Raw genomic sequence first — 70,611 nt, 5'->3', positions numbered from 1 at the left:
AGCTGAGAGCCCTCCACGCCATGGTAACTTTTTGCTGTGTTATATATATGTATTGAAAAAAAAACTCTTCTTTTTCTCTTCTCTTCTCTTCTCTTAACACTTTTGTTCTTGAGCTTTGTAGGTTTCTTTGGATTGGGTTTTAAATGCCCCCAACTTGTGTCTTTTTTGTGTGAGTAGAATTTGGGCTATGGTTATGAATTATGGGGTTTTGATTTTTTGTTTGTTTTTTGTTTGTTTGATTGATTGATTTTGAAGTCTCTCTCACAATCATAATCATAACACAAGGAATTAGGAAACTTACTTTGATTGAATATCATGTCCTTGTGTGGTAGTTTTGTCTTGTTCATCAGTTATGTTATGTTGTAATTACATCGAGAATAAATTTAGATAGATTATAAATGAAGCTATAATAATATTGACTTAGGGCACAGGGTTGTGAGGATTTTAATTACTTATTTTGGAAAATATTCAAGATTCTCCCACTGCCTTGAATTCAAACCCTTGGAATTGTTTGAGCCTTTGTATGTTCTTTTAGCAATACAATGTGGTGTTTAATTGGCAGAAAAATCCTTAAAAGCAATGTTTCTTGTTAGAATGCTTATACATATGTAGCCTAAATATTTGGATCCATTTTTTTTTTTTATATGTGCAGGTGTGAGTTCAAAGGATGGTAGCAGAGAAGATGGTTTGAGTGGTTTAAGCAGCAAAGTCTCGACCACTGCTCCTCCGACTCCTCGGTCCGAGGGAGAGATCTTGAAATCCTCGAATTTGAAGAGCTTCACCTTTGCTGAACTTAAAACCGCTACGAGGAACTTTCGTCCGGATAGTGTGGTGGGAGAAGGTGGTTTTGGTTCTGTATTCAAGGGGTGGATTGATGAGCAGACACTTGTACCGGTTAAACCCGGTACTGGAATGGTCATTGCTGTGAAGAGGCATAACCAAGAAGGTGGACAAGGACACAGTGAATGGTTGGTGAGTGTCATTTATTGATTGTTAATGTTTCGTGGCTTTGATCTATCGAAAACGTTAGATTTGCTTAATGGGATGTTTTTTGTGCTGTAGACCGAGATAAATTACCTGGGGCAGCTGCGTCATCCTAATCTTGTGAAACTGGTTGGTTATTGCTTGGAGGATGATCAAAGGCTTTTGGTGTATGAGTTCTTGACCAAGTGTAGTTTGGATAATCACTTATTTAGGAGTAAGTTATTGATTTTCCTTGTGGCATTGCTAGTTTCAAGTTTATTTATTAGGTAACATTGTTTAGTACCTTAGGCTTGTGTTTGATTCTGCTTTTGTAGAATTGGTTTTAGTTGAAATTGACTTTCAAGTAAAGTGATTTTTGACACCAGAGAACATTATCTAAAATGCATGTAACTGATTTGGGGAAATCACACTGATATCATTTTTGCTACAGGGGCTTCTTATGTTGAGCCGCTTCCTTGGAACATTCGGATAAGGGTTGCCCTTGATGCTGCTAAGGGTCTGGAATATCTCCACAGCGACGAAGCAAAAGTGATATTCAGAGACTTCAAAACTTCTAATATATTGCTTGATTCGGTAAGTGAATCTCATTCGTTGATCTTAATGCGGTTTATTGGCTTACCGGCGGTTCTGACACTTGTTTTTGTTCTTGACAGAATTATAATGCGAAACTTTCTGATTTCGGCTTGGCAAAGGATGGACCAGCAGGTGATAAGAGCCATGTCTCTACAAGGGTGATGGGCACATATGGTTATGCTGCACCTGAATACATGGCCACAGGTATCAAACAAATAACAAAGTTTGCATAATGCCTCTTACTCTCTTAGCTTATGTAGTTAGTTATGCTCACTTTAATTTCATTCACATATGATATAGTGTTATATATATGGCCTAGGCTCTTTGACTTTTGGTACCACCTATCATCTCTTCAATAAGGTGAAAACTCGCATGCAGTTGTCTTCATATAAAGTTGATATATGAAAACTGTTAGATGATTTGATAAGTTTGACTAAACTATCTTCTAACGGTTCTCAACTATAAACTTCATATAAAGACAACTGCATGTGAGTGTTCACCCTTCAATAATTAGATTAGGACAACTCTTCTTACAACAATAACTACCCTGAGTTTCGAACTTCAAATACTAATCTTGTTTTTGTAACTTCGTCTTTCTTTGTAGGTCACTTGACCAAGAAGAGTGATGTATACAGCTTCGGAGTCGTTCTCCTAGAAATCATGTCCGGTAAGCGCGCCCTCGACAACAACAGGCCATCCCGGGAGCAGAACTTGATTGAATGGGCCAAACCTTACCTCACCAGCAAGCGCAGGATCTTCCAAGTCATGGATGCTCGAATCGAAGGCCAATACACACTGCGCGAGGTGATGAAACTAGCTAACCTCGCCATCAAATGCCTATCGGTCGAGCCGAGGTTTCGGCCGAAGATGGATGAGGTGGTGAGGACATTGGAGCACCTGCAGGATTCCGACGGAGAGGGATGCTCTAGAGATCAAGATTTGAAAAGGAATGGTCATAGACATAGCTCAGGAAGCAGTGGCACTAAACAACATAGAAGAAAACATGAAACAGTTACAACCACCATGCAAAAAGAATGAGATTAGTTGCCACTACTTATGCTGTTGAGTTTGGTATATCATTAATTAATTAATTAATTAATTATTGTATATGATGATGAACTTAAGCGTATATGATAAATCTGATCGCTGTACAGGTTTTGATTCAGTAATATTATTAATTCCCACATTTCTTTCTCTTTTTACTGAGATCAATTATGTGAAATGAAGTCATATTTACTTACAGATCGGAGGATTGTAAACATTAAAAAATGTAACTACATTTTAAATAGTTTCACCAACTTGTGACTAGGATGTTAGTAGGGGGAGGCTGCGGATGAATATTGTGTCTCATTTTTATTTTTCGCCTTTTCACTTTTTATTGAAATTTCCAAATGTCTGGAATAAGAAATTAATTAAAATTCAACATCATAAAGTGAAAAACAAAAAAGCACTTAGCAGTTAGCACATCATATTTTTTGCTAATTTAAGTTTTAACACAAATTTAGTTTCAAATTAGGGTTAGAGGCTAGCGCTAGTAGTTTAGGGTTAGGTTTAGTTATATATATGAGATGTGAAAGTCAATAAACCTAAAGTAGTAATTATACCTGTTCGGTAGGTTGGGTACTGGACGATTCGTGGAGGTCCTTGGTATGAGTGGGTTCCGCCTGATTCCTGATCGCTAGGCGAGGAACGGGGTAGCTGATGTCACGAGCTCTTCGGATAGAGTGGGGGATGTCACCTGCAAAGACACTCCGACGTTTAAATCAGTGATCTGTGCAGGCGAAAAGGGATTTAGGTGATTTTGTGACGTACCTTGGGGGAGGGGTAGGACCCTCCCCATATATACCCTGTCAGGAGTGGGTCCCGCGAGGGCAGACCCACCTTTCTCGAAACTTCCCAATACAGCTGTAGCGGTAAGCTATAAAGGACGTGTGTCCGGGTCGGTTGTCGAGCGTCTCATGCCCGCCCGTTCGGGTCGGCCAGCATGACGTTTGGGCTGGGCCGTAACAGTGCCCCGAACGCGTCAGCAGTGGCCGTGAATACCGTTGGTGACACGTTATGTTCTCTCTTGTGCGTTGTCGCTTGGCCGGCCACTCGTGAAGAGGACGTGTCCCTTGCGCGCGTGAGTCTGTTCGTTGCTGGGGATAACCTTTCGTCGCCTCGTTCTTCGCATCAGGCATTTAATGCTCGTAATGAGTTATTTCAAAACCCTGCGTGCAAAGACTGTTTTCCCTTGCCTTTCGTGCTTCTTGAGTTATTTTCCTAACTCCCTCCCCAGTCTCACGTTCCATTTCCTCTTTAGTGCCTGGTTCCTTCTACTTCCATTTTCTTCCCTTTGAAATTTTTCCACTGCGATTCCTGCATCTTTGTGCATTTGCTGCATTCTTGTGCTTCCTTTCGGATAGCTGCGATTATCCTGGTAAGCGTTCGTTCCTTACTTTTTGCTCCATGCTTGTTTTAATTTCATTACTTATCGCCTTGTATCCATGATGTCCTTCTGATTTGACTTGCATGTTGGGTGACATTAGTGTTAGGTAGGTGTATTAGGGGGGGTTACCATTCTAGTGCGCTAGTTCTTAAGTTTTTGCTTAGGATTTGCTTCGGCCATACTTGGTTGCAGTTATTGAGTAGGCAAAATGTAGTTTCTGTGCTAGTTCTGACCACCCGACCTTGTAGACTAACTTGAGTGGTGCCCCACTGTAGGTATGGCCCCACGTCACGTTGCACGGGCTTCCGCCTCACGCGCGGCTTACGACCAGTATGCCTGGGTGACTTCCGATGTGAAGGATTCCCCTAACCAAATGAGTATGGAGAAGCTGACCGAGTTTCGTCAAGCGGAGTACTTGTGCGGCGGGACTGACGAGAAATCTAATTACGATGTTTTCGTCCCCGTCTCTCATGAATGGATATACGAACTCAACCTGCACTCCCCCCGAATTGCCGAATGAATTTGGTTCTACAAGGCAATGTTTACCCAATTGAGGGTTCGCCTTCCTTTATCTTCTTTCCAAATGTCGCTCATTAACCGGTGCTCCGTGGCGCCGTCGCAGTTGCATCTGAACAGCTGGGCTTCCATCCGCTACTTCGAGATGGTGTGTGAATATTTAGAGCTGCCAGTGTCCATAGACGTTTTTCTTTATCTCTTCACCCTTACAAATCCTTCTAAGGAAGGGAAGGCAAAAAAGGGGTTCATGTCCTTCAGGTCTGCCCAGGGTCGGAGGATTTTTGGCTTGTTTGAGGACTCCTATTACTGGTTCAAGGACAAGTACTTTAAGGTACACCCAGCCAGAGGTCGCCATCCATTCTGGTTGTCGTTAGAAGGACAGCGTCTCATCCCGACATATTGCGTTTCTTGCGTTATTGTTGCTTTGATTTGCTATGCCGATTTCACGACTGACTGGTTTCACTATTTTGTTGCAGTGGGAATGTCTGCCAAAGTGACCGGTCTTGAAAATTTATTCAATACCTTTCTTGCTGGCGACAGCGACGAGGAACCGACCAATGAAAACCAGGAGGCTCCACCCAAAAATAACGAGCACCAGGCGGTGCCTCCCCCCGATGCTGACGAGGTGTTGGCCCAAAATGCTGACGAAACGCATGTCTCTCCCGTCCAAGATGAGACGGTCGGTACTGGTGAGGACTCGACCTCCAATCCACGATTTGAGGAGGATGAGGTGAGGGTTATAAGAAACCGAAAAAGGAAGAGGTCGTCCTCCAGCCCTGAAGGAGCTCTCACCGTGATGGAGAGAAACTTCGATGCCAGAAACTTTATAGATTCCCAGTTGCTTCCTAGCACGGAGGAATATTTCCATGGCTCCGACCTCCCTGGGCAGGCGAGGTGGATGTACCGTTCCCTCCTTCGTGGCGCCGCCATAGCAAGGAAGGCCAAGTTTGCCCTGTCAAGAATGCAGTCAGTGCAGAGGAAGCTTGATTCCTCTGTTAAGGCCAACAACAACTTTAAGGTGGAAGTTGAAACGCTTTGGGAGTAGCTGTCCAAAGCAGATGAGCCAAGAAAAAATTGAAGACTTCTGATGCGGCCGTTTCCCAGTTAACCGAGCGGGAGTTGACTTTGGAGAGTCAGCTCAACTCTGCACAAGGTCGGGTGGCTGCGTTAGAGAAGGAAAGCGACGAGGCTGTCTCGTCGGCTAAGGCTGCTCAGACTGAGGCTGGCGAATTTAAAAGGAAGTTTAAAGAGGTCGTGAAGCAGGGGAAAAGCACATCCTGATGACCGAAGAGGCTCTTAAAGCCCAAGTGAAGGTGGTGGCTCCTGACTTCGATACGTCGGCGATTGGGGTCTTCAAGACTATTAAGGATGGCAAGATCGTGGACATGCCAAAGAAGTGACCTTCGTAGCTTTGACGTCTTTAGCCTTGTAATTTTATATTTTATGGATCCTATTTTGTAACGTTTGAATTTCTGATGAAATATTAGCCGCTTGGTCGGCTTGTAAGTATTGCGTACTTTTTATGATATTTTGTCGCCGCTTTGTTGGCATTTGGCTATACGATTATGTGTGTTTTATCGCTGTGCTAGTAGTCGGCAGGGCCAGGTCGTGGCTTTTATTGCCATAGCCGTTTTATTGCATTATTTTTTCTGGTTCCCAGGGTGATCAGTCCTGGGGTACCGTGTCGCCGTTCTCGTTTGTAGTATGATGTAAAATAGGAGAAGAAACAGATTTAATCATGAAGTTAAAATTAACCAGAAATTGGATAAATATACATGGTGATGACGAACATTTGATCTTTTTGAGTTTGAAAGGGACCTCGGGGATCACCTTCTTCATGGCCACAACTTCATAGAAGTGGTCTTGATGCACCATTGAGATGAATCTCTCCATCTCCCATGACTCGGAGGTGGAAGCTTTTGCCTTCCCTTTCCTCTTTCTAGAGGTTTCTCCGGCCTTAGATGCCATAAATGGTTATGAAAAAAACAAAAAGCAATGCTTTTACCACACCAAACTTAGAAGGTTTGCTCGTCCTCGAGCAAAAGAAGAAAGAAGATAGTAGAAGAAGAAGAAATAGAGGAGATGGAGGAGGCTTTGTGGTTCGGCCAAGAGGGAGAAGTAGTGTTTAGGTTGTGTGAAAATGAAGGAGTGAAGATGGGTTTATATAGGAGTGGAGAGGGGGTGTATGGTTCGGCCATAATGGGTGGGTTTGGGAGGGAAAGTGGTTTGAATTTGAATGGTGAGGTAGGTGGGATTTTATGAAGGATGGATGTGAGTGGTGAAGAGAATAGTGGGATTTGATAGGTGAGGGGTTTTTGGGGAAGAGGTGTTGAGGTGATTGGTGAATGGGTGAAGAAGAGAGAGAGTGGTGCGGTAGGTGGGGATCCTGTGGGGTCAACAGATCCTGAGGTGTCAAGGAAAATTCATCCCTGCACCAAGTGGCGAGCAAAAAATGCTCTTTTTGCCAATTCTGGCGTTAAACGCCGGGATGGTGCCCATTTCTGGCGTTTAACGCCAGCTTCTTACCCCTTCCTGGCGTTTAACGCCAGTCTGGTGCCCCTTTCTGGCATTAAACGCCCAGAATGGTGCCAGACTAGGCGTTAAACGCCCATTTGCTGCCCTTACTGGCGTTTAAACGCCAGCAAATTTTCCTCCAAGGTGTGCTATTTTTCTTTCTGTTTTTCATTCTGTTTTTGCTTTTTTAATTGATTTTGTGACTTCCCATGATCATCAACCTGTAAAAAACATAAAATAACAAAGGAAAATAGTTAAATATAACATTAGGTTGCCTCCCAACAAGCGCTTCTTTAATGTCAGTAGCTTGACAGTGGGACCTCATGGAGCCTCACAGATATTCAGAGCAATGTTGGAACCTCCCAACACCAAACTTAGAGTTTGAATGTGGGGGTTCAACACCAAACTTAGAAGTTGGTTGTGGCCTCCCAACACCAAACTTAGAGTTTGACTGTGGGGGCTCTGTTTGACTCTGTTTTGAGGGAAGCTCTTCATGCTTCCTCTCCACGGTTACAGAGGGATATCCTTGAGCCTTAAACACAAGGGATTCGTCATTCACTTGAATGATCAATTCTCCTCTGTCAACATCAATCACAGCCTTTGCTGTGGCTAGGAAGGGTCTGCTAAGGATGATGGATTCATCCATGCACTTCCCAGTCTCTAGGACTATGAAATCAGCAGGGATGTAATGGTCTTCAATCTTTACCAGAACATCCTCTACAAGTCCATAAGCTTGTTTTCTTGAATTGTCTGCCATCTCTAGTGAGATTCTTGTAGCTTGCACCTCAAAGATCCCTAGCTTCTCCATTACAGAGAGAGGCATGAGGTTTATGCTTGACCCTAGGTCACACAGAGCCTTCTTAAAGGTCATGGTGCCTATGGTACAAGGTATTGAGAACTTCCCAGGGTCCTGTCTCTTTTGAGGTAATCTCTGCCTAGTCAAGTTATTCAGTTCTTTGGTGAGCAAATGGGGTTCATCCTCCCAAGTCTCATTACCCAATAACTTGTCATTTAGCTTCATGATTGCTCCAAGGTATTTAGCAACTTGCTCTTCAATGACATCTTCATCCTCTTCAGAGGAAGAATACTCATTAGAGCTCATGAATAGCAGAAGTAAATCCAATGGAATCTCTATGGTCTCAGTGTGGGCCTCAGATTCCCATGGTTCCTCATTAGGGAACTCATTGGAGGCCAGTGGACGTCCATTGAGGTCTTCCTCAGTGGCGCTCACTGCCTCTTTCTCCTCTCCAAGTTTGGCCATGTTGATGGCCTTGCACTCTCCTTTTGGATTCTCTTCTGTATTGCTTGGAAGAGTACTAGGAGGGAGTTCAGTAACTTTCTTACTCAGCTGACCCACTTGTGCCTCCAAATTTCTAATGGAGGACCTTATTTCAGTCATGAAACTTTGAGTGGTTTTGATTAGATCAGAGACCATGGTTGCTAAGTCAGAGTGGCTCTGCTTAGAATTCCCTGTTTGTTGCTGAGAAGATGATGGAAAAGGCTTGCCATTGCTAAACCTGTTTCTTCCACCATTATTGTTGTTGAAACCTTGTTGAGGTCTCTGTGGATCCTTCCATGAAAGATTTGGATGATTTCTCCATGAAGGATTATAGGTGTTTTCATAGGGTTCTCCCATGTAATTCACCTCTTCCATTGAAAGGTTCTCAGGATCATAAGCTTCTTCTTCAAATGAAGCGTCCTTAGTACTGCCTGGTGCAGCTTGCATTCCAGACAGACTTTGAGAAATCATATTGACTTGCTGAGTCAATATTTTGTTCTGAGCCAGTATGGCATTCAGAGTATCAATCTCAAGAACTCTTTTCTTCTGATTCGTCCCATTGTTCACAGGATTTCTTTCAGAAGTGTACATGAATTGGTTATTTGCAACCATTTCAATGAGTTCTTGAGCTTCTGCAGGCGTCTTCTTCAGATGAAGAGATCCTCCAGCAGAGCTATCCAATGACATCTTGGACAGTTCAGACAGACCATCATAGAAGATACCTATGATGCTCCATTCAGAAAGCATGTCAGAAGGACACTTTCTGATCAATTGTTTGTATCTTTCCCAAGCTTCATAGAGGGATTTGCCTTCCTTCTGTCTGAAGGTTTGGACTTCCACTCTAAGCTTACTCAATTTTTGAGGTGGAAAGAACTTTGCCAAGAAGGCATTGACTAGCTTTTCCCAAGAGTTCAGGCTTTCTTTAGGTTGTGAATCCAACCATATCCTAGCTCTGTCTCTTACAGCAAAAGGGAATAGCATAAGTCTGTAGACCTCAGGGTCAATTCCATCGGTCTTGACAGTGTCACAGATTTGCAAGAATTCAGCTAAAAAACTGATGAGGATCTTCCAATGGAAGTCCATGGAACTTGCAATTCTGTTGCATTAGAGAAACTAATTGGGGCTTAAGCTCAAAGTTGTTTGCTCCAATGGCAGGGATAGAGATGCTTCTCCCATAGAAGTCCGGAGTAGGTGCAGTAAACTCACCCAGCACCTTCCTTGCATTGTTGGCATTGTTGTTGTTTTCAGCTGCCATGTCTTCTTCTTTGAAGATTTCTGTTAGGTCCTCTACAGAGAGTTGTGCTTTAGCTTCTCTTAGCTTTCGCTTCAAGGTCCTTTCAAGTTCAGGGTCAGCCTCAACAAGAATACCTTTGTCTTTGCTCCTGCTCATATGAAAGAGAAGAGAACAAGAAAATATGGAATCCTCTATGTCACAGTATAGAGATTCCTTGATGTGTCAGAGGAAAAGAAAAATAGAAGGAAGAGGTAGAAGAATTCGAACTTATCAAGAAAGATAGAGTTCGAATTGTGCATTGAGGAGGAGTGTTAGTCCATAAATAGAAGGATGTGAGAAGAGGGAAGGAAATTTTCGAAATTTAAAGTGAATTAATTAAAAAAATTTTTGAAAAAATGGTAATTGATTTTCGAAAACTAAGATTGAGAAAGAAATAAAGTGATTTTTGAAAAAGATTTTGAAATTAGAAATAAAAAAGATATGATTTGAAAACTATTTTGAAAAAGATGTGATTAAAAAGATATGATTGAAAATTTATGGTTTTAAAAAGATTTGATTGAAAAGATATGATTGAAAAACAATTTAAAAAGATTTGATTTTGAAAATTAATGACTTGACTAACAAGAAAAGATATGATTCAAACATTAAACCTTTCTCAACAGAAAAGGCAACATACTTGAAATGTTGAATCAAATCATTAATTGTTAGCAAGTATTTTTGAAAATGAAAAGAAATTGATTTTGAAAATATATGATTGAAAAGATATGATTTGAAAAAGATTTGATTTTGAAAAATTTTGAAAACTTGAAAAAATTCTGCATTAAAAACAAAATCTTTCCTCTTGTGCCATCCTGGCGTTAAACGCCCAGAATGGTATCCATTCTGGCGTTTAACGCCCAAAATGCTACCCTTTTGGGCGTTAAACGCCCAGCCAGGCGCCCTGGCTGGCGTTTAAACGCCAGTTTTCCTTCTTCACTGGGCGTTTTGAATGCCCCAGCTTTTTCTGTGTAATTCCTCTGCTGTATGTTCTGAATCTTCAATTCTCTGTATTATTGACTTGAAAAGACACAAATTAAAATTTTTTTTTTGGATTTTTAATAATGAGGAATAATCAAAATGCAACTAAGATCAAATAAACAATGCATGCAAGACACCAAACTTAGATGTTTGTATACTACTGACACTAACAAATTGAGAATGCATATGAGAAATAACAAAACACTCAAGACAAGAGAATTTAAAGATCAGAGCAATGAAATCATCAAGAACTACTTGAAGATCAATGAAGACACATGAATGAATGCAAGAAGAACAAAAACATGCAATTGACACCAAACTTAAGATGAAACACTAGACTCAAACAAGAAATATTTTTTATTTTTATGACTTTGTAATTTTTTTTGGATTTTTCGAAAATTATATGGAAAAGAAAATAAAGAAATTCAAAAATTTTAATAAGAATTCCAGGAATCATGCAATGTTAGTTTAAAGCTTCAGTCTAAAGAAATTAGACATGGCTAGCCAAGCTTCAGCAGGACATTGCATTCAAGAGCTAAATTGATGAAGATCAATCAGCTTTGGTGATGATGAAAACATCACCCTGAAACACTAGAATTCATTCTTAAAAATTCTGAAGAAAAATACCTAATCTAAGCAACAAGATGAACCGTCAGTTGTCCAAACTCAAACAATCCCCGGCAACGGCGCCAAAAACTTGGTGCACGAAATTGTGATCATCAATGGCGCCATCAACATGGTACGCACAATTGTAATCTCAACTCTTTATCACAACTTCGCACAACTAACCAGCAAGTGCACTGGGTCGTCCAAGTAATAAACCTTACGCGAGTAAGGGTCGATCCCACGGAGATTGTTGGTATGAAGCAAGCTATGGTCATCTTGTAAATCTCAGTCAGGCGAACTCAAATGGTTATGGAGGATAACATAAAACATAAAATAAGGATAGAGATACTTATGTAATTCATTGGTGAGAATTTCAGATAAGCGTATGGAGATGCTTTGTCCCTTCCGTCTCTCTGCTTTCCTACTGTTTTCATCCAATCCTTCTTACTCCTTTCCATGGCAAGCTGTATGTTGGGCATCACCGTTGTCAATGGCTACAGTCCCATCCTCTCAGTGAAAATGTTCAATGCGCTCTGTCACAGCATGGCTATTCAGCTGTCGGTTCTCGATCATGTCGGAATAGAATCCAGTGATTCTTTTGCGTCTGTCACTAACGCCCCACAATCGCGAGTTTAAAGCTCATCACAGTCATTCAATCCTTGAATCCTACTCAGAATACCACAGACAAGGTTTAGACCTTCCGGATTCTCTTGAATGCCGCCATCAATTCTAGCTTATACCACGAAGATTCCGATTAAGAAATCCAAGAGATAAACATTCAAGCCTTGTTTGCTTGTAGAACGGAAGTGGTTGTCAGGCACGCGTTCATAAGTGAGAATGATGATGGGCGTCACATAATCATCACATTCATCATGTTCTTGGGTGCGAATGAATATCTTAGAACAAGAATGAGCTGAATTGAATAGAAGAACAATAGTAATTGCATTAATACTCGAGGTACAGCAGAGCTCCACACCTTAATCTATGGTGTGTAGAAACTCCACCGTTGAAAATACATAAGAACAAGGTCTAGGAATGGCCGAGAGGCCAGCCCCCCATAATCTAAGAACTAGACGTCCAAAGATGATCTAAAGATCTAAAGTGATCAAAAGATGAAAATACAATAGCAAAAGGTCCTATTTGTAGAGAACTAGTAGCTTAGGGTTTACAAAGATGAGTAAATGACATAAAAATCCACTTCCGGGCCCACTTGGTGTGTGCTTGGGCTGAGAATTGAAGCATTTTTGTGTAGAGACTTCTCTTGGAGTTAAACGCCAGCTTTCGTGCCAGTTTGGGCGTTTAACTCCCATTCTTGTGCCAGTTCCGGCGTTTTACGCCAGAATTCTTGAGCTGACTTGGAATGCCTGTTTGGACCATCAAATCTCAGGAAAAGTATGGACTATTATATATTTCTGGAAAGCCCAGAATGTCTATTTTCCAACGCAGTTGAGAGCGCGCCAATTGGGCTTCTGTAGCTCTAGAAAATCCACTTCGAGTGCAGGGAGGTCAGAATCCAACAGCATCTGCAGTCCTTTTCAGCCTCTGAATCAGATTTTTGCTCAGGTACCTCAATTTCAGCCAGAAAATACCCGAAATTACAGAAAAATACACAAACTCATAGTAAAGTCCAGAAAAGTGAATTTTAACTAAAAAATAATAAAAATATAATAAAAACATACTAAAAGCAATGCCAAAAAGCGTACAAATTATCCGCTCATCAAGCACGCTGGCGTTGTAGCGCAGGGCCATCCTTTGCTTCAACGCCGTTTCCGACAAGCGATCCATTTCTATGATTTCATCAACTAGATCCTTTTCCACGGCCTCCTCGACTCCTCCCAAGAGTAGTCTTGGGCTTGGCTCACCAATTTCGACAGGTATCATTGCGTCTACGCCGTAAGTGAGGCGGAAGGGGGCTTCTCCGGTGGATGATTGTTGCGTAGTTCAGTAGGACCAAAGGACTGAAGCTAACTCGTCTGCCCATCCCCCTTTCTTGTGGTCAAATCGCTTTTTGAGACCTTGTAAGATAACCTTGTTAGCAACCTCGACCTGACCGTTTGTTTGGGGGTGTTCAACTGACGAGAACCTCTGCTTTATCCCCAAGCTGGGTAAGAATTCTCCGAAATTTTTGTTGGCAAATTGGGTACCGTTATACGAGACAACGAATTCTGGGATTCCAAACCTAGTTATCACTTGTCTCCATATAAACTTTCGACAGTTGGCCGAGGATATGCTCGCCAGCGGCTCGGCCTCTACCCATTTGGTGTAGTAATCAATGGCAACGATCATGTATTTTACCTGGCCAGGTCCTACCGGGAACGGACCCAGCAGGTTGACTCCCCATTGTGAGAATGGTAGGGACATCAGGAGGAAGCTCAGTTCTGCTGGTGGTGCCTTGTGGAAGTTGGCGTTCTCTTGACACTTCTTGCGCTTTTTCACGAACGCTTTGGAGTCCGTCATCATCGAAGGCCAGTAATACCCAGCCCTGACAATCTTCCTAGCTAGAGCCTTCCCCCCGATATGGTGGCCACAACATCCCTCGTGGACTTCTCGTAACAGGTAGTCTGTTTGGTCGGGACGCATGCATTTTAGTAGGGGTTGGCTTAGCTCTTTTTTAAACAACTGGCCTTGTATTATTGCATACTTGGCCGCCTCCCTTTTCAGCTTTCTTGCCGACTTCTCGTCTTTGGGGAGCTTGCCGCCTTCCAAGAAGTCGGTGATCGGGTCCATCCAAGAGGGGTCTACCTTTGTTAAATGGAGGGTAACTACCGACTCTCTTACCAAGCCTTGGATGAGAGACCGGTTTCCCGCTTCTGGCTTTGTGCTCGCCAGCTTTGACAATAGGTCTGCTCGAGTATTCCTTTCCCTCGGGACGTGCTGCACCAAAACCTCATCCAATTGTCTGGTTAACACTTTTACCTTTTCCAGATACTTCTGCAACAGTGAGTCCCTTGTCTGGTATGTTTCGTTGATCTGTGACGTCACGATCTATGACGTCACGACCTGTGGATCACTACATATCTCCAGCCTTGTGGCTCCGACCTCCTTAGCCAAGGCTAAGCCGGCCAGGAGGGCCTCGTACTCTGCTTGGTTGTTAGACATGGGAAATTCAAACTTTATCGATTGTTCATACACGAGTCTCGTCGGGCTTTCCAAGATTATCCCAGCTCCCCCGAATGTCTGGTTGGAAGCTCCGTCCACGTGGAGCTTCCACCGTGTACTCGGCTTCTCAGTTGGATCTCTTGTAACTTCTACCAGGAAGTCAGCCATGGTTTGTGCTTTAATCGCATGCCTAGGCTCATATCGTAGGTTGTATTGGGACAGCTCAATAGCCCAAGTCATTATTCTTCCCGCTAAGTCGGGTTTTTATAGTACCTAGCGGATTCCTTGGTCTGTCCTCACGATTACTTGATGACCCTGGAAGTATTGCCGCAATCTGTGGGAAGAGGTTAGGAGCGCGAGTGCAAGCTTCTCCAACTTGTTGTATCTTAACTCTGCTCCTTATAGTGCTTTTCTCACAAGATAGATCGGTTGTTGGGTCTTCCCTCTTCTCATACTAATACTGCCGCCATCGCTTCATCAGTTATGGCCAAGTATAGGTATAGCGGTTCTTCGTTCTTGGGTTTCCCGAGAACTGGTGGTGTTGCGAGTATCTCCTTGAAGTGCTTGAATGCCTCTTCACACACCGGAGTCTATTCAAATGCTATTCCCTTTCTCATCAAGTTAAAAAATGGTAGAGCTTTAGCAGCCAACGCCCCGAGGAAGCGAGATAGTGCGGTGAGCCTTCCGACTAGTCTCTGAACGTCTTTAACGCATCCCGGGCTCTTCATTTGGAGTATCGCCTCACACTTTTCTGGGTTGGCTTCCACCCCTCTCTGGGTTATCATGAACCCAAGAATTTTCCTGCCTCCATGGCGAAGGCACACTTAAGCGGATTGAGCCTCATGCCGTGTCGTCGGAGGGAGGCGAATACATCTTCTAGATCGCTTATGAGGTCATCGGGTCGGGTGGTCTTTACAAGGATATCGTCTACGTAGACTTTCACCGTTTTGCCTATAAGGTTGCTGAATTTCTTGTTCATCAACCATTAGTATGTGGCCCCGGCATTCTTCAGCCCGAACGGCATTACCTTGTAGCAGTATGTTCCTCCTGGCGTTATGAACGCCGTTTTCGCCTCGTCTGGGCAGTGCATCGATATCTGATTGTAGCTCGAGTAAGCATCCATGAAGCTCAGGTATCCGATATCCTGCCGCCGCGTCGACGAGCGCGTCTATGTTGGGGAGGGGGTAGGAGTCTTTGGGACATGCTTTGTTAAGATCAGAGTAGTCCACACACATTCTCTATTTTCCATTGTGCTTTTTAACCAAGACTACGTTTGACAGCCAAGTCGAGTAGTCGAGTTCTCGTATAAATCCTTCTTCGAGAAGGTTGGCTATCTGCCTGGCCACCTCCTCTGCCCTTTCTTGTGAAATTTCCTTCTCCTCTGGGCCATTGGCTTGACTTCCGCCTTGACGGCCAAGCGATGAGACATGAGCTGGGGGTCTATCCCCGGCAAGTCAGCTGGTGACCTGGCGTCCAGGCGAAGAGGTCGCCGTTGGCCCTGATCATTTCCATTAGAGGTTCTTTCAATTGGTGTGGGAGGTTTCTATTCACGAAGGTGAACTTCTCCTCAGAGTCGCCAACCCTGAACTTTTCTAAGTCCCCTTCTGGCTCGGGTCTAGGCTTGTCATCAACCCTAGCATCCAGGTCGGCGAGGAATACTCCCGATGCCTCTCTGGATTTCTTTCTTAAGGAGAGACTGACATTGTCGCAGGCAACCGCCGTTTCTAAGTCTCCCTTTATGGATCCCACGGATCCATTATCTGCGACGAACTTCATTACCAACATCTTTGTATTGATCACTGCCTCAAGATCGTTGATGATCTTTCTCCCTAGGATGACGTTGTAGGCCATGGAGTCTCGGAGAACCACGAACTCCGCCATCACCGACCTTCTCCCTTGTCCTAGCCCTATGGATATCGGTAGGGAGACTATCCCATCGGACTTGATAAAGTGGTCGCCCAAGCCTACTACACCGTGCTGGTGGGTCTTTAAATCAGCGTCTCGAAGACCCAGAGCATCGAACATGTTGCGGAATATGATATTTGAGTCGGTGCCGGTGTCTACGAGGATTCACTTAATCAAGCCGGTTCCCACTCTAGCCGTGATGACCATTGGAGGGTTTTCCGCGATCTCATCAAATCATTGGTCGTCTGGACCGAATGATTTTTAACAAACTAGCTGGCTATCTTCACTTGGGGTTTTTTTTTTTGTGAAATCTTCACTTGAGTTTTTGAACATATTTTAGTAAAACTTTGTTTCATTCCTATTTCAACAGGTATTATTTTCAGTATCCAGAGTCTCATTCAAAATGTTCTCTAAAAATCTCTATTCAATGAAGAATATTGACATCCATACATATTAAAAGATTAACAGAGTGAATAAAAATCACTATGCGACTTAAAAAAGAGAAATAAGAGCATTTTTTGTTTTGGTTAAATTATATTTTTGGGCAAAATATGTTTTTTATTCATAACGTTTGCGATTTTCTTCAAAAATATCCTTAACATTTAGTTACATTCAATTTTGTTTTTAATGTTTTTGATTTGTGTCAAAATTATTCCTAGATGTTAATTTCATATAAAATATTAGGGATAAAATTGAAAACTTATAGAGTAATTTTGACAAAAATCGAAAACGTTAAGCACAAAATTGAATAGAATTAAATATTAGAAGTATTTTTTAAAAAATCTCAAACGTTAAGGACAAAAAATATAATCTACCTTAATTTTTTAAAAAAAGCTATTTCCCGAATTTTAAAAATATTATACAAATTAATTTCTAATAATTTTTTTAAAATATAATAAATTAATTTTTAATTTTATAAAAATTATTATGGAGAGATTAACTTAAATTTGAATATTATTCAAAATAATAAAAAAGAAATGAGAGGAGGGTTTAAGACTTTAAGCCATTACAAGGGGTTTGGGAGATTTGGATATTTTGTTATTTACTTGATCGTTTTCGTTATCTTCTTTCTGAGCTAAGAGCCACTATGCTGGCCGTTTCAATGGCGCTGCTTCACCACTGTTCCACACCTCTAGCACGTGCGGTCAGCACTCCAGCACGTGATCGTGCACGTGCTTGCTCCACGGTGGCCATGGCCATGGCCACTGCACCTCGCAAATCGCAGCCGCAGCAGCAGGTTCTTCTTGGCATGTCCGAGAACGACCTCCAACAACTTGCTCTCAACTTGGGTCAGGTAAATCTCATATCTTTTTCCAATTTGATTCGTTCCCACATCATTTAATCCCACAAAGAACATAACTTTTTGTTAACTACTGTAAAGAAAATGATGTTAACAAGTGTGTGAATTGGGGACTCATTAACTATGATATGAGATATATTATGAAAGGTTGTGACTCAACTAACTAACTAACAATCTATAACTTACATCTTCTATATACTGTTGATTTTTATTTATTTAATTATTTATTTGTTTTTGTGGAATTTGTTAGCAAAGCTTTAGGGGGAAGCAGCTTTATCATCTTATATACAAGAGGAAGGTCAGAGAAATTCAGGAGTTCATTCAGTGTGAGTATTTCTGCACCCCTTCCTTTTTGAAATAAAAAAATAAAAAAAATGTTTTAGTTGACATTGTATTGCATTTCAGTGCCTCAGGCATTTAGGAATGAACTTGAGGAAGCTGGATGGAAGGTAGGGCGGTCTCCAACTTTTCAAACAGTTACAGCAGCTGATGGGACTGTTAAGGTGAATTATGAAATCCTAAAATTTATAATTTTTCGTCCTCAATTTATTGATATACATGGTAGTTTACTAGTTTTTGAACTTTTTGAATGATTTCTTGCTGTTCTAGTCACCATCTAAATCTTATGTGTTGAGAGTTTAGATGTTACGCACAATATCTGTTGCATGAACCATATTCTTATTTGTTTCAGCATCAATGCTTCAAGGTTTTTAATTTGGCCCTACTGTTTGCTATACATGGAAGGTTAACTTGCATGATTCCATGATTTTGCAGAGAACGTGGCCGTTGATGATTCCATCATTTCTTATACTATTTTGGTTGGCATTTGATTTTGCAGTTGTTGCTGAAGTTGGAAGACAACAGATTGGTTGAAACCGTTGGTATTCCAGTTGACGAGGATAAAGGTTCAGTTCGCCTCACAGCATGTGTTTCATCACAGGTGTTGGATCTTGAATAATCTATTGATTAATTATTGTTCGCTTCTTTTCTGGAGTATTTGTATACTTTATTTGGACACCAATTCTCTGTTTATGTTAATGTTAATGCAAATTTGTTGCCAATGTTCACCATTATTTTTACTATGATTCGCTTTTTGCGTATTTAGGTTGGTTGTCCATTACGTTGCTCTTTCTGTGCCACTGGCAAAGGAGGTTTTTCAAGGAATCTTCACAGCCATGAAATCGTCGAGCAGGTTTTTGTCATCGCTTATTCATATTCATTCATAGAGTAGTTAATTCGATGTAAGATCGTTTGCAAAATAGATAGCTTGGGGCCATTTAGATTAATTTATCCATTTTAGAGAAACACAATGGACAAAAGAAAAGAAATGAGAAAGAAGGAATAAATATAAGATGACATTGTTCATTCTCGTTGGCTTTGTTCACCATAAGACAAGAAGTTTCTACAATGTGCATATTATGGACACAGGTAATGGCAATTGAGGAGGTCTTCAACCGCAGGGTGACAAATGTAGTGTTTATGGGAATGGGTGAACCAATGTTAAATCTGAAGGCAGTCCTTGAAGCTCACCATTGCTTGAATAAGGTAAATCAACGACAATGATATGTGAAGTTATTTTCTTGTCAAATTCTTAGCAACATTTTATTGTATGATAAAGAGTAGACAAACCCTTGTTTTATCCCTTTCCTCTTAACCTCGTTTACATTATCATTTGAACATGTGATACGTGGTTTCAAAATTCATCTTTTTATGTTTTGATGTATTGTAAGAGAGAGTACATAACTTTTGTTTCTAAGTGTGCCTTTGTTCAATGTATTTTCCTTTTAGGATATCCAAATTGGGCAAAGAATGATGACCATCTCCACTGTGGGTGTTCCAAATACATTAAAGAAGCTGGCTTCTCACAAACTTCAATCTACATTAGCTGTGAGGTAATTTCTCTTGTTACAAAATGAAGGCTTGATTCAAGAATTAATGTCCTTACTTTGTCCCTTGATTCTAAGATTGATATTTGATGCCATTTGCATGGATATTTATTGATATTTGATGGCATTTGCATGGATATTTAGAGTTTAGGCCTTGGGTTTGGCACAGTTGCTGGCATCCTTTATAATCTGTTTGAGAGTCTTTGTTCTATTCCAAAGTTCTTTCTTTTGCTTGGTAAGTATTCTGTAATGCATTAATTTCATGGTGGCAATGACAATTAAATTTTCTGATGTCCTCAGTGAAGAGATATCCATTACTGCATCATGAACTTATTTAATATCAGCGTCTAGCAGTAAATTCATAATATTGAGCCAGAAATTAGGAAAGTTTTATCATAAAATTTGTTAGGAAATATATTCGTTCCATCATCTTTTGATACCCCCAGAGAAACTTTAGAGTCACCGGCTTGACCGCAAATATTGGGAGTGCTGCAAGTTTACTTTCTGTTGAGCCAGTTGTCCACATATAACTCTATAAAATGACATTACTCCCTAATTTCTGATATATGTATATATAATTTTCTTTCTAGCATGTGTGCATGTGATTTTTATTTTGTATCTTGCAACAGCCTGCACGCTCCTAACCAGAAACTTAGGGAGAAAATTGTTCCTAGTGCAAAATCGTATCCATTGAGTGCACTTATGAAAGATTGTCGGGAATACTACCGGGAAACAAATAGGCGGGTTTCCTTTGAATATGCACTTTTAGGTAAGAAATTTAATTTCCAATTCAATGCTGACTTGTTCCTTGTCCATATGTTAAATGTTGATGAATTTACATAATTTAAGGAGTATTTTATTGGCGTTATGTTTAAACAGCTGGAGTCAATGACTCGGTAGATAATGCGATAGAACTTGCCAAACTACTCCATGAATGGGGGCCTGGTTATCATGTGAACTTGATACCTTTCAATCCGGTAGAAGGCTCTGAGTACCGCCGTCCTTACAAGAAAGCAGTATGCTGATTTCATTATTTGTTTGTCCATTCTACATGATTTGCCTTATCAACTGAGTTATTTGATAATCTTGGAATAGGTGCAAGCATTCGCGGCTGCTTTGGAGTCCAATAAAATAACTGTTAGCGTACGTCAAACCAGAGGACTTGACGCAAATGCAGCGTGTGGTCAGTTGCGAAACAATTTCCAGAAAAATCCTTTGGTTACCGACGCCGAAAATCTGGAAACAGAACTCCCAAACATGGAGCTTGCAGTAGCTAGTTGATTTCACAACGCTCTTAGCAGTTATGTTTTCAACACTTTTGCCTCGGTAAATCGCTATATGCCGTGACACAAACAAGTTCCTTTATGGTGAGAGACAGAGGTGTGATGAATAAGGTATGAAGTATGAACAGAAGATTAGCAGAGTCTCTATTGCTAATAATGAAGTCGTAGGGAGTTTGCTATGTTGCATCATTTGAAAATGTGTCAACCTTCTTTATATGATCATATGATGCTGATACACAATGAGAAATGTGGACACACATCTATGCAATCATGGTATCCATTTTTCATCTACAACAACTAAAGGTTTAGGCACAAAAGGTAGTGTGATTAGGAGATAATTGTGATGTTGTTAGTGAGAGAGATTTTTTTCCCCCCATCTATGTCTTTTCTTTTTCTTCCCTCAATTCTTTGGTTGATATATATAGATAGCAGCAATTGGTCCATTGTAAAAATTTTAGACTGATGTTAAAGTCCCATTTTGAACCTAACTATTGTTTTATCTTCTATTTATATTTCGGTTCCATTTGCTCCATTATATTTATATCAATGATAACCTTCACAAATCCATTCACTCATCTTGCTCAAAAAACATTTTCCGACCAAAATGGACTATTTCTGCCTCACAACTATTATCCCCGAGGCTGTTGGTTGAATGACTAACTATATTGCACTCGGGTTTGAATCTTAATAATGGCCAAATAATGTACGTGAGTGTGCTGTGTGATATAATATCTAGAATTGAAGGTTGATCAATCCATCTGATCGGAAAAAAAAAAAAGAATACGTGTATGTCGTGTTATTCTCGGTATATTATATATCTTTGTTTTGTTTTGTTTTTCTTTAATGAAATCAAATCTTCTAGCAAAAAGAAAATTATTGACCTCAAAATTAAGAATTCCTTATAATTCTTTTTTTATTATCTTTTTTTTTTAATTTTTAACTTCAATAAAATTGTTCAAAATAATATTTGTCAATAGAACCATCTTTATTTTAAAAAATAAATCACATAATTTGAATATATATACAAAATTATAAAATAAAATAAATAAAATTAATAACTAAAAGAAGAATAAAAACAAAAATGAAAAAAAAGTGTTTGAAAATGATATAATTATTAATTTTGTAGTAGTAATTATTTAATAAAAAAAAATCTTTGACTGGGTGGGTCACCTCGCCCTGTCCAAACCCGCAAATTTGGCGGATTATTTTAATTTGACAGGTTTCAAATCTTAGTCCGACCTGCATTTTTTAGCGGGTTTGACCCGTTTTGCCACCCTTACTCTCCCGTGAGCAAGCGACGTTCTCTCCACGGGATTTGGATCCTCTAAAGTTTGAATTTCATTTTAGAGAGTAAAATATGATCTCTCATCATTGATTTCATAGGTGGGACCAATAATAAATATGAAAGAGAAACTATTCAAGGGTAGAAGATCGTACTTTACTCTCTAAAGTGAAATTCAAACTTTAGAGGATCCAAATCCCTCTCCACGAGTCTCTCTTTTCTTATTGACTTCACTCTTACTTTTACTTAGATAGAAAAGTATTATGTTTTAACTTTACCATACTTAGGGTTTCAATTTGGGCCAATTAGGGTTTTAATATGGGATAAATTAAATTAAAGACAACTAATACACTCTTTTAGGCCACGTCAGCGTGTCACTGTCCACGTAAGGAACCTCCGATTGCCACATCATTCTTTTTCACTAACCTTGAATGGAGCAATTAACGTTTTTGTATTTTTGTCGATAACAAAATTCAGGTGTATTTTTATTAGCGACAAAATTATTCGAGTGCATTTTAGGTAGTTTACCATAAATTATTCGTTTATATTTGTAACAAATAGTTGATAAGACTCTAGAGTCAATGAGTACAACTGAACTAAAGCCTAAAATTGGGTTCCTCAAAAATAAAAAGCAAGGTTCGAGAACCAATTCGGTCAATGAACTGTTTAAGTGACCGATTCAATGAATTACTAATCCAACCAGAATCCAATTAGAATCCAACTGATCTAATTGAATATTGATGGTAATCAGTGACTAAGAGAAGGGAAGTGGTTGAATCCCTTTTTTGCTTAGTAAACACTTGCTGTCTATTAGAATGCCTTGAGAAGATATTTTGTTTTTTTTTTGTCTCGTACCCAACCAAGAGACTTTTTCTTTTTGTCTTGTAACCAGGCAAGAGATATTTTCCAGTTTTGTCTCCTAAGTAGCAAAAACAGAAATGGAGTAGAAGAGAAAAAAAATCACACTAAGATGTATCTTGGTTCAGCTGCTAAGTGCAATGCAGCCTACATCCAGTCTCCATCACGACAATGATGGAATTTCACTATAATCATCTTTGATTACATACACCAATTTTCCTTAGGAACTACCCTTCCTATCCGGGACAAGTCCAGAATCTAATCTCAATCCTGAACTTGACTTGGTCACCTACCAAGCTTTCAACTGCTAAGTGCTAACCCAACTTGTAAGGAATTCCCACAAAATCATGAAACACAACACAGATGTACAAAGGACCTCTAAGGACATCTATGGCTTTTTCTTTTAATTTTGTATACTCTGCTTTTTTTCGCTCTATGGATTTTTCTTACAAACCTCACTATTTGCCTTTTTTCATGAGACTTAAGACAGACAAAACTAAATAGAAAAATACAAAATAAAGAACATTGAAGGAGAAGAACTTCTGTTAGCTTGGGTAGTTATGAGAACTCTATGCTTTCACTCTTTTCTCATTGTTTCAATCCCTGGCTGTTCTCCCTTATTTATAGAAGGGAAAGCCTCCAAGGTTGAAACTGTTGAACCGAGCTAATCTTCTTCTTCTTCAAACCAAAACCGGTTCGGCCAGAGAGAGAGGAGAGAAAACTGAACGCTAAAACCAACATGCAATTACCTCTGTGTTATCCCTTCTCACCAAACTTCATCAATCCGGGCCTTTCATCTTGACTTGCTCCCCAAGAAGGATTCCTGACCCTTGATGAGTCCTTGATGCTTGACAGCTCCTCTTGCTCTTATCTTCTGCCTTTTCCTCCACGTAGCTACAGTAGCTACCTCCTATGGTTGGTTGATCAAAAGTAGAGACGAGCCATGCTTCCAAGGGATCTTCTTCCTCTGACCGAGTTGGATCTTCTCCATTTTCGGGTATGGAGAGTTTGAGACTTCCTCACCACTTCTTACCATAAGTGGCAAAGATCTCAGTCACACCCTACTGTGGATCTTCTTTTTCTTAATGCCATCATCACAATGGCTTCTTCCTTGCTTGTAGCTTCACTGCTACAGTGCCTTATCTCTGATAGCTTATTTGTTCTTCTTCTCTATGACATGACCGAGAGTGATGAGAGAAGAGAGAGAAGAGAGAAAACTTTCAATGTGATTGAATAATGAAATTAAAATTGAATTAATTTCCCACTTCCCGTTGCTTAGCAATGTGTGATAGTAATGATGGCAATCAAATCAATTCACACTTTCTATTTCATGTTTTCAATGCTATTAATGCAAGTTAAATGAATTTGAAATCCATCAAAGAGTGAAAGTGGATAACCGAACTAAACAAGCAAAGCTTCTTCCCTCTTTCTTTTCAATTCGGACCAAACCTTGTTGGTCTAGAAGCAAATATTAATTTGGGCTTGTTCAACAAAAATTGGCCCATTTCACATAATAAAAATTTCAGCCATAAATACTTTAAAATATTTTTGTACCAAGGCTGAATTTTAACTTCACATTGGGCTTGTTATTTCGGCCCAAGCTAAGATCCGCAAAACACAAAATTATTAATTAACAAATATGAATTGAAGATCAAATTAATAGTTTTGTAATTAAATATTTTAATAATATTTGATCATCATCAAATTAATTTGGAGTTTTCTAAACTCATCAATCTCCCCCTTGATGACAAACATTATTAAAAATTGAAATGAAAAAATAAGGATTAAGAGTACTCCCTTTTGAAGATTAGGAATTCTCCCGCTTTCCAATTGTTACATAGCTCCCCCTTAATATATGCCATTTTATCAAAGGATGCATTACCTGTAACATTTAAAATCAAGCTGATAGCCACCATGTATTCAACATATGGAATATAAGTTATGTTGAATTGCTTGATTTATGAGAAGAAATAACATGATAATCACAACTTGTTTTATTATCATTTAATGATTTTCTGTTCAAACATAAAATCTGCCTGAATACAGAGTACATTTCAAGCAATATTCATAAGATAATTCCAAAAATTTTGCTGTCAAATCATTTGATCAAATAGACAAAATTCATTCAACATATCAGAGTACAAAATTATCAAATTTCAGCAATCATTTAACATAGCAAAAAATTATCAAACAAACAGAATTATCCAGCATTTATTCAATATATCAGAGCACAAGAGAATTTTCAAAACATAACTACTAAGTTCCAATAATGCAGAAAACATTTCAACATATCAAATCATAAATCATAAAGCATGACCATTGGAACATAAAACTTATACACAGGGGTGATCATGAATCAAAATGATTTCAGCCCCTGTTTTTTCAATTTTTTCAACTTATCCTCCCACTTTTGTCATCAATGGGGAACCTGCAAAACAAATGGCAATGGTATACAAACAAAAAAAATATTATTTTTTGATTAAAACCCAATGGTCTAGAGTATCCAAGAGCATACAAAATACCAAAATAACAAAACAGAACCAGAGTTCAACATGTGACAAATAGATCAATCATCAGAAAGGTTAAACTCAGAACCGGATGCATCATCCTCATCTGCATCCCCCATTTCTTTTTCAAGACTTTGAAGCATCAGATTCACTCTTTCTTTACATTTGGTCCAGGCTTTTTCATTCTCATACGCCTGCTTTCGAGCAACTTTGTAGGATTGTACCATTAATTTTGACATATTGAAGAATTCAGTGAGAACATCTTTGATGGATTCAGCAACCTTTGCTGGCTCGGTAGAGCGACTTTCTAGATCACTTTCAGAAGATGCAGATGGTACATAGCGTTTTCCTTTGTTGCTTTTCATAGATCTCGAGACTCCTCCTCCCTTGATTGTGGAAACTTTATTTTCTATAGCCTCATTAGTTAAATCAACATTAAAATATTCAAAGATACATGTAAGAAAGATTTCATAAGGAAGATTAGCCTTTTTGTCACTTCTAACACACTCCCACATGTGTCTCACCATGAGATATGCAAAAGAGATGGGAGACGAAGTAATAATTGCAAAGAGTACTAAAGTATCAGAAACAGTTACTCTGTGGTATAAACCACTCAGAGGCATTAGAATGTGATTGATGATTCTGTGCAGTAGTGCTCTTTTAGGACCAAGAGCCTTGTGGGTCAGAACCGTGCCATCCAAAGTAAAGAAATTTACACAAGTCTGATTCAAAGCAATCTGGTATGAGATCCTAATCTGCGAATCCCATTTTCCCGTCATATAAGCAGCTGCTCTTTCATCAACATATCCCAAAGCAGCACTGATTGTTTTTCTATTCAGGGACATATGAACCCGCTTGACGTATGAATGGATTGCGCCATCAATAAACCTCATGTTCGCATATAACTCGCGAACCAGGGCTGGATACACAGGTTTTGAATACTGAACAAAGGGGTCCATTTCAGATTTTCAAAGAGAGGGGCAAAGTTAATGCCTTTTGCAGTAAAGGATTCCAAGTTCACTATGTGGGATGCACATAAGTAACGCTTCTTCAGAACTTCATTATGAAACTCATATGAAGCACATGAGTTAAATCTTCTTGGATCAAAGTGTGAGTGGCCTTTGTTGTACTTATTTTTGAAATCAAGTGATTCCAAATTCGGTGGTTCTCTGGTGTTACAAAGCACATAACCTTTTGCACGATGGGAGTTGCGGCCAGAAGCATGTAGAGTTGCTTTCTTTGGTGGTGAATGAGGTAGAGATGATTATGACTCATCTTCTTCTTCAATCACAGGTTCCTTTTCCTTTCCTTTCTTTCGACATGACTGCCTTGGATGAATGACCTTCTTTCTCCTAGCTTCGGTTGAGTAGGAGGAAGGGGATGGAGATGAGGTAGAATGTATGTGAATGTCTGTATGTGTTTGGGGAGTAAAAGAAAATGGAGGATTTTTGGAGATAGGAGTTCGGCTACTTCTCTTTGGAACCACTTTCTTTTTCATGATATGAAAATGGAGAAGGGAGGGGTGATAAACCCCAAATTGACGGTTTATCTTGTATTGAATTTAGAGTATTTTGTAGACCTTTTCTCACATTTACCCAATGAATTAGCATGGTTTTGTATATTCTCCTTTAATTGTGCTTAAGAGTGAAAACATGCTTTTTAGGACTTAAAATAGCTAAATCTAATTCTCCTTGATTCCATTAGATGCCTTGATATGTTTGTTAAGTGATTTAAGGTTTAGGAGGCAAAGATTGGATCAAGGGAATGAAGAAAGAAAGCATGAAAAGTTGGAGAACTCATGAAGAAATGAAAGAACCGGAAAGCTGTCAAGCCGACCTCTTTGCACTTAAACGACCATAACTTGAGCTACAGAGATCCAAATAATGCGGTTTCAGTTGGGTTGTAAAGCTAACATCCAGGGCTTCGAAACGATATAAGATTTACTATGGTTAAACCGCGCATGGTGATGCGTACGCGCATAGTATGCGCACGCGCCGTTGCTGCCACCTGGTTCACTTAAAGCAAAACGTGGCCAGCGATTTTAGAAGCCTTGTGGGCCCAATCAAACTCATTTATGATTCTATTTAAGCCAAGGATTGAAGGGGGAATGAACATACTCTCATACTTTTGACCATTAGTCATAGTTTAGTTTTAGAAATAGTTTCTAGAGAGAGAAGCTCTCACTTCTCTCTAGGATTAGGATTAGGATTAGGTTTAGTTCTTAGATCTAGATTTTAATTCATCTTCTTCTACTTCTATCTTCCTAATTCCTTGTTGTTACATTCATTCTTCTTCCATTCTTTTATTGTAATTTTCTTTATGTTGTTCTTGCATTTTGTTGTAGATCTACTATTGTTCCTTCCATTTTCTTTCAATTCAATAAGAGGTAATTCATAATAATTGTTCTTCTTTGATTTTCTATTGTTGATCTCTTGCCTTTGTAGTTATATCTCTCTTTAATTCTTGCAATTTATGTTGTTTACTTTTATTGCCTTTTATGTGTTTGTTGAAATGCCTCTTCTAGATATAGTATAGATTTTGTTCCTCTTGGCCTAGGTAGAGTAATTAGTGACACTTGAGTTATCTAATTCCTTTGTTGATTGGTAATTGGAGAGATTGCTAATTGGTTTGGAGTGCACTAAAGCTAGTCTTTCCTTGGGAGTTGGCTAGGACTTGTGGCTCAAGTCAATTCATCCACTTGACTTTCCTTTATTTAGTAAGGGTTAACTAAGTGGTAGCAATGAACAATTCTCATCACAATTGAGAAGGATAACTAGGATAGGACTTCTAATTTTCATACCTTGCCAAGAGCCTTTTATAGTTGTTAGTTTATTTTCATTGCCATTTACTTTTCATGCTTCTTATCCAAAACCCCAAAACACATTTCTAACCAATAACAAGGCACTTTATTGTAATTCCTAGGGAGAACGACCCGAGGTTTGAATACTTTAGTTTATAAAATTAGGGGTTTGTTTTAGTGACAAACAACTTTTTGTATGAAAGGATTAGTGATAGGTTTAGGAACTATACTTGCAACGAGAATTCATTTGTGAAATTCTAAACCGTCAAAAATCCAATCATCAAAATGGCGCCGTTGCCGGGGACTTGCAATGGTGTTGTGTTATTGGTTATTGTATATATGTGAATATTGTGAATATGTTTGCTTTTTTCTTCTTTGTTAGTTTTTAGTTTGTTCTCTTTATTTGTTACTATTTTTTGTTTTTGCCCTCTCTTGCTATCATGAATTCTCATTTTGGCTATGAGTGTAGTTACAATTATGTTGTAGGTGATGAGAACTTCAATGAAGAAGTGTATCAAGGATGGGACAATCAAAGGTGGGAAGAACCATATGCTTATGATCAATCCTCATGGCAACAACCCCCACCAATGCACTATGAAGAAGAGCCATTCTATGATGCATATCAATCCAATGGCTATGGTGAATCACCTTGTGACTTTCAAGAACCACCACCATATGCCTATGAACTATATCCTCAACATAACTCTCAACCATACTCACAAGCCCCTTCTTACCAACCACCTTCATATGACCCTAATCCATATCTATCTTACCAACAACCATATGAGCCATATGAACCACATATAGAGCCACCACCATTCCAACATCAATATTTTCAAGAGCCACCTCCTCCACATTATTACCAAGATGAACCACCTCCAATGAATGAAAATTTTCAACCACAAGATGAATACTACTTTTCACCACAAGTTTCCATGGAAGAATACTTATGTCCATCAATCCAAGAGCCACATGATCCTAATCATATAATCCAAGAGGAACAAGAGTCAAGGGATCATCTCAAGGAAGCATTGGATCAATTTTAAGCAACCATGGAGTGTGTTGTGCAACAAGTGGAAAGAGTGGAGAATATTGAATCACCACAACTCTACCAAGAAGAACCATCTTCCTACTATGAACCCTTCCCCCAATTTGATGAACCCTTCCACCCACCCCAATCTCTAATGGATGAAACCCTTGGTGTTCTTGTTCAAGGGCAAGAAGAGATGAAAAGGGATGTGCAAAATTTCATGGCCGCCTTGGATGCGGTAACAAATCAATTAGCCTCCCAATGCTTGAACACTCAAGGAACTCCCATGGCTACATGTGGAGAATCAAATAAAGAACATAGCATGAAGGAGAGATTGGAAACTCCAGTGGGAAATGAGGGAAGTTGCTTTGTATTGGAACAATTGGAGGAAGCTTTAATTGTTGAAGACAAAGAAGAAGTGGTAGAAGACTTGGGAGATGCGGAGCCTCCATGGGAACATAGAGTTGAAGAAAACCCCTCCAAGATGATTGAAATTGATGCTAGAGAGGAAAGTGCACACCTTCCAAGGCATATTCCATATGAAGACTTGGCTGGGATAGAGCAAGAATTGAGTTCCTATGGCAATGAAGAGCAAGCATCAAGTCCTAGTGGTGGAGAATCCTTTGAACTTGAAGAACCTTCTCCCGGTGCATTTGAAAATATTGTGGAGGTAAACTTCTTTCACCCTCCCAATTATAGTTTGATTAAGGGAAAAGGATTAGATAGTATTAATGAACAAATGATTGAATTAGAGAAATCTTGTGAAGAGGTGGAATTCCTTAGAAATAGAAGGATGGGAGTGGAATACGCTTTGTCAAGATCGTTGGAAGCATTTTTGCCTAGGTTGTCATCTACTCCTTCACTTGAGTGGGTAAAATTCATTTCTATTAGCTTTATTGTCCCACTTGAGTATGACTTGCTTGAAACAGATGGTCAACTTAGGATGCTTTGTGGGATGAAGCGTAAGCGAAAGATGTTTCGTGGTTGGCGTTACAAATCAAGGCTCATTATGGTTGATGCATCAAACATGATATATAAAGGTTGGAGTAGTGCTCAAATAGATGGGTCTAGGAGGATTGTTGGCCACTATATAGAGAATTCACCTTACTCACCACCCGGATGGACCAATAATGATGATCAACTTCAAGACAGGTGTGAAGATAAAGTGTGGGATCCCGGATCACAAAAAGAGGATCAACTTTGGGAGCCCCAAGCTTGTGAAGAACTCCATCAACACTTGGCTCAATCTATGAGAAATCTTGGGGCACAATGGAGAACCAAGCATTGGTGGGAGTTTCAAGATGAGTACAAGCACAAGCCACCTTGAGAGGAGCTCCCCATAAGTCCAACTTAAGGACAATAAACAAAAGTGCTAGGTGGGAGACACCCCACCATGGTAACATCTTTTCATTTTATTTCTTTGTACATATTGGTAGAATTAGTCTAATTTCATGTTTTTATTGGTTTGTTAGAAGTATAATATGATAAATAAGGTTTTAGGGTGCTTTGGTAGTTGTTTGGAGGATTGAAAGGCTTGGATTGGTGCAAGAACTTAGAAAAAATTTTGAAAAACAGAACACCATCCATGCGCGCGCGCACATGACGCGTACGCGCACCTGAGCATTTTTCGACCATCCACGCAGACGCGCATTGTACGCGTAGGCGTGGATGCAAAAATTCTACCTCAGCCAAAAACCCGAGAATTAGGCCTGCACTGTGCGAACATTGGGTCTAAGGCACAAGTCTATGCACGCGTGCGCGCACCTGGCGCGTACGCGCACATGATCTTAAATTCGCAATGCACGCGCACGCACGCTGTGCGCGCGCGTCAATTGCACAATCTGCACCCCCGGTACTTTTACCCGAGAGTTGTGCCAGACTTGGGCCGACACTATGCCTCCGGCCTAACTCGACGCACGCGTGCGCGCACCTGGCGCGTACGCGTCCTTTAACCAATTTGCCCATTTACGCGTAAACGTGCATGACGCATACGCGTCGGTAAAAAAAAAAGAGAGTTTTTTTCTCCCCTACCATTTTCTTTTGCTTATCACATTCGCATACTTCTACTCTTCCCATTTTTATTTAGTTTTTGCAGCATGTTTTCATTTTTTTTAAGTCATTTTAATAATGGTGTTGCATCTTTCTACTCAATTGTTGAGAATTTCTTGCATTATTTTGGTGCCTCTTAACTTGTTTGATATTGTTGGGTGATGAAACTTTTAAATCAATGCTTCATCTTGTATGACTCTCATGTCTTTGTGCATTGATATGACCTCATATTGTCTTTCATGACCCACTTCTTCTTATTTGAACTTGACGTGCCATATGGTCTTCATGCTTCGATCTTACTCTTGCATCAAGTATTAGTTAATATGCCATTGGCTTATATTGTTTTCTCTTTTACATGCTTAGCTACCATGTAGTAGAGAACCATACTCCTACTTGGCATTAACCCCCGCCTATGTTCTATTTGCTTTGATATCTTTGTCATAGGCTTAATATTCCTTTCCCTTTCTATCCTTTTAGGTTGGCCACCAAGGAGGGAGAAAGGAAAAGCTTTTAAATGGGGCAACAAACAAGTCATCCGCACAACCGTTTGAGGAACTCATCAATTATAGCAACCCGTCCACCCTGCTCTTCTTTGCATGCACCGAGGACGGTGCAATCTTCAAGTGTGGGGAGGTCGTCGACCGATCTCCATGGGTAACAATTTTCTTTTTCAACACCAATGTTAGTTAGTTATTGCATTTGCATGATAGGTTGCATGTTAGTTAGAATTTTTACATATTTTACTACCTTCTTCTTATTAGGACTACTTGGTTAGAGTGATAATTTCTTTCCCAAGAAACTGTTTTAGGGCAACCTACCAATTTGAAAATTTTTTGTTGAACTTGCTTGAAAGAATGTACTTTGGAACATGGATTTTGAGCTAAGAACACAAGCAAGTGAGTTTTGAGCCTAATGGTGTGGTTACATCTTATAACCACTTATTTTTCCTTCTTGTGTGCATTATTCTCTTTCTATGAATGTAATCTTTGATTTCTTTGATTCTTTATGTCCATTATTTTGTGTATTCATGCATTTATATGAGTGAGACCATCATTTCATTAGCTCACTTACCCAAATAGCCTACCTTTTACTCTCCATTGTAACCAATTTTGGGCCTACGCTTAACCCACTTATTCTCAATTTTAGTACATTACAAGCCTTAAAGCGAAAAACAATAGATGTCCTTTATTTGGATCTTTGATTAGCTTAGGCTAGTGTGTGTGAGCATCATTCAAGTGTGGAAAACTTGGGAGGGACATTGGTTGAGGTAAAAGGATGTGTTTTGTTTTGTACTCTTATATTTGGGAATCGGGTACATACTCATGTGTTAATTAAATGTAAGACCTTATGCATTGATATTCTAGAAAAAAAATGAGAAAAACAAAAGGAAAAAAATGATATATATGAAAATAGAAAAGGAAAAAAAAGAAGAAAAAAAGAAAGCAATAAAAGGAGACAAAATGCCCCAAAGTAAAGTTCAAATAAAATCAATGCATATGTGTGATAATCAAAAGAGAATGCATGAGTATGCGAAAAAGTGAGGAATGGGGAGTTAGATTAGTACTTAATTGTATAGGTTATTATATAGGTTAGGTGGGAAAGTTAAAGTTAATCAAAGATTCAAATCCTAAGTCCACTAGCCATATATGATCCTACCTTGACCCTAGCCCCATTACAACCTAAAGAAAAGACCTCATGATACATGTATGCATGCATTGAATAATTGTTGATTGTTAGAAGAAAAACAAATCTTGGAAAGCATGATTAGGGGAGAATTGAGAGAATCAACCCCAAACACCGAGCGACTAGAGTGCAAACACTCCTGGTGAGGGTTCGATGCTCAATTCCTTGATTCCCGGCTTTCACGAGCGTTCTTCTTGCAAGTCTATGTGAACTTCATGTTTATATTTCAATTGGTAGGACTCATGAATCGTTATATGATCTTATGCCCTACTTGTGCATGTATGTCTTGGAGATTGATTTATTTTTTAACCAAGTAGGTAGAATCACTTCGCATTTAGTTGCATGCATATAGTTTCTTTGCTTTGAATAAGTGTCATATCCCTTATTTCATTCTTGGTTTAGCATGAGGACATGCTAAGGTTTAAGTGTGGGGAGGTTGATAAACCCCAAATTGACGGTTTATCTTGTATTGAATTTAGAGTATTTTGTAGACCTTTTCTCACATTTACCCAATGAATTAGCATGGTTTTGTATATTCTCCTTTAATTGTGCTTAAGAGTGAAAACATGCTTTTTAGGACTTAAAATACCTAAATCTAATTCTCCTTGATTCCATTAGATGCCTTGATATGTTTGTTAAGTGATTTAAGGTTTAGGAGGCAAAGATTGGATCAAGGGAATGAAGAAAGAAAGCATGAAAAGTTGGAGAACTCATGAAGAAATGAAAGAACCGGAAAGCTATCAAGCCGACCTCTTTGCACTTAAATGACCATAACTTGAGCTACAGAGGTCCAAATGATGCAGTTTTAGTTGGGTTGGAAAGCTAACATCCGGGGCTTCGAAACGATATAAGATTTACTATGGTTAAACCGCGCATGGTGACGCGTACGCGCATAGTACGCACACGCGCCGTTGCTGCCACCTGGTTCACTTAAAGCAAAACGTGGCCAGCGATTTTAGAAGCCTTGTGGGCCCAATCAAACTTATTTCTGATTCTATTTAAGCCAAGGATTGAAGGGGGAATGAACATACTCTCATACTTTTGACCATTAGTCATAGTTTAGTTTTAGAAGTAGTTTCTAGAGAGAGAAGCTCTCACTTCTCTCTAGGATTAGGATTAGGATTAGGTTTAGTTCTTAGATCTAGATTTTAATTCATCTTCTTCTACTTCTATCTTCCTAATTCCTTGTTGTTACATTCATTCTTCTTCCATTCTTTTATTGTAATTTCCTTTATGTTGTTCTTGCATTTTGTTGTAGATCTACTATTGTTCCTTCCATTTTCTTTCAATTCAATAAGAGGTAATTCATAATAATTGTTCTTCTTTGCTTTTCTATTGTTGATCTCTTGCCTTTGTAGTTAGATCTCTCTTTAATTCTTGCAATTTATGTTGTTTACTTTTATTGCCTTTTATGTGTTTGTTGAAATGCCTCTTCTAGATATAGTATAGATTTTGTTCCTCTTGGCCTAGGTAGAGTAATTAGTGACACTTGAGTTATCTAATTCCTTTGTTGATTGGTAATTGGAGAGATTGCTAATTGGTTTGGAGTGCACTAAAGCTAGTCTTTCCTTGGGAGTTGGCTAGGACTTGTGGCTCAAGTCAATTCATCCACTTGACTTTCCTTTATTTAGTAAGGGTTAACTAAGTGGTAGCAATGAACAATTCTCATCACAATTGAGAAGGATAACTAGGATAGGACTTCTAATTTTCATACCTTGCCAAGAGCCTTTTATAGTTGTTAGTTTTTTTTCATTGCCATTTACTTTTCATGCTTCTTATCCAAAACCCCAAAACACATTTTTAACCAATAACAAGGCACTTTATTGTAATTTCTAGGGAGAACGACCCGAGGTTTGAATACTTCGGTTTATAAAATTAGGGGTTTGTTTTAGTGACAAACAACTTTTTGTATGAAAGGATTAGTGATTGGTTTAGGAACTATACTTGCAACGAGAATTTATTTATGAAATTCTAAACCGTCAAAAATCCAATCATCAAGGGGAAAGATGAAAGAGTGGCCGAAGAGATTGGAGAGAGGTGGGAGGTTATAGGAGCATTTAATGCTGAGTGGAGAGAGAGGGTTAAGTGAGTAATGGATCGTTAAGTGGCGCGACCGCGCGGTTATCAACAAGGAAAGATTTTTAAAATTAAAACAGAGAGGTTAGCTCCTATGATCAAGGGAAAAGGTGGAGAAAAGAGTATGATTTGACAACAACTCCCTCCTACAAGATATGATATGACAGCTTCCCAAAAAGTATGAAAAAATTGAGGAACAAAAGAAAACGGGCCAGAGTTATGGATGGTCAAAGAAGATTTGGTTGGACCCATGATCATTAATATCAGAATGAGTCTCCCCCTGAATCAATGCCAGTTCATCACTTCCTCAATTTTGTCTCCTGATTTCACAAAGGTTTTGTGAAAATATAAGTAAGTTGTTCTTCAGATTTCACAAATTGAATGTCAATAGTACCCTTTTGCACATGTTCTCTAATAAAATGATATCTAATTTCAATGTGCTTAGTTCTAGAGTGCAACACAGAATTTTTAGAGATGTTTATTGCACTCATATTATCACAAAACAAAGGAATACTATTGATTTCAATTTATAATCCTCCAACTGAGTTTTCAACCAAATTAATTGTGAAAAACAAGCAGAGGCAGATATATATTCAGCTTCGGCTGTGAATAGAGCTACTGTGGCTTGTTTCTTGCTTGACCACATATTTAGTGAACTTCCAAGGAAGCAACACATTCCGGATGTTCTCCTTCTATCCACCCTATCTCCCGCATAATCTGCATCACAGAAACCTACTGCACAAAAGTCATCAGATTTTGGATACCATAAGCCATAATCACATGTTCTCTTAATATATCTAATGATTCTTTTGACGGTTGAAAGGTGGGATTATTCTTTTGGGTGAGATTGAAACCTTGAACATACACCCACACTTTGAACAATGTCCAGTCTAGAGGAGGTAAGATACATGAGTGAACCTATCATTCCTCTATACCGTGTTTCATCCACATCTTTGCCATCATCATCTTTTTCAAGCTTAGTGTTTGGATGCATTGGTGTTCCCATAGGCTTGGAATTTTCTAGGCCAAACTTCTTGATTAATTCTTTAGCATATTTTTCTTGGTGAATAAAAGTGCCACTAGGAGTTTGTTTAATTTGGAGACCAAGAAAGAATGTTAGTTCTCCCATTAAACTCATTTCAAACTCACTAGTCATGAGTTTTCCAAACTCTTCACACAAGGATTCATTAGCCAATCCAAACACTATATCATCCACATAAACTTGAACAAGAAGAATATCACATTAGATACTTTAATAAATAAAGTAGTATTGGTGGTACCCCCTTTGAAAGTGATTTTCCAATAAGAAGGCACTAAGCCTTTCATACCAAGCTCTTGGAGCTTGCCTAAGGCCATAAAGGGCCTTTAAAAATTTGAAAACATGATTTGGAAATTCTTTATTTTCAAAATCGGGGGGTTGTGCCACAAATACTTCTCTATCTATAAAGCCATTAAGGAAAGCACATTTGACATCCATTTGGAACATTTTAAAACCTTTATGGGCAGCATAGGCAAGAAGCAACCTAATTGCTTCCATTCTTGCTACCGGAGCAAAAGACTCATCAAAATCAATACCCTTTTCTTGATCGTAACCTTGGACCACTAATCTAGCCTTGTTATGAACAACCTTACCATCCTCACCCAATTTATTTTTGAAAACCCACTTAGTACCCGTTACCTTCTTACCATTCGGATGAGGTACTAGTGTCCAAACCTCATTCTTGTCAAATTGAGCTAGCTCTTCTTGCGTGGTTTTGACCCAAGAAGGGTCTTCAAGAGCTTGCTTCACATTATTAGGCTCCATTTGTGACAAGAAAGCAAAATTGCCTTGTTCAGCTTGCTTCTTTGTTGAGGATCTTGTTGTTACACCTTGGGAGGGATCACCAATGATAAAATCATGAGGATAACCCTTCATGGACTTCCATTCTCTTGGTTTTCGGAGTAAGGTTGAGCTTTGATGAGCTTTAGTAGTCTGGTCTATTCTGGAATCTCTGACTAGCTCAGGAGACAAAACTGAAATGTTTCCTCCATCCTGATGAGACAAAACTGGACAGACAGGTTCTTCACTTGGGACAGCATTGGGACTTTCTTGACTTGGTTGATGGCTTGTTTCTACTTTACTACCTGTATCATCATCTAAAGGGGCACTGGGAATTGAATTAGTATCACAAAAAGACATATGTATGGATTCCTCTATGGTCCTATGTTCTTTGAGGTAAATTCTAAATGCTTTGCTAGTGGTAGAGTATCCAACAAACATTCCTTCGTAGGATTTTGGATCAAATTTACCAAGATTCTCTTTATTGTTAAGTACAAAGCATTTGCATCCAAAAATGTGGAAATACTTAAGATTTGGTGGGGTTCCTTTCCATAGTTCATAAGGAGTTTTATTTAAACCCTTTCTAATGATGGTCCTATTCAAAATATAACAAGTTGTATTTACAGCTTCAGCCCTCACAAAAATTTTGGAACATCATTTTCACAAAGCATAGCCCTAGTCATCTCTTGAAGGCTTCTATTCCTTCTTTCAACTACCCCATTTTGTTGAGGAGTTCTAGGGCATGAAAAGTTGTGTGCAATTCCAAAATCATTACAAAATTTTTCAAAATCTTTATTTTCAAATTCTTTTCCATGATCACTTCTTAAGTGGGCAATTTTCAAATCTTTTTCATTTTGAATTCATTTACAAAGGGTTGAAAAAGCTTGGAAAGCATCATTCTTATGAGCAAGGAAGAGTACCCAATCGAATCTTGTGGGACCAAAAAGATCAATGTGCAACATTTCTAATGGTCTTTTGGTAGAAATTCCATCTTTTGGTTTAAAAGAGGATTTTACTTCTTTGCCTAATTGACAAGCATCATAAGTAATATCCTTATCAAGTTTAATATTTGGAATTCCTCTCACCAAGTTTTTCTTAACAAGTTTAGAAATTTGGTACATACTTGCATGACCCAATTTCTTATGCCATAGCCATTTTTCAGATTCCAGTGAAGTAAAACATGTCACTTTTTGATCTTTTAAGTCCTCAAGAGTCAATCCATACACATTATTACACCACTTAGCTTCAAACAAAATATCCTCAGATTTTTCACAAATGACTAAACAAACCAATTTTCTAAAAATGACTTCATATCCAAGATCACATAATTGGCTAATGCTTAGTAAATTGTGTTTCATCCCATCAACAAGTAGAACATCATTTATGAAAGAAGAAAATTTTTTACCAACTTTGCCTATTGCCACTATCTTTCCTTTGCCATTATCACCGAAAGTGACAAACCCTCTATCATATTCATCAAGCTTAATGAAGAAGGTTGTCTTTCCGGTCATATGCCTAGAGCATCCACTATCTATGTACCACATATTGTCCTTCCTCTTGGATGCTAGGCACACCTACAAAATGAGTTCAAGTGACCTTAGGTATCCAAATCTTTTTGGATCCTTTAACGTTAAACCATCTCCTTTGTCCCAAGCCATTGTAATCACAAACAACTTTACAAACTTTGTTTCCAAGCATTCTTTCAATAAAAAAACATTGAATGGGAAAATGACCATTCCGATTGCACAATCTACAAAACCTTGGAGTTGATGTTTTGTTAAAGCTTGTTGGGTTTTGAAACCTTACATCATTAGAAGATGATGCCATGTTTGCAAAAGAAGGTTTCTTAACAAATTTTTCAGATCTATGAAATCCCAACCCAGCTTTATCATAAAGAGGTTTTTGACTAGCCAATAATTGATTTAAATTTTCTGAACTTTGAGCAAATGTGGCTAAGTCCTCTTTGAGTCTTTTTACCTCTTTGAGCAACTTCTCATTTTCTTCAAAATAATTTAGATATGCAACCACAAAATGTTGTTTTTCACAGGCTTTTATTTCATCTTTCAACCGCTTGTTTTCCTCAACAAGATCAACAGCGGTTTCAGCTTCTCTCAATTTTTCTTTTAAAAAATCATTTTCAGCTTTAAGAATGGTGATTTGAGATTCAAGATCTTGGTTTTTACTTAGAAAGCATATAATCTTTTTAGAAAGATGGTATATCATGAGATGAAGATCTTCAGTATCAGGGTTACGAAATACTACCTGTTCAACGTAATCTGCCATGAGACATGGTTGGGACTTGGTTTCTGATTCTTCATCATCTTCTGAGTCATTTTTCAAGTCCTTCTAAGAAGCCATCAGTCCTTTCTTCTTTCCCTTCTTTGGCTTCTCCTTCTTCTTCAACTTAGGACAATCAGATTTGAAATGCCCAGTCTCTTTGCATTTGTAACAGATCACTTTGCTGAAGTCTTTCTTTTGTTTCCTTGAGCTGCTTCCCTTGCTTCTTTCCTTGAGTTTCACCATTTTCCTGAATTTTTTGGCAAACAAAACAAATTCATTTTCAGAGGAGTTATCACTGGATTCTTCATCCAAAGGGTTAGAAACAGATGTAAGAGCTATTCCTTTTTTTTGAATCCTTTTTTAAATAAGTATTTTCAAAAGCAAGTAAATTTTCTCTCAGGTCATCATATGTCATAGAATCAAGACCACTATTCTCATATATTATTAGTGCCTTATTTTTCCACTCTTTTGTGAGACTTCTCAAAACTCTCCTTACAAGCATAGATTCAGGGTACTTGATCCCCATAGCATCCAAGCCAACAATGATGATGTTGAATCTTTTAAACATTTCATCTATTGATTCTCCTTCCTTCAGTGAGAACATTTCATATTCACTGTTCAGCATATCTATCCTGGTCTTCTTTACTATGGTAGTTCCTTCACGAGTGACTTGAAGTTTGTCCCAGATTTCCTTTACCGTTGTGCATCGTCATACCCGTCGGTATTTCTCGAAATTGATTGCACAGTTGAGCAAGTTGATAGCCTTGGCATTGAGCTCCGCCTTCTTTCTGTCTTCTTCGGTCCAACTTGCTTCGGCTTTAAGAGAGACTACTCCTTCAGCACTTGTAGTGGTTGGAAATTGAGGACCCTCCAGGATGATCTTTCAGAGTCTGTATTCTACTACTTGCACAAAAATCTTCATTCTCTCCTTTCAATAGGTGTAGTTCTTCCCATTGAAAAGAGGAGGTCTATTGCTTGACTGTCCTTCTATCATATTGTAGGACACCAGGTTTGAGCCACTATTCTCTACCATTTGGATCTTTTCTCCAAGCTGCAAAGTTTGATCTCTTTGAGACCAAGCTCTGATACCAATTGATGGTAATTAGTGGCTAAGAGAAGGGGGATTGAATCTTAGTCCCTTTTTTGCTTAGTAACACTTGTTGTCTGTTAGAATGCCTTGAGGATATATTTTGCTTTTTTGTCTCATACCCAACCAAGAAGCTTTTTCTTTTTGTCTCGTAACCAGGCAAGAGATATTTTCCAGTTTTGTCTCCTAAGGAGCAGAAACAGAAATGGAGTAGAAGAGAAAGAAAATCACATCAAGATGTATCCTGGTTCAGTTACTAAGTGCAATGCAGCCTACATCTAGTCTCCATCACAACAATGATGAAATTTCACTATAATCATCTTTGATTACATACACCAATTCTCCCTAGGAACTACCTTCCTATCCGGCACAAGTTCAGAATCTAACCCCAATCCTGAACTTACAAGTCACCTACCAAGCTTACAACTGCTAAGTGCTAACCCAACTTGCAAGGGAACTCCCACAGAATCATGAAACACGACACAAATATACAAAGGACCTCTAAGGAAATGTATGGCTTTTTCTTTTAATTTTGTATACTCTGCCTTTTTCCGCTCTATGGCTTTTTCTTACAAACCTCACTGTTTGCCTTTTTTCATGAGACTCAAGGCAAACAAAACTAAACAGAAAAATACAAAATGAAGAACATTGAAGAAGAAGAACTTCTGTTACCTTGGGTAGTTATGAGAACTTTGTACTTTCACTCTTTTCTCCTTGTTTCAATCCCTGGCTGTTCTCCCTTATTTATAGAAGGAGAAGCCTCAAAGGTTGAAACTGTTGAACCGAGCTAATCTTCTTCTTCTTCAAACTAACATGCAATTACCTCTGTGTTATCCCTTCAAACTAACGCTAAAACCAATATGCAATTACCTCTGTGTTATCCCTTCTCACCAAGCTTCATCAATCCAGGTCTTCCATCTTGACTTACTCCCCAAGAAGGATTCCTGACCCTTGATGAGTCCTTAATGCTTGACAGTTCCTTCTGCTCTTATCTTCTACCTTTTCCTCCACGTAGCTACAGTAGCTACCTCCTGTGGTGGTCAATCAAAAGTAGAGACGAGCCATGCTTCCAAGGGATCTTCTCTATTTTCGAGTATGGAGAGCTTGAGACTTCCTCACCACTTCTTATCATAAGTGGCAAAGATCTCAGCCACACCCTACTGTGGATCTTCTTTTTCTTAATGCCATTATCACAATGGCTTCTTCCTTGCTTGTAGCTTCATTGCTACAGTGCCTTATCTCTGATAGCTTATTTGTTCTTCTTCTCTGTGACATGACCGAGAGTGATGAGAGAAGAGAGAGAAGAGAGAAAACTTTCAATGTGATTGAATAATGAAATTAAAATTGAATTAATTTTCCACTTCCCTTTTCTTAGTAACGTGTGATAGTAATTATGGCAATCAAATCAATTCACACTTTCTCTTTCATGTTTTTAATGCTATTAATGCAAGTTAAATGAATTTAAAATCCATCAAAGAGTAAAAGTGGGTAACCGAACTAAACAAGCAAAGCTTCTTCCCTTTTTCTTTTCAATTCGGACCAAACCTTATTGGTCTAGAAGCAAATATTAATTTGGGCTTGTTCAACAAAAATTGGCCTATTTCACATAATAAAAATTTCAACCATAAATACTTTAAAATATTTTTGTACCAAGGCTGAATTCTAACTTCACATTGGGCTTGTTATTTCGGCCCAAGCTAAGATCTGCACAACACAAAATTATTAATTAACAAATGTGAATTAAAGATCAAATTAATAATTTTGTAATTAAATATTTTAATAATGTTTGATCATCATCAAATTAATTTGGAGTTTTCCAAACTCTTCAACTATAAATAAAATTATTAAAAATATAATATATAATTTCAAATATCTGAATTCACTATACTAATAAAATTTAAAATTTTACAATTTCATCTTATAACTTATCTAAAATTTATGATTAAAAGCTTATAAATGATTCAAACATAGTGATAAACACACTAATTAACTCAAACAGTAAACACACTAAACTAGCCGATGAATCATGATGATTATAATCCTTGTTTTGAATTTTGGAGAACAAACATTGAAAACTATGAGTAATCTTCCGAAGGTGGCAATGAGGAAGAGTTTGTGCTGGAGACGTCTGCCCAGACTGTGGCGCGCCATGTGTCTTTCTTCCACCTCACCCAATTTTGGCACTATCGACGGTACCAAGTCACTATCACAGTCTGGATCTGGACGCCATGCATGAGAGGACTCCATTTTCGAATACGGGTAAAGAAGATTACAACTTAGACAGCGTGGTAGAGTTTCGGGTCAGCCACAGGTTCAAATGTCGAGAGACAGTGCTGTAGGGTGTGAAGAACTACAGTATTTGTAGGAGTGCTGAGTACCGGATGCTCGAATCGGACCGGTTAAAGTACCATGTGCAGTGCCATCAAGCTGACAATGGGTGTCTATGGAGCCTCTGCGTGACCCTTCGGTGTAATATATTTAGGAGGTTTGAGATATGGCTGAAGCAATAATGTTTTGTTGTGGTTAGGGAGGTTTAGAGGGTTGGTGGAGCGCACAGTTGTCTAGCACCCACCATGTCTGAAGACCATCATCAGTTAGACAGCAGTCTCATCTGCATGGTCATATTGCCGTTGATACAGTCCAACCCCTCTGTGAGTATTCCGGTGTTGCAAGGTGTGGTCCAGGCGAGCTATCACTTCAAACCCTCCTACAGAAAGGTGTGGATGACAAAGCAGAAGGCAATCGCACAGATCTATGAGGATTGGGAAGAGACATACAACAAGGTGTTGAAGCTGCTTCAGGCACTGCAGAACTGTTTTCCTGGAACCATTTGTGACCTACGCGTCAAACCGTTCTACAATGGGCACCTCCTGGTACGCGACTGTACCATGTTCGTCAAAGTATTTTGGGCTTTCCCCTCATGTGTCGAGGTGTTCAAGCATTGCAAGCCATTTGTATCCGTCGACGGCACGCATTTGTATGACAGATACGGTGGAGTGTTGCTTATTACGGTGGCGCTAGACGGCAATAGCAACATCCTGCCTATTGCTTTTGCCGTTGTCGAGTATGAGAGCACCGAGTCATGGTCGTTTTTCCTTACTAATCTGAGATGCCATACCACCCCACAAGATGGTCTGCTGGTTATCTCTGATAGATTTCAGGCCATCAAGGTCGTGCTAAGCGTTGATGATAGTGGATGGCATCCCCCAAGAGCGTTCCATGCTTACTATATCAAACACATGGCTGCGAATTTCATGACTCAGTTCAAGTCAGCCGAGGGAAAGAGATACCTCATAAATGCTGCTTATAGTCCAAGCAAGGCTGGGTATGAGTGGTACATGAATCCCTTGAGAGGATTCTCCTCGGCGATAGCAGACTGGACTGGTCGTTTCAACAAGGAGATTTGGCTACAACATTTTGACAGTGGGTAGCGGTTTGGACACATGACCACAATATGTCAGAGTGCATCAATGCAGTTCTAAAGAGGACACGATACTTGCCGATTTTAGCCATTGTGCACATCACGTACGAAAGACTGCAAAATTTGTTTGTGACGAAGGGCAGGGAGGCACAGTCACAGATGGCGGCTGGAAACTGCTTCTCCCAAAGACTTTTGGCCACCATTGAAAAGAATAGAGAATGCATCCCGAAAATGCATGTCACTCATTGTGATAGGCATGCCTCTGTGTTTGTTGTGGAGGAGCTGGAGCTGTTCGAGGTTGGTCACAAGATTCCTTCCGTGTTCGGCTATCGAAAAATACGTGTGACTGTGGACTATTTCAGTTTCTCCACTATCCGTGCTGCCACGCACTTGCCGGGTGTGCCGCCGCTAGCATTGAGTGGTACCCGTATGTGCATCCGATTTACAGGCAAGAAGCTGTGTTCAAGGTGTACGAGGTGGAGTTTCCATCGATTCCTGACGAGTCGTTTTGGCCGGAGTGGTATGGGACGATGCTGCGTCATAACCCAGTCATGAGTCCAAAGGCGGCTAGACAACCCGTTTCCACCAGATTCCAGAATAATATGGATGAGGTCGAGCGACATGAGAAGTGGTTTGGCCTCTGTAGCCAATTCGGTCATACTAGAAGGGGTTGTCCTAATCAACCCACGGGAGATGCCTAGGACATGCAGTTCTTGTAGTATGGATGTAGTTTATTCCTGTTGAAGTTTTTTATCATATGACTGTACCAGTTAAATGAAGTTGTAGCCTTTTTGGTTTATCAGAAATGTCAATCCTTAGTTTTACATTTTAGTTTTATTGATGATGTAATATGTTAGTGTTATTTTTTATTTTTTTTTAAAGTGGAATACTTTGGTTTTGACATTTTATAGATTTCGGAGATGTAATAATTTAGTTTTGTATTTTACTTTTATAAGGCAAAGGGTAATAGTCATAAGAAATTACACCATAATAAACAACAACTGTTTACAATACAGAGCTTCGCATACGAGCTAAAAAAGTGAATAAACAAGACAACTAGAATATAAAACAATAAAAATAATTACAACCCAAACACATAACATCATCGGTTTCGAGGATCCTAGTAGTGGTGCCTGTGTCCGGTACCACACGGTGGAAGCTGAGCCTGGCGTTGAGGTCAAGAAGGATGATGATCTTCCTGAGGCATTAGCGGGACAGCGGTGTCCTGGGCGGCTACACATGATATGGTTGGAGCCATCCAGAGGATGGATATGTGGCATACTAATGGATGTGAAGCTGAGGCTGAGATAGTGGAGCTGATGGAGGGGTCACTTGAGGCTGTGATGACTTCAGGTACATACCATAGTCGTAGGACGGTGAGGTCGCATACTGGGTACCAGGACGAAGACCCACCCCGTACGACGAGGTAGAAGCCGGTGATATCTATGGCATCTAGGAGGAGGTCTGCCCTACAGCAGATGGATGAGGGTACTGCCCGATACCCTGCTCCCTGCCGGTCCAGAATTACTCGGTGATCTGATGTATAGTGGCTGCATTGGTGGTGTGAATATGGAAGGCGTCATCAAAGAAGATCTCGTCAACCATCTCCTCTTCCTCCGACAGGTCCTGGATGGACCTCTCTCATGCCAACCTGGCAGTGATATGTCCCAGACTGCCCGACGATGCGGCCTGCCAAAATCGGATAGTGGGGTGAATCCATTTGCCGGGGGAAGGGGAGGAGGTAGAGGAGGCAGACCCGAAGGTAAAGCCTCTCTGTCCTACGGGATGTCCCCGTGATCCTCCTGACGATCGTATTCCGCCTCCTCGTCAGACTCGACGTCCAGCCTATCTAGACGATGTCTGACCCTCTCCCTCTTAACCGACTCACCAGGTCGACGTTCTCTATGTCCTCTGTCCCTCCTAGCAAGTCACCGAGTACCCTCTCTGCACACCCTCGCATGTTTACGCCAATCCGGCATGCCTCGGGGAAGGTCGAGATAGTCCCTAGGCTGGCTGGCAGTGGGCTGTACGTCGGGGGCAGTCTCGGATCCTCCAAACCCTCCAAAACCTCCTGGCCCGACAGATGCCTAACATGGCAAGCCCCACACCACCAATCATAGTACTCTCGGTCGGCCTGGTGTCAAACGTATGATGTATGGAGATCCTGCAACCGGGATCAAACCTCCTGCGCTAACCCTCGTACCAATCCTGAAGTCGCTCAGGCCACCAGACATCCTCACCACGACCAGTGGACGTCAAGAACCTATAAGAAAAAATATAAGTGTATAAACTACTGTCACATGGTCACACACATTTCACTATTGGAATAACTGACATCTAAACTCAGATAAGCAATGGTAATAAGACATCATTTATACCTGTCAAGGTTCATTGGAGTGCCTGGCACCTGCTACTCTCCATTGAATTGCCACTTCACCCGATCAACCTGGTGAAATCGGACAATGTTGAAACATACCAGGGGAACGACTAACAACTATGTCCCCCACTCATCCTCCTCAGGGAACCAAGGAGGGCACAGAGCATACAGAGCAGGGTATCGTATACTCTCCATGCAAATTGAAAAAATTGTAACAGACATAATAGTCACCCAAAAAGAAGGCAACATTTGAAAAAAAATGAGTGCACTTGTGGTGGTAAACATGGAACTAATCTCATCGAAGTGTAACCGGTCGATCGAAATCCTCCAATGTAAGACCCTGGCTTCATGCTGATCCCTGCTCTGCTGCTGCAATCCAACCAACCTGACACCACCCAAGAAAATATATTCAGTTCGTTCAGTAACATTCCATAAGAGGTTACAAAAATATTTAAACCAAATACAGAAATAAACATTTGTTACCTCGCAACCAGAGGATACTGGTAGATCCCTCTATCTGGTGGACACCACTGAGGAAATCTTTGATAGATCCAGGACATCAACAGCGGAGTGTAGCCAGCGATGTTCGTGACGCCCCGCTATGCCGCCGAACAAAGTGACTGGTACGTCCTGGCCAACACAGTCGAGCCCCAAGAAAACTCCCCACACTCCCCGAAGTCTCGGAGAAGAGGGAGCCAACGCAAGTGCACCAGGTTGTTGGACTTGTCAGTCATCAGATACCCTCTGATCAGTAACATGATATAGCACCTGGCAAACTGTTGGAGGGTCTCCGGGTCGTCCATGGGGGGCATCTGGCAGACACGATCCTGCAGCCACACAAGCTTGAGCGTGAACGACTCCTTCCTCTACGCAGCCTGTTGTGGTGCCACCGGAGGCTTGGCACCAAGCAGCTGCTCCACCAACGCCCACGTCTCAATGTGGTACCACCTACTGAAGTTACGGAGGCACCCCCAACGAGGTTCCCGTGTGCACGTAGGCCTAGGTGGTACGCGACGTCCTGTAGGCCGTAGGGTGATAGTGACCTCACCCCACGAGAGATGAAACATATGCGTCTCCGAACGCCATCGCTCCACGAGTGCCGAAATCAGTGAATTGCCAAAAGTGAAATTTCTGAGGGACACCATGTCACCAAATCCAACCAGATATGAGACGATGGCGTCGGGTGGAGAAAGGGTATGGCTCACTCATCGGGGTAGTAGAAGGCGAGGCCTCTGAAGAATATAAAAAAAATTTAGCCTTATAAAGAAATAAACTTAAATTTTTGGTTTATTTATTTCTTACAATTTCTTTTTAGTTTTGCAATTACAACAATTTAACATGATATACAAAACCTTAAAGTAAAATAAATATTTCTATTTTACTTACATCTACTTCTACTTAAGAACATATTTCTATGTTTCTAACTTACACATATTTCTCTATTACATAGTGCATACTAAACAAACCCTTACTAGAATGTTATAAATACTAACAACCTAGCACAAGAAAAATAGAGTTCTAAACTAATAATTATGCCGTAACAACCTTGCACAAGCAAATAGAGTTCTAAATTCCACATAGAGACCTACTACTAAACCTGCCAACTACGTTTTGATTCTTTGGGACTACCCTAACCATGGCCACATACTTAGATTAAACAAACAAAATAAAACTAACCTCAAAGTCGGCCGCCCCGGCGTAATGTGACGTCTCGTTCAGCCTGTTGATATTTTCGTCGTTTTCCGCCTGGCGCGCCATCAGAGTATCAGTCAAAAATAAGGTTGGAAATGGATAATAGAGAGGAAAAAGTGATTGACTAGGTCAAACTGGGGCCCAGAATGACGTTGTGAACGACATATACTTATAGGCATCGACACGCCTTATCTCTTTTACAGTGTAAACGAGATATATACGTGGCAGCATGACGTATCTTATCTCATTTACACTATAAATGAGATACATGCAAAGTCATCTCGTTTACAGTGTAAACGAGATAAGAGAGAAGAATTTAAATCGATAAATAATTTTTAAATTATTTATTTGATAATTATTACATTTGTTTATTTATTAAAATAAAAAATCTGTAATCTTCATTGTGTTTGAAAATTCTATTCCTATAACTTCACTTAAACTTAAATCCAATATCAAATTTAAAATTTCGAAAAGAATAAATAAATATGAAGATAAATAAACTAAGACTTGGCGAAGAATCACTTTCCATGAACCATGATTCATATAAACCTAAGCCAGCCATAACAATTTTAATAAAGGATTTAAACCCTTGTTAACTCAGAAAACACACTAAACTAAAAAAATTAACAATAATCAATAATAACTACCTCAGAAAATTAACAATAATTCAAAACAAAATCAACAATCAACATTAAACCACAAAATTAACAGTAACTCAGAAGTCGAAACAAAATTAACATTAACTAAGAAGCAGTGGAGGCATACGAATGGCGAGAGAGAGTGAGCTCGGAGAGAACAAAGGTGACGAGGAGGAGAACTGAGCGCAAGCAGAGACATTCGCGGTGAGATAGAGCGCTTGAAGAGAGAGAGATTCCAAGTAAAGAACGAACCACCGCTATGCCAAGAAAAGGACCGCGACAAAGAAATAATGGGCGCCGGCGGACGACGGAAGTGATGTGAGAGACGGGAGAAAACGAAGGACTGATGCGTGAGCATCTTTCTTATCTTTTTCTAGTGAATGTGCACTTAAATTATTGAGTTTAATCAAGAATTAATTATCTTTTAGCCACTATGGATGCTACTTTGAGTATTGTGCATTTCTGTTTATTTTAGGTAGCATTCAACTGGATTTGATGGAGTTTCTGCAGCAAAAGAATTAAAGGAGAAAACCAGCAAGGAGAGACGCGTACGCGTACCTAACGCGTGCGCGTGATTTAGAGCTTTCCATGGCGACGCGTGCGCGTGAATGACGCGTACGCGTTATTTGAAGATTTGCACAGCGTCGCGTGCGCGTACTTGACGCGTACGCGTGACATGCTGAAAAGACTATCGACGCGTACGCGTGACATGCGCCACGTGCAGAAAACGCTGGGGGCAATTTTTGAGCTGCTTTTGACCCAGTTTTTAGCCCGGAAAGCACATATCAGAGGCTGTAGAGTGAAGGAATCAAGTGGTCCCCATCCATCAATTGAAAACTTGATGATTGTTATAATTAATTTTGATTTAAATTCAAATTTGATTTTTAAATTAGGAAAAGATATTACTTAATTTTAGAAAATAGATTTTTCTAAAATTAATTAGGATTAGTTATAAAAAGGGATTCCATTAGTTAACTTTGGATACCATCAGATTAGAACTCAGTACATTTTACCTGAATCCTTATTTTCTCTCTGAACCATGAGCAACTAAATCTCCACTTTTAAGGTTAGGAGCTCTGTCTATTTGTATGGATTGATTTTATTGCTTTTTCTATTTTAATTCATGTATGGATTTATAATTTAAGAATTATTTTCGCTCTTCATCTTATGAATTTGGGTGGAACGGAAGTATGATCCTCTTTCTATTTGAGTTCTTGTATAACTTGAAAAAGCTCTTTACTTGAACAACAACTTGAAAACATATTCTCCTAATTTTTAATTATCTGGATTTAACAGGATACGTGACATATAATCCTTTTATTTTTGGGTAATTAGAGTTTTTGTGGCATATAAACTGAAATTTGATCATCACTCTCTAATTGGAATTAATTGACCAAGGAATTGGCTGTTGATGAATTTTAGATGAGACTAGAAATGTCTAAGGAATTAGGGTCTAGTAACATATAGTTTACCATAAATTAAATCCTACATGATTAAAATAGTTAGTAAGAAAAGTTAATCCGGAAAAATAGATAACTCTGAAACCTTAACTGTTTTCTCCATATTTTATTTCCAAACCATTTACTTTACTATTTTAGTTTCTGCACGATTGTTTACTCTTTGAACATCCAACACTCTATTCTATTTTCCTGACTAAGCTCATTAATCAACCATTGTTACTTGATCCATCAATCCTCGTGGGATCGACCTTCACTCACCTGAGGTATTACTTGGTACGACCCGGTGCACTTGCTGGTTAGTCTGTAGTTGTTAAATCATCGCACCAAGGACCCCTGGGTTTGTCCACGTGAGCGATACTGACAGGAGGTGGAGGCTAGGATGACGGCGACGACACCCTCGACTGACGGAGAGTAGCTCGACAATGAAGAAGGTGAAGCGTGGGTTGAGTGGCTACTAGAGTTTTTTGGGTGAGATGGGTGAGAGACCGAGAGACAGAAAGCGGTGGGTGAATTATTGGGTTTATATATATATATATATATATATATATATATATATATATATATATATATATATTGTTGTCAAACTCTCGAGTTAACTCGTAAACTTGTATGAGTTTACGAGTTTAGATATGGAATCGAGTTGACTCGGACATAGACTCTATCTTGAGTAAACTCGACTAGACTCAGCTAAACTCGGTCAAACTCGGACAAACTCGTGAGTTTAGGACCGAGTTAGCGAGTTTGTATTTTTCTTCATTTTTGCTCAAAAAAGCGTCATTTTGAAACCAAAAAATACTTTTTTTATTAGGGTTACGATAACACTCCCAAAGAATGAAAGAAAACTCATTCATAACTCACTCATCTACGTCGTTTCTCTCAAGTCTCATTTTCTCCATGTTCTGCCGCAATCGTTGTTCCCCGTCGAGCTGCTGCTGTTCGCTTGCGTCTGCCACCTCTATTCTGATTTGCGCCATTGTCTTTGTGAATTTTACCTATATTTCCATCTGCTTTATATTTCTTCACATCTCCATTATCTGCAACTCCATCGTGCTATCACCGTTCACGAGTTTGACTACTTCTCCTACAGTCCTATCTCTGCTCTGGTTTGCGCCGTCGTGAAATCCATGACTCTTCGTCACCGTCGTTTTGTGCTGCTGCTGCACCTTCACCATCGCTGCCTGCTGCACCCTTGTCTTTGATCTGCTGTTGTTGGGACTTTGCCCTTTTTTTTCTTCTGTATCCTCTATTTTTGTATGCTTTTTGCCCCTTTTTTTGAGTCTTTGCTTCTTGATTTAGATTTTTTTTACTTTTTAAATTGTACTCTTTCTAATTTTAGCCTATTACTTATCGTTTATGTTAGATGGCTAGATGGTTCATCCATCCATAGCTGATTAGTAATTAATTATTTTTATTAGAGTAAATTTGATTATTTAATATTATTCAATGTTGAATTAAAGATTTAGTTTTACAGATTTAGAATTTTTAATTTTGTGTGTTCTATGTTGTATTTGTATAAGAATAATTATAGAGGATTTGAATATGTATTTTAAAATATTTGTTATAATGTACACTACTATTTTAATTTATATGTGCTTTAAGATTGTATATAAACTTTATAACAGGTGAACTCGTGCGAGTCTACAAGTTAACTTGCGAGTCGAGTCTAGATCAGCTCCACAAGTTTACTTAGACTTGCGAGTTTGACAACCTATATATATATATATATATAATATGAACTTGTAACTTTGAAAATGTCCGGCCAATTCTAGCAGTTTACCAATTAACCATCGGTTCAGCTGGGTTTCAGTCTAAATTTTTCAAAACAATTTTATACATTAACCAAACTGGTTAGATGATTGATTTTTGGTTAATCCTGTTGAACCGCCCGGTCCGATTTGTTTTTTTAGAGCATTAAAAAGTGAATTGGACCATCAAAACGGTGCGCTTCATTTGAGGAATAAGAGTGTGGTCTCTTTCTCTCAAGTCAAGTCGCTAGGGTTTTTAAACCCAGCTTGTTCCCCACTCTCATTTTCCAAGTAAAGCATCAAAATCAGACAAATCAAAAGCACGCGCTCTCTCCCTTCTTCCTCGTACAAGTTTCGCACCTTCCTCTACATTCAAAGGTAAACGAAATCTTCATTTGTTGCACAATTCCTAAGATCAAAGCCGGAAAGTATGACTTCTTGTTTGTAATTTTGAATTTTAGGGCACAAAAAAAGGGGGAGAAGAAGATGCGGAGGCACAGTCCAGGATACTACAGTCCGCCGAGGAGAGGGTACGGCGGCAGGGGAAGATCTCCTCCGCCGCCACCTCCTCCGTCGAGGAGGGGTTACGGTGGTGGTGGCGGCGGCGGCGGCGGGAGGCGCGGCAGGGATAACAACAACAATGGAAGCCTTCTTGTTCGCAACATTCCCCTCGATTGCCGACCCGAGGAGCTTCGAGTCCCCTTCGAGCGGTTCGGACCCGTTCGTGATGTCTACATTCCCAAGGATTATTACTCAGGGTTAGTTGGTGCATTTCTTATGATTTATATTTGGAGAAAGAGATTCGAGAAAAAGAAAAATTTAAAGTTTGATTGTTGTGGAATCAGAATCATCAATTTTGTCGCCGTGTTAGATGTACTTCCTTGTTTTTGTGAAATTATACAAATAATTTGTTGGTCTTTAGGTTTCCTTTTGCAAAATTAGTTGGAGAAATGTAAGTAGTTAAGTTCATTGAGTGTGTCTGAGCGTGAATTGTGAGAGCTGGGTTGGGGTGATTCTGTACTTGAGTTTTCTTTTTTCTTTTCTCTTGTTTGAAGGTGATTGGTATTAATTATTTGATTGTGGATTGATTTTGGACTGGTTTGTCAGGGGGTTATGTTTATTTGAAATTGGAAGTTAAAACAAGATCAAGCCCCACATTTGACCAAGTTTTTCCCCCCAAGTGTGTTAATCTTCATACGAAGAGAAACTATTTAATTACACAATGAATACAAGTATGATGGAAGGTTGGTTGGTTCCTTGTACAAACTGAAGTGAAGACTTCGTGCTTACAAGATTTTTTTTGTTTCTTGGGGAGCGTTGAATTCAAGTTCTTATAAATACAAGAATGTTGAAGAATTTTCAAGATACTTTACTACTTGTCAATGTAAAGAAAAAGGGCCCGCTTTGAAGTTTTTGGATTTTAGCTGCTTTAGGCAATCCAGCTTCCACAGGCTGTGTTCATGTCTCAGAAAGCCTTAGCTAAGTTGTCTAAAGAAAGATATACTCTGCCTAGTCTACGTATGCTACAATCTGTGTCTGCCCATGTTTTTCTAGCAGTGTTAGAATGAAGCTCCGCTTTTTTCCCCATACAGAGAACCTCGAGGCTTTGCGTTTGTGCAATTTGTGGATTCTTATGATGCTTCAGAGGCACAGTACCATATGAACAGACAAATCTTTGCTGGAAGGGAAATATCCGTCGTTGTTGCTGCTGAAACAAGAAAAAGACCAGAGGAAATGCGCCAAAGGACTAGGAGGTATCACTTATTCCTCCCCCCCCCCCCCCATATATTCCACTATAATGTAGCGGATGATAAAAATGTAAAGGTGGTCTTGTATCTGAAGCATTGCTTTATAAATGTATAGCTAAAGTTTTTGGAATTTTGCAGAGGACCATCGAACTATGGGGGGAGAAGGTCTTATTATGGTATTATCATTTTAAAAACTCAAAATTGCATTATGTTTTTTGAAATGCTTACATAGTTTACTGCTTGTTAAGATTACTGACTTGTGTGTATGATAATATTGATTCTATTAGGTCGCTCGCGCTCTCGCTCAGTATCACGCTCTCCACCTTATCACTCTGGTTCTAGAAGTAGATATCGCTCAAGGTAAGTTTTAGATATCCTTAGCATCTTAATTTTGTACTTCCACTAAAGCATGTACTCATGATTTGAATTGACGTGTACCAGATCATATTCTCCTGCTCCAAGAAGGCAAAGTGATTACTCTATTTCCCCTAGAAGGCAAGCAGAACACTCTAGATCACCTCGATCACCAAGAGGCCCCCCTAGAGAGCGAGATGCTGATCAGAAGCGCAGATCATATACTCCAGATTTTGGCAATGGTGTTGATCAGAATCAAAGCAATGGATATCCTGAGTGAGTTGCAATTTAATAATTACCTTCTGAACATGAAGTTTTTCTATTGAAATTATTTTCCCTGCTTCTCTCATGTTCTTACACTATATACTATCTTGTACTAAGGAAATCTACATACAAGTCTGAGGCTGATGAAGGTCAGTGGAAGTCATCTGGACGTAGACCATCGAGGTCACCACCTGGATCCAGATCTAGGTCAAGGTCTCCTGATTTGTCTCCTAGACATTGAAGACGAGGTAAAATGTATGAGTTAAGACTAGGGATTCCATATGTTAGATTTGGTTCAGCTTTTTTTAAAATTAGCTTCGATGGTTTTCTAATGCATATTTATACATGTTGCAGGTCTTTGGCAATGTGCTGCATTCTGCTGATTCTGTACCAATTCAGTATCTTTATCAGGACATTTTACAAAATTGCATAATGTATTGAATGTGTTTGTAGTGTTAAGATATTACTGTTGTGCAGCATTTTGGATATTGTGAAATTCTGTGGTAAAACTTAACCTAGAGTCTTGATAGTCTAGATGAAATGTTTGGAGCTTGTTTGATTTGTCAAGTACCCTCTTGAACAATTTTTCACTTAAAAACTGCGTTTATCTTGGTATTAATTGTTTGTTTAAATGGCTACCCCCATTTTTCCCTGTTTGGATAAACTAGTGTATTACCCGCCCTATGCGCAGGCGAAGCTCAAAATCCAAAAATCATCTCTTTATGGAAAAAGACTTGGCATGTATTCAGTGAAAATCACAATAAGATTATATAAGTGTGGCAAGTGACAATTTGATTCAAATTATTTCAAAATCTTTCTTTTTAGTCTACTTGTAACAAGTTGAAATAATAGTTACTCTTCCATTCAAATTTTCGAAATAAAGAAAGCCATAATAAGTTTCCTAATTTTATCTTCGCTTTTGAACCTTCTTTGTTATTTACTATCGTAATGGAATATGAGTGTAAGATTTTCGGTGGTTTATAAATAGCCTTTACCTCTAATGCTATATTACTATTGCTTTCTTACCCCAACGTTGTTTTCTTTTGCAAATTATTGAATCTACAGTGTTTTTATTAGCTAATTTAAATAAGTTGACTCTAAAATTGTCGAATTTCTAATGCTTTCCAGAAAAGTAGAGTGGAATGCTTCAGGAAAAGTAGGAAGGGTAACACACTAACACTTTGTAATACCAAATGACCTCTTATTACTTATTAGTATAATTTAGTTTTTATAATTTTAATTACCATGCGCCCACCGTGGGGCAGGACCACAAGGTTAAAAGCCTTGCATTAAAAAATGTCAAAACTGACGCCCACCGTGGGGCTCAAACCCACGACCACAAGGTTAAGAGCCTTGCGCTCTACCAACTGAGCTAGACGGGCTATTTGATGCGTGATTTTTCATTTATTAAATTTTTAAGCATCAAATACGTTATTGATGGAAGAATTTGGTTCCATGGAGATGGGCTGCATCCATTGAACACGCCTCTTGAAAGCATCTAAATAGTAAATATAGAGGAGTTCAATCTTAGGCATATTATTTATAAATTTTCAAAAATTAAAGTAATCAGTTTGTCAAATTAGATTGTATTTCTAATGGAGGAAATAATAAAAATGTGTTTGGTTGATTTATTTTTAAAATGTAGTTTCAAACTTTCAATTCAAATAAAAATATGTTTTATTCGCTAATTTAGTTGAATTATTAAAATGATTTTTTTAACACACTAAAATTAATTTTAAAATATTAATAAATGGCAGAAGCTAAGGTGTAAAATTTAAAAAGTAAAATATTATTACTTTGATAAATTTTATTATTTAAACAACTTTATTACTTTCATACAAATAAAAAAATAACATTAAAATTTATTAAAACAAAGGTAAGGTGTAAGGAGAGCAAAGAGTACTCTTACCCTTTTGGGTATAGCAAGTTGTATCTAACTATAAATTATTTTGCTAACAAGTTGGTTAAGTTTCACAGCCTCTTCTCATATGAAACTTTGTTTTATATCCGTCACTCATTTGAACTATGATAACATCAATTTGATCCCACCATTAATCACCCCAAAATAATTCCTCTCATTTTCTTACACGTTCAAAATGATTTAATCAACTATCATGACTTGTTAATTACTCTTAAGTCATAACAAATCAACGGTTAGTTTTATGCTTTTATTTCTGGTTTCATATATGATTGGCCAATTAGTTCTTGATTAGCAGGACTTTTGTTTTTTATTAGTTATAATTCCACAACTAAAATAATTCAAAGACTATCAAATTTCCCACAAAGATTATAAGAAAACAACTTGGAGAGCTACAATATATTTCTCAAATCATGTTAGTTCTTCATATATTGTCTGTTTTATAATTTGTGGTCAAGGAGAAAGATAAGGGGAATCGAATATCTCTTTTAATTTTTCAAAGAACTTGAACATGTTCCTGGGCCAATTTTCTCTACATCATTGCTAACATTTTCTAAATGGAAAATTTAATTGAAAAAAGATATTCTTTTGTACTTCTAAAGGATATAATAAAGCTATTTTCATTTTTATTCCTTTTTGACCTGCTAGAAATTAAAGCAATCTAAAGCATCAAAATCATGACATAATTTTACTGAAATAGATAAACGAGTGTTTTTTGTTTTATGATTGTTTAAAACTTTGAATTATTAAGAGATTATTGCACATATATTGTTTATTTAAATGTAATGAATCACATTTTATATATTGTGGTAGGGGTACTCAACCATTTAATTTTGGTCAAAATTAAATTGATGTTAATATGATTTGTGTTTCGACTTTTTGTCAAACGTAATTTAAAAAAAAATTAATATTGTTTAAATGATGTTAACAGAAATTCTGTCTCCTTAAGGAAATTAACAGAATTGTGTATCTATTGAATGGGTGTGTACTGTGTAGTCTTAAGATATTACTGTTGTAAAGTATTTCGGATATTATGAAATTCTGTGGTTAGAGGATTGACAGATGAATCGTTAAGAGCTTATTTGATTTATCAAGTGCTGTGTTTTAAACAATTTTTTCCTTTATATATATATAGATGTGAATTCTATCAAATCCTTTTTAAAATAACATATAACTTATTTTCTATGATATGTCAATTTTTAATTGGATGATATGTTAATCATAAGATAATTTTATAATTAAATTATTATTTAAAATAGAAGATTATATAATTTTTTAATATATTAATAATCAAATCTCTCTTTTTTTCAAATTATTCTTCCTAAAAAAAAAAGCCTTTTCTATATCTTATTATCTTCATCCTTCCAAGCATCACCACTGTCCTTTATATCTATCTCAATCTCAGTCTCGCCATTTATAATTAATTAATCTCATCAATAAAAAATTAACTCTAATTAAATTATATAACTGTATCACGAAATCAATAGATTACCCTATTTATGAAGTAGATTGTGCTAAAAATGCTACTCATTATTCATTTGTAATTTTTCATAAGGAGATGTTGGAGTGCAAAAACTACTTTAATTTATAAATGAATGTCAGTTTGTGATTAATGTGCCACTGAACATGAATGCTGTTGTTAATTTCAGTAGTTTATTACAAATGAATTACACTAAAATTTTGAAAATGATTTTTTTTAAACTAGACTGCACCTAATTGTCAATACTGTGAAAAAATGGTGGAATATGGTGTGAATTTGATATTATTTTTTATTTTTAAATAAAATAAATAATATGGAAAAAATTATATATATTTCTCAAAATGTAATTATTCATGAAACTACAAAAATAAAAAATTACATAAATATTTATAAGTCAAACTATATAATAAAAAATAAAACCAGACTTTTAGAAGAAAACTAAAAACCTAACAAACACTAATCCAAAATAATTAATTATCAGCTATTTAGTTAAATTTAAAAATGGCCATTTACAAGTGGTGAAAGAAAGAGCTGAAAAATTATAAGGAAGGTACATAAGACTTGACCAGTGTAATAAAGTTTGGATGACAAAAGTTGAACGTAGAAATAATATTTTGGTTGCTTTTAGAGAACGTGAATTAAGAAAAATTGGACGTTAGTTGATGATAACTGTTCAGCGGGTATAGTAACACAGTTAGAGGGACAAAGACTTCTATTGAGTCTTACTTCCTCAAACCTGTTGGTGGAGGTCGTATCTCTAAAAAATTCTAATGCTCAAATATATAACATATTTGGTTATAGATTAAGTCATCTATTTAGAGTATTTATATTAGAAGATGTACAAAATATATGTAGAATCTTACATAGATATGATTTAAGTTATATTTTTTTATTACTGGTATATCCCAAGAAGAGTGCTTTTAGATCAACTATAGCTTTAGATTTGTTCCGGCCGGTTCAACAAAAATTGGAGGTCCATTCGAACTACCACGTTTCTCGCGTAATACAATATTTTTTGCCGAAGTCTGGATAGTTGGTAGAAGTTTTTGGACAAAAAGACCAAAGCAAAAGGATCCATCCGAGGATAAAGAATAAAGGGGAGGGATCTATTCTTTCCACATTTTACCCTAATTAATCGCCTATTCATACGAATACTTACTTTAGTATTGGAGTGTCTTGCAGATGATCCCACCCGCCAATGACTTTTAGATCTCTCCACCTCTCTTCAGTTCTTGCGCTCAGGTTCCAACCCTCACCTTCAACTACCCTTACTCCACGGGACCGACGAACAACTGAACAAGACTCATTATTTTTTAGTCTAACTACCTTGTGTCAAGAGTGCATATACCTTTGGGTTTTTTTTCTATCAACTCTTTTTAAAAAAAAACAACTGTAAACTCTAATCCCGATTTCCTATTTCCTAATCTCAATTCTCAAGCCATTTTATTTATTTGGCTGTGATGAATATTCGACCAAACTTGGTCAATCGAACTCCACTAGAAAGCCTCTTGATAGAAAACGATAGATTTTGACCATTGAAAAGTAAGATTCTCATAAGAAAGCCATCTTAATTAAAAACCAATTGATTTATTTATTTATTTATTTATTTCAGTGGTACTTAAATGACTAAGCTTAAATTAAAGTCGAATCAATTGAAGGTTTCATCCTCCTTTTAGGTATAGAAAAATTTTAAAATTTTGGAACAGTAGTTTTCTCACGCATTGTAATGTTTACAACCCAACTAAATATTAGTTGAATCAATTCTTTTTAATGAAATAGCATTATGCCCTTTTTATTAGAAAAAGAAAGAGTATATTTAAGTATTTATAACCAAAGAAAAATTATCACGTGATTTGAGGCCAATTTTTTAGATATAAAGAAGGATTGCGTGTAATTCTTGGTAATGGTTAATTAGTGTTTTTTTTTTATATGAATTTTAGTTTTTTTATTTTAAATAATAAATCAGACCCTTAGTTTCTAGAAAAATAAATTTTGTAGAGATATTTGAGAGTGAAATTTTCTAAGTTCACAAATTGGAGGATCCTATTTATGTTAAAATATTTTTTTTATTATAAAGTAAATTGGAGGTTCTGATTTGTATATTTAAAATTTTTTTAATATTAAAATACAAATCTAAGAGTTAGATTTGCATGTTTAAAATAAATTTTAAAAAATAAGTCCAATTCTCAAATTTACATGTTAAACAAAAAAATAATTAAAAAAATTAAAAGTCGCAAATCTTAGCCTTAGATTTGTGCTCCAACACCAAAATTAAAAAACCGTGATTTGATAGGTCTAATTTGAATCTTTTGGCAAACTAGGGTTTACCAAGTCATCTAAGTATTTTATTAATACCAATTGACATGGGATGCTTTGGACTAAGCGCGTATATGTATAATTTTCATTCTTTTGATTTGTAAAATTCATTAATTAATATTCAATATATTATATTCTCTTAGCTTGTTGAGACTTGAGACATTTATATAAACCAATTAAACAAGTTACAACTCCATCTTGATATAGACACTTGCTGAATTAGAATCTTCAGAAAGAGAGACACAAATAGATTATTGAAGAATTTGAACTTTGAAGGTCATGGCAATTGGGTTCATGGAGGTGCAGCTTCTCAAAGCAAATGACCTCAAAGTCACTGATTTTTTGGGTATATGATTGATTGCTAGTTCCTTTATTTTCCTACTTTAATTGCTTCTGTGTGTTCTTCATCTCTATTTCTTATATATAGATAATTGAAAAAATAAATTACCATTTGTATCTATGAAAGATACAAACGCTGACAAATGTATCCATATAAGAATAAAACAACAATTGTATCCATAGAACATAACTTCCGTGTGCCAAGAATACCCTAACGGGTACCAATTATGTAACCAACGTCCGGGTACTCTTAGCACAGAGAAGTCATCTTCCGTGGTTATAATTGTCAGCATCTGTATCTTTTATGGGTACAAATAGTAATTTATTCTAATTGGAATATGATCAATTGTTTTACTTAATGTAGTGTTCCTAATTTCTTTTTTGTGCTAATTCTTTCCCTTTTAATATTCAAATGGATGGTATTATTTAATAAACATTCTATGTTCAAGTTGTGCAATTCTAACTATGTTAATAAAATTCTAACAAGTTTTTTTTTAATTTATTTTTTGTGTTTAATAGGCAAAATAGATCCATATGTTGTGATACAATACAAAGGGCAAGAGCAAAGGAGCACAGTTGCTAATGGTCAGTTAGATGGCATATTCAAGTTCATTTTAACTTCATGCCTAAAAATCTTATAAACAATTACTATTTCAAATGGTGAAAGTGTATTCTAATTTTGTGATATAAATGTTTTATAATTCTATGTGCAATTTCTAATAATGGTTTGTTTGGAACAGGGCAAGGAAGAAATCCAACGTGGAATGAGAAATTTATGTTCAGAGCAGAGTACCCAACTGGATCTGGAGATCAATACAAGCTCATTCTCAAAATCATGGACAAGGACACTTTTTCTAAGGATGATTCTCTTGGCCAAGCCATGTAATATTTCTATCACTTAATTGGAAAACTTTCATTTCTATCGCTTTATTTCTTATGTATCAATTTTTACATTGTTATTCAGTTATATTTTTGTAGTTAATTAGCGGTAATTTTGTCAAATACTTCTTATTCGATACAACAACAAAATAGCATCATGATAAGGCTCACAAATAACTATTTTCGGGTTTGACTAAGTTGTTTTAGGAGTTAATTATATTAATTTCTTGCTTTGGGAGGGCGTTTTTATCTTAATGTGGTTTATTGTGGTCTATATATACCTATATTTAAAATAGATTTAATTACTCTGTTGGTCCCTATAGTTTCGTAAAATTTTCAATTAGGTCTTTATACTTTTTTTTTCTTTTTAATTGGATTCCTGCACTAATTTTTTTTAATTAGGTCTCTCTTGACAGTAATTGACTTAATTTTATAGGGACTCAACTAAAATAAAAATTGGTATAGAGACCCAAATAAAAAAAAATAAATGTAAGGACCCAATTAAAAATAAATTAGTGCAAAAACTTAATTAAAAGAAAAAAAAGGTATAAAGACCTCATTAAAACTTTCACAAAATTATAGGGATCGATAGAATAATTAAACCAATATTATGTTTGTTTTGACAATTTCTACTAACCTGACTTTTTTAAGTGTAGTTTGTGAATCTTTAACTATTAAGAAAAGAAAAAAATTATTATGACGTGATATTCTAAACTTTTTATGTTTGTGTAAAAAAATTTTACATTAGGAAACCCTACTTATGCTATAGTATTCATTATTTAAAAGAAAAATTTGTTACTCTATATGCAGAATCTATGTTAAAGATTTATTGGCCCAAGGGATAGAGAATGGAGGTGCTAAGCTACAAGCTCTCAAGTATAGAGTAATTGATGAAAACAACTCATATTGTGGTGAAGTTGATGTTGCCATAACTTTTACCCCAAAGGTAAATTAAACCTCAAATTCACTTGAAATAATCAAATTATGGTAATGGAATTGATGGTATTTTCCTATTAGCTTGATTTTTTTTTTTTTGGGTGATCTTTGGCATAGGTGGAAGAGAAATTTATTGGTGAAGATATTGGAGGATGGAAAGAAAGTTGCTACTAGCAAGTAGCAAGGCTAGTATATTCATATTAGTATATAATATACTACCTAACTTAGATGTGCTTAATTCTAGAATGGTTATTTATGTAATAATATAAGATCGTTCACTTTCTAATACCATGTTTTCATTCTTTTTGACAAGCACGGGCATGATAGATAGATAGATTAAACTGTTTGTGTATGTATCATTCCTCTAATTAATTTATTCTTGTCATTTGTCATTTTATTTTTTTGGTATTATTTTCAACTACCTATTCAAGACTCCCTCAATTAGGGACAACCCTTAATGTATTATTATTATTATTAAAACAATTGTCAAAGTTTTTTAAAAGCCAAGGTTGCGAGAACCGGACCGGTCAATGAACCGGTGAGGTTACTGGTTCAATGGTTCGACCGGGGTTCAACCGGGGTTCAACCGGTTTAATTAAATATTAAATAAAATTATTAAAAAATTTAAAAATAATTTTAAATATATTAATTTAATAAAAAACCGTTAAAAACCGGCCGGTTCGATCGGTTTACCGGTTAATCGGCCGGTTCGACCGGTTTTTTACCGGTTTTTTGCTAGCCGGTTTTTGAATTTACCTGGACCGGTTAACTGACCGGTTCCCGGTTTTTCCGGTTGAACCGGCCGGTCCGGTCCGGTTTTCAGAACCATGTTAAAAGCACATATTTTAAGAAAAAAATAAATATTTGCATAAAAAAATGAACAAATGAGTTTTAATAAAGTTTGTATGGATAAACAAATATTTCCTCAAATAAATGAAATTATGTAATTTTTTTTGTCCAATTATCGTTAGTAGAAATAAAAAATATTATGGTGCATTTAATTTGTGTTTTTATTTTTATTATTTTTTATTTTTTGTTTTTACCTCTTATTTTTTTTTAACAAAATACTGAAAAAAACACATTAAAATGAAAGGAAAATTATAATGTACAGATATTAGATTGTACAGATATAAAGAGATTTTATTGTAGTCGTTGGGATAGAGACACGTATAAGGGAAGATGGAGGCGGCTGGCTAGATAGTGTCCGACACTGTTGGAAACTAGAGATGATTGGCTTGTGCGAAAAACGAGCGGCTTTGTGTCTTTGGGTTGGATATTTTCTGTAACAAGAGGTAAAAACATTGGGGACAGTGTAGATCCGAAACTCAACTCTCCTGGTAATAATAATTTTCTTTAAATATTTTGAACAACAAAAGAATTGTTTAGCATAGGTGTTGTACCATCTTTTTAGGTAAAATAATTTGACTTATATATATGTTTTGTAGATTTCTTTAGTATCGTTTTGATTATAAATTTTTAGGTGAATTATAAATTTTGAGGTAAATTACATAAGTGTCTTGCTAATATGAGTATTTAGTATTTTAAAATTGATAACGATTCAGTATAATAAAGGGAAAAAATAACTTTTTTATCAATATTATGTTAATTCAGTGAGAGAATTATATAATTGACTAAAATAAATTTTTTATTTTGATCTAAAATACGCATCTAGAGAATAAAATTTCAATAAAAATTTATCGAAGTTTTATTTATCTTTGGTCAAGCAAAATGATCAGCTTTAAAATCCCTAATTTGGGAGTTAATTGAAGAAAGTAAAATGACAAGTTTGGAAAGCACACAGCTCGAAGAGTTAACTCAGAAGAGATCAATACAGCAATTTAGAAAGAGGTAAAAAATGTTAGAGTTAACGGAAAAAATTTAGGTCCTTATATTTCTTTTTTCTTTCAATTGAGTCCTTTTATTACTTTTAATTTTGTAATTAAGTCCTTAATAATGTAAAAAATGTTAGAGTTAACAGAATATTCGCAAATTTAAGGTATCCAAAATTAAGAATCTAATTAGATCATTGACTACATATTTTTTGAGAGAAATATTTTGTTAATCTTAACGTTTTTAATATGAAAAGTTTCTAATTACAAAATTAAAAACAGTGAAGGGACACAATTGAAAAGAAAAAAAAGTATGGAGACCTATTGTAAATTTGGTGAAATTATAGGGACCAACAGAATAATTAAACTTTTTTATTTTAAAACTCAGAGTGGCTGGAAATGGATACAATGGCACCATATAGATAAATTGATTTTTATTTTATATGATTATTTGATATAAGTAAAGTTTGTCATTGTTTTTGCCTTTATAATTTAAAACACTTATTTTTCGTGTTAGTATCACTAGGTCTACTTATATTTTTTAATTAGCAATGATTCTAATCAGTGACGGATCCAGAAAATTTTGATAGTGGGAGCAAAATATATATAACATAATAATAATTTGTGTTTAGCTAATATATGTCCTAAAGACATATGACAAACTTAGTATTAGTGGAAGATTTTAAATTTTTTTTATTTAATAACTGCAAAATAAATACATTAAAAACTTAAATTTTTTGTATTTTTAACAAAAATATTCTCAATTTGTAATCTTAATATGTATCTTTAGGACACAAGATAAATAAACTCTAATAATTTTTATAATAAAAATATTATATTGCATAAAAATTAGCTATAAAATTGTTTATTAATAATTATGTATTTGTGTATAAATATATTTATTGTTTAATTCATTTTCAAAATGTATTTTGTATTTCAATATATATTCTATACGGGTAGTTACTTTTTGTGTATATATAGCATAATTATGATTATAATTATATTTTGTTATTATAAAATATGATTAGCCTTCAAAATATATAATTTACAAATTAAAACACTAAAATAATGATTTAAATAATAATATATAATTTATAATTCTATTTTTTAGGTTACATATTTTTTAAAAAATTGAGTAATCTTTTTCTTTTTAAGTAATACAATCGAAATGTCTATATATATATATATATATATATATATATATATATATATATATATATATATATATTTCAAATGACTTTTAAAAAAAAATTAGTTATTTACTATTTTTTATAAATATTTTTATATAAAAATTTAATTTTAAAAGTTTCATAAAATTTGAATACCAACAACTAATATAACTTAAATAAGATTTAAACCTAATTTAAAAATATTAGAGCATTATAAATTAAAGAAGTGTAAACTTTTTTTTATAAATATTTTTTACTAAATTTTTTATTTTTGGTATTTTGAAATATTGTAAATCCATTAAAATGAAAAGAGGGGTATTTTTTTTTTGGATATTTAAAAAGAAGATTAAATACATGTTGTTGTAAAAGGTTAATTTTAGGGTGGATATGTACGCTTAGAGGCACATTATAAAAAAATGCCCCCATTTTCGTAAAATTAAAAAAATCTACGATAAACCTATCCAAACAATGGCCACATCTCCATGCTATATTAATGGAGACCAATAACACTGATCGACTAGCCAAACTAAAAGGACTAGTGGCTCCTAGCATGACATGCTTCTCCAAAGATAGATATTATATCTTTACGGGATAACGACATATGGTAATAGTTGTTTTCCTTTTTCAAATTAATTATCAGAACTTAATTATACTAAGTATTGTTTTAAATTTACAAACATAAGCTGTCTTAGCTCAGTGGTAGAGCGCGTGGCTTTTAACCACGTGGTCGTGGGTTCGATCCCCACAGACGGCGATCAATATAATTAATATTTTATTTATTCAAAACTGGCTCTTACATTAATGGATTTCATGTTCATATCACCACCATTTCATTCATGGCTTTCATGTCACTACCTCCAACTTTGAATCCAAACCAAAATTGCAAAAAAGTGTTCATGGGATTGCCATGCAACGCAAAATCTTAAACCCCAATATGCTTGTTATTATTCCCAACTGTCCCAATCCACCGAACAATCTTATTACATTTACAATATTCTTTTTTATTTTCTTTCTCTCTTTTTTATTTATTTATTTATTTTTTCAACCACTTTGAAGCAAGTATATCCTCTCCAATTTTATACCTAACAACCAATACTTTAATGGCAACAACTAAAGAAATTATATAAATCACTTAGCACCCATTTCATTTATATATAAATCACTTAGCACCCATTTCATTTATATAAAAGCTTCTTGATAGTGACCAACATTACACCAAAGAATACCCACCTAAAGTAAAAGTCAAAGCCATCTGCGTTGACTTTTTTCCCCCTTTATTGATGTTAGCAAATGAAATTCGAAGACTATCTAATGGAGAAAAGCCAAGAGCCCCAGAAAAGAAAAGAGCTTGAGAAAGAGGTTAGCAAGTTCTTCAATATGTACCATCTCTTTATTTATTATTAATAAAAGGATTTCGCTAACCAAAGTGATTAAGAATTCTAGCAAGGGAAAATTTGTTAATTAACTAGTATCCTTAGTAAAACCTTTTAATAAAATGCATGAAAAAGAAAGGAACAAATAAAAAACAAAGATAGCTAATTAAGGCTAATGTTTGAAATTCATTTGAACATTTTTTTTTCTTTGATCAATTAATTGATAATTACATTCATACCCTTCTAGGTTGTGATATTGCAAGCTCAGTTGAAGGGAGAACAAGCAATGAATAGGGTCTTACGTTGTGCTCTTCAAGGACCTGTTTTTTCTCTTCCACTCATTCCCTCTGTTTTTCCACCGCAGGTAATTAAAAAAATCAATATATATTAATTAATGTATACTAATTAATAGAAATATTGTTTTAATTGATTTTTTTAAAGATTTATTTTGGAGAGAAAACAAATATTATATGCAGGTTCATGAGCTTCTTGAAGAATTGGCAATGGTTGAGGAGGAGATAGTTTTGCTTGAAAGAAAAGTTAAGGAACTAAAACTAAGATTGTACCAAGAGAGAGAATTGGAAACAATGCAACATAGAAGGAAGCTTAATAATAAAATATATAAGAAGCAGTGTCAAGAGTCATCAGAATATGGACCAATGATTACTGAGCATAGATGCAGTTCACATAATTATGAAGTCTTCACCAAAGGGAGAAAATCAAGAGATACAAGAGCCTCTCTAAGTTCATCATGGGATATACATAGCCTACTTTCCATGCCAAGAAGGTCAAATGGTAAAAAAATATATATATATATCTTTACTATTGATGTAAGACTTTATAGCCCAAAATTTGTTATACTATCTTTACTTTTTTTGATCAATCTGACCATATTGTTTGGGATATGGTGGTGCTGTAAATAGAATATGAAGCAGCAAGAAGGAGCACTCAAAAGATTCCAAGACAGTACCCTATACAAATAGAAACATCCATTGAGAAACCAAATGAATTGTCAGAAGAACTTGTGAAATGTCTCATAGGAATTTTTCTTGAGTTGAACCGGGCATCATCATTGGACAGAAACAGAATAGAAGAATCTGAAACTGTGCCAAGACTCATTACTCTTTCATGTATGAAATCCACAGGGTTCATTTCAAAGACCTCATTCAGCTGCAAGACACCTTCATTCCATTCAAATGGCAATGCTTCTTATTATGATCCTTATGGAACTTCTTCAGATTTAGATTGCACTGCAAGGGATGTTGGACCTTACAAGCACTTGATTCAAATCACTACCACTTCATTGGATATTGAACGTTTCTCTCACTGCTTACCAGCATTCAAAAAATTGAGGTTAGTTTTGAGTTTTCAAGGGCTATTTTGGTACTTCACTTTCTCTGTTTTTTCTTTTTCCTTCTAATCTATCCTTCCTCTTTCAGGACCTTGATGCATAAGTTATGTGATGTGGATTTAAGTTTCTTGACCTACAAGCAGAAATTGGCATTCTGGATAAACATATACAATGCCTGCATAATGAATGTACTGTAAGGCATTTCAAGCCTGTATTGAACTTAAACTTTTCTTAACATCTTTGTGGTAAATCTTAGAATCTTTCTGTTTATGATATAATTTCAGGCATTTTTGGATCATGGCCTTCCTTCTACAAATGATAAACTGTTGTCTCTTATGAATAAGGTACACATCAAATAGTAATAATAATAAATGGTAATTGAGAATTTTCTTTTCCTTTTTTTTTTGGCAAGTTATCAAGCAAATGTTAATTATCTAGCTACATGTTGTTGATTCAGGCAGCAATGAATGTAAGTGGGATAGTACTCAATGCTCTGGCTATCGAACACTTTATTCTTCGACATCCGTATGAATCAAAACAGGTAAGTTTATAAACCCTAGATTCTAAATCCTAGAATCAATTTTTCTGGTCACTAAGTACTTTACTAATGGAATATGCAAATAATAATGAAAGGAGAAACAGAGAAAGTGTGTAATAGATTTTAAATTAAGAGTAAAGTATTGTTTTTGTTTCTAACCTTTAGGTAAGTCCCAAAGTTGTTCCTAACGTTTCAATCGTACTATTTAAGTCTTTAACGTTTCAAAATTGACTCAATGTTGTCCTGCCGTTAGGGATCCGTTAACAGAATTGAAATAAATTTTAATTTAATTTTATCTTTCAATAATATTAATTTTTTACAGTACATATAATATTCAATTATTTTTTAATTACATCTAAGTAAATTACACTTAATCACATTACTTTTATTTTAAAATAAATTTATTTTTTTATAATTTTAAAGAATTTTGATACAATAGAGAGAAAATGTATAATTATTATTGTATATATATTATTTTTTTTTCTTTTATACAAGTTTATATACTAATTATTCTACAAACATTTCATGATAACTAAAAATCTTTAAGAGTAAAATTATAAAAAAATAATTTATTTAAAATAAAAATAATATGATTAAGTGTAATTTACTTAGATGTGATTAAAAAATAATTGAATACTATGTATAGTAAAATATTGATATTATTAAAGGATAAAATTAAAATTTATTTCTATGTATCATTTTTATCCCCGACGTTTTCGTCCTATTTAAGTCCATAACATTTTAAAATCGTCTCAATTTTGTCTTGCCGTCAATTCTGTTAACGGATCCCTAACAGCATAACAACATTGAGTCAGCTTTGAAACGTTAGGGACTTAAATAGGATGATTGAAATGTTAGGAACAACTTTAGAACTTATCCCAAACATTTAGAACAAAAACAATACTTTGCTCTTAAATTAACAAGCCAACCCTCCCCCACCTCATTTTAAAGAATGTCATTTTCATAAAATAAGATAATACAAGAAAATTAAACATTATTATATAGAAAAGGGTAATACTAGATAATTAATAATTTTTTTGAATAATATGAACAACCAACAATCAAATCAAAACACACTATATCTCTAAATTACTCACCTAAATTTTAATATTAAAATAATTATCCGCACACTTAGTGAAATGAACATGCGATATATTCATTATTCACATTATTTAGTATTTTCATTGTCTACCTATACTTTTTCGAAAAGAAAAAATAACGTTACTTCAACAACACATTAGCAACCAATACTTTATTTTTAAACTATTAGAATGTAAAGCTGCCTTTACTCATGAGAATAGAATAAAATAAGATATTAATAATAAGACACAAAAAGATAAAGACATAAAAATTAGTATTTTTGTATTTTATCAGATGGTAAATTATAACAAATTATAAAAATTTAATTTTTTTTTATTTTTTTATTTAAAAATTTTGAAACGAAAAATATAATAATAAAAAATATAATTATAAAAAATTAACAAAAATAATAAAAAAATAGAAAATAAATTGTATCTCTTATTAATGTCTTAGTATCTTTTCTTTTAAAATTGATACAAAATATACTAATTCAAGTATTTATAGACATAATATTTCTATCCATATCTTATCTACCAAATACGATTTTATATCACTTTCTCATTGTCCCGTATATATAAACAAATAAAACCTTAAAAATTTTGTTTGTCAGCAGCTGAATTTTTCAGATACGGAATTGGTAGTTAATCCTACTTATAAACTATTAGGATTTAAGATATTGGTCTCTATAGTTAACGGAAAGATTAGCAGGGTTCCGTGGACGAGAAGGAAGTGTTATTGCGACATGCTTATGGTCTGGGGTATCCAGAGCCCAACATAACTTTTGCTCTTTGTCGCGGCACTTGGTCGTCACCGGCGGTAAGATTATCGTTGTCCCCGTCGATTATTTGAATAAGATTGAATGAAAGAAAAATGTGATGTTTGTTGCAGCTAAGGGTGTACACAGCAGAGGAAGTGGTGAACGAACTGGGGAGGGCAAAAGTGGAATACTTGGAAGCTGCAGTGGGAATAACAAGCAAGAGGAAGATAATAGTGCCAAAGCTATTGCAGTGGCATATGGAAGATTTTGCGGATGACATGGAGTCACTAATAGAATGGATATACAGCCAATTGCCACGTTCAGGATCATTGAAGAGAGCCATGATGGAGTGTCTAATAAGAGAAACAAAGTACCCCATTTCTAAAATGGTAGAAGTCCAATCATATGAATCTCAATTCCGATATCTCCTACCCATTTAATGTAATGTATCATATCGCTTAACTACAACCAACTAACCTTATATGCAAATCAAAAACTCGTTTGCTCGACTTAATTTGAGTTATATGGAGAACCATGTGTATACATGATAAAACATCGTGTGTTAATTTTTTTGTGTTATTTCTAAGGGGAAAAAATGTTCTAAAAATTTTAGAAATTATTTTTGTTATGAAAAAGAAGTTGGTGTTTTGGAAGAATATTGGAGGATGGAGGAATTTATCCGACAGTGGAGCTGCCGGTCATCACGCAGGGGCGTGGTGACTCTGCTACGGTGCAACACGTTCTCACCACGCAGGGGCGAGGTGATGCGGCCAGCATGCAGGCTCTGGCACCACACAAGGGCGTGGTGGAGCTGGCATCGTGGAGTCCCGATGCATCACGGGAGGCTTGCTG

The 70,611-nt window shown here is 36.9% G+C and overlaps 6 protein-coding genes and 2 non-coding genes across 10 annotated transcripts in view; 7 read left to right on the top strand and 1 right to left on the bottom strand.

Moving 5' to 3' along the window:
• Positions 1-2,743, top strand: part of LOC112702514 (receptor-like cytoplasmic kinase 176) — a 3,275-nt gene extending 532 nt beyond the window's left edge. Inside the window, exons 1-6 of the mRNA XM_025753571.3 lie at positions 1-23; positions 653-972; positions 1,063-1,198; positions 1,415-1,557; positions 1,638-1,761; positions 2,162-2,743. The exon at positions 1-23 is cut by the window's left edge and continues 532 nt beyond it. Coding sequence (XP_025609356.1) covers positions 1-23; positions 653-972; positions 1,063-1,198; positions 1,415-1,557; positions 1,638-1,761; positions 2,162-2,595 — 1,180 coding nt within the window. The 3' untranslated portion in view covers positions 2,596-2,743. The remainder of the gene's footprint in view (positions 24-652; positions 973-1,062; positions 1,199-1,414; positions 1,558-1,637; positions 1,762-2,161) is intronic.
• A 14,381-nt stretch (positions 2,744-17,124) lies between these two features.
• On the top strand, positions 17,125-21,112 carry LOC112702512 (uncharacterized). Its single transcript, XM_025753569.2, has 10 exons — positions 17,125-17,449; positions 17,706-17,781; positions 17,861-17,958; positions 18,294-18,395; positions 18,561-18,647; positions 18,884-19,000; positions 19,244-19,347; positions 19,971-20,110; positions 20,221-20,357; positions 20,437-21,112. The coding sequence occupies exons 1-10, from the start codon at positions 17,243-17,245 to the stop codon at positions 20,620-20,622; spliced, it is 1,254 nt and encodes a 417-aa protein (XP_025609354.1). The 5' UTR covers positions 17,125-17,242; the 3' UTR covers positions 20,623-21,112.
• A 21,556-nt stretch (positions 21,113-42,668) lies between these two features.
• On the top strand, positions 42,669-43,526 carry LOC112701148 (uncharacterized). The gene has a single exon (XM_025751946.1). It carries the CDS (start codon positions 42,669-42,671, stop codon positions 43,524-43,526), a length of 858 nt encoding a protein of 285 aa, XP_025607731.1.
• Positions 43,527-51,620: 8,094 nt separating this feature from the next.
• LOC112702511 (serine/arginine-rich SC35-like splicing factor SCL30A) lies at positions 51,621-54,413 on the top strand. 2 transcript variants are annotated; one of them, XM_025753568.3, is made up of 8 exons: positions 51,621-51,806; positions 51,890-52,186; positions 53,021-53,182; positions 53,315-53,352; positions 53,464-53,536; positions 53,618-53,806; positions 53,912-54,049; positions 54,149-54,413. In XM_025753568.3, the coding sequence occupies exons 2-7, from the start codon at positions 51,915-51,917 to the stop codon at positions 54,033-54,035; spliced, it is 858 nt and encodes a 285-aa protein (XP_025609353.1). In that variant the 5' UTR covers positions 51,621-51,806; positions 51,890-51,914; the 3' UTR covers positions 54,036-54,049; positions 54,149-54,413. The 2 variants fall into 2 exon arrangements, with proteins under 2 accessions (XP_025609353.1, XP_025609352.1); XM_025753567.3 differs by having other exon boundaries at positions 51,624-51,806; positions 53,912-54,042.
• Positions 54,414-55,103: 690 nt separating this feature from the next.
• On the bottom strand, positions 55,104-55,176 carry TRNAK-CUU (transfer RNA lysine (anticodon CUU)). The gene has a single exon. It is a non-coding gene; the product is annotated as a tRNA-Lys (tRNA).
• A 4,419-nt stretch (positions 55,177-59,595) lies between these two features.
• Positions 59,596-62,059, top strand: LOC112703976 (16 kDa phloem protein 1). The gene is made up of 5 exons (XM_025755583.3): positions 59,596-59,854; positions 60,367-60,432; positions 60,588-60,729; positions 61,537-61,672; positions 61,780-62,059. Exons 1-5 carry the CDS (start codon positions 59,788-59,790, stop codon positions 61,834-61,836), a joined length of 468 nt encoding a protein of 155 aa, XP_025611368.1. The 5' UTR covers positions 59,596-59,787; the 3' UTR covers positions 61,837-62,059.
• Positions 62,060-65,342: 3,283 nt separating this feature from the next.
• On the top strand, positions 65,343-65,414 carry TRNAK-UUU (transfer RNA lysine (anticodon UUU)). The gene has a single exon. It is a non-coding gene; the product is annotated as a tRNA-Lys (tRNA).
• Positions 65,415-65,810: 396 nt separating this feature from the next.
• Positions 65,811-70,312, top strand: LOC112702510 (uncharacterized). 2 transcript variants are annotated; one of them, XM_072199139.1, is made up of 10 exons: positions 65,811-66,019; positions 66,281-66,397; positions 66,510-66,828; positions 66,957-67,163; positions 67,272-67,386; positions 67,473-67,572; positions 67,669-67,728; positions 67,842-67,925; positions 69,711-69,818; positions 69,891-70,312. In XM_072199139.1, exons 1-10 carry the CDS (start codon positions 65,951-65,953, stop codon positions 70,197-70,199), a joined length of 1,488 nt encoding a protein of 495 aa, XP_072055240.1. In that variant the 5' UTR covers positions 65,811-65,950; the 3' UTR covers positions 70,200-70,312. The 2 variants fall into 2 exon arrangements, with proteins under 2 accessions (XP_072055240.1, XP_025609351.1); XM_025753566.3 differs by having other exon boundaries at positions 66,957-67,386.
• The last annotated feature ends 299 nt before the right edge of the window (positions 70,313-70,611 follow it).

This window comes from Arachis hypogaea, chromosome 7 (assembly GCF_003086295.3).
Source record: "Arachis hypogaea cultivar Tifrunner chromosome 7, arahy.Tifrunner.gnm2.J5K5, whole genome shotgun sequence".
Lineage (NCBI taxonomy): Eukaryota > Viridiplantae > Streptophyta > Magnoliopsida > Fabales > Fabaceae > Arachis > Arachis hypogaea.
This window is presented reverse-complemented; position numbering and strand designations above follow the sequence as displayed.

Bases quoted from the DNA above. Each gene is read 5' to 3' on its own strand.
- LOC112702512 (XM_025753569.2), top strand. From the start codon at position 17,243: ATGCTGGCCGTTTCAATGGCGCTGCTTCACCACTGTTCCACACCTCTA. The intron at 17,959-18,293 runs GTGAATTATGAA...TTGATTTTGCAG, and splicing joins CAGCTGATGGGACTGTTAAG to TTGTTGCTGAAGTTGGAAGA. The intron at 20,111-20,220 runs GTAAGAAATTTA...ATGTTTAAACAG, and splicing joins CTTTGAATATGCACTTTTAG to CTGGAGTCAATGACTCGGTA.
- LOC112703976 (XM_025755583.3), top strand. From the start codon at position 59,788: ATGGCAATTGGGTTCATGGAGGTGCAGCTTCTCAAAGCAAATGACCTC. The intron at 60,433-60,587 runs GTCAGTTAGATG...TGTTTGGAACAG, and splicing joins AAGGAGCACAGTTGCTAATG to GGCAAGGAAGAAATCCAACG. The intron at 61,673-61,779 runs GTAAATTAAACC...TCTTTGGCATAG, and splicing joins CCATAACTTTTACCCCAAAG to GTGGAAGAGAAATTTATTGG.
- LOC112702510 (XM_025753566.3), top strand. From the start codon at position 65,951: ATGAAATTCGAAGACTATCTAATGGAGAAAAGCCAAGAGCCCCAGAAA. The intron at 66,020-66,280 runs GTTAGCAAGTTC...ATACCCTTCTAG, and splicing joins GAAAAGAGCTTGAGAAAGAG to GTTGTGATATTGCAAGCTCA. The intron at 67,387-67,472 runs GTTAGTTTTGAG...TTCCTCTTTCAG, and splicing joins CCAGCATTCAAAAAATTGAG to GACCTTGATGCATAAGTTAT.
- LOC112701148 (XM_025751946.1), top strand. From the start codon at position 42,669: ATGTCTGAAGACCATCATCAGTTAGACAGCAGTCTCATCTGCATGGTC.
- LOC112702511 (XM_025753568.3), top strand. From the start codon at position 51,915: ATGCGGAGGCACAGTCCAGGATACTACAGTCCGCCGAGGAGAGGGTAC. The intron at 53,537-53,617 runs GTAAGTTTTAGA...GACGTGTACCAG, and splicing joins AGAAGTAGATATCGCTCAAG to ATCATATTCTCCTGCTCCAA. The intron at 53,807-53,911 runs GTGAGTTGCAAT...TCTTGTACTAAG, and splicing joins CAAAGCAATGGATATCCTGA to GAAATCTACATACAAGTCTG.